At 36.6% G+C, this 60,948-nt stretch overlaps 1 protein-coding gene and 1 pseudogene across 1 annotated transcript; one reads left to right on the forward strand and one right to left on the reverse strand.

Annotated features, from left to right (window-relative positions):
• Positions 1-16,463: 16,463 nt before the first annotated feature.
• Positions 16,464-19,787, reverse strand: LOC149842204 (uncharacterized). Its single transcript, XM_089998993.1, has 4 exons — positions 18,886-19,787; positions 18,001-18,071; positions 17,718-17,907; positions 16,464-16,813 (listed from the first exon to the last, which is right to left on the reverse strand). Exons 1-4 carry the CDS (start codon positions 18,961-18,963, stop codon positions 16,598-16,600), a joined length of 555 nt encoding a protein of 184 aa, XP_089855119.1. The 5' UTR covers positions 18,964-19,787; the 3' UTR covers positions 16,464-16,597.
• A 31,409-nt stretch (positions 19,788-51,196) lies between these two features.
• LOC149842205 (phospholipase D alpha 2 pseudogene) lies at positions 51,197-58,224 on the forward strand (annotated as a pseudogene).
• The last annotated feature ends 2,724 nt before the right edge of the window (positions 58,225-60,948 follow it).

Consider the following 60,948-nt stretch of genomic DNA (forward strand, 5'->3'; position numbering starts at 1 on the left):
CTCAAATCAAATGAAAGCCTCAAATGGTATAAAAACCCTAAATCAAAAAGCCCAAATCAAATAAAAACTCAAACCCAAACCTTACTTCAAAACCTCAAATCAAAATGAAAGCCCCCAAATGAGACAAAAACCCAAATCGAAACTCTAGGTGAAAACCCTAAATTAAGAACCACAAATCAAATCAAAACCCTAAAAGCTCCAAAGGGGTTTGCCATAGTGGGATGGGGCCTAGACCGCTAGGCAGATGGTCTAGGTTCAAATCCCATGGGCATCACTCCATGCGCAAGCTGAAGTGTGGCGACTCCCTAGGGGTAAGCTCACAGAGTTTTATGTTGTCAGGACAGTGATCGTAAGTACGCCAGGCAGAGCCGACTACGTTTCTGATTATGGGGGTGGTTTCTCCTTATAAATACAAAAAAAAAAAATCATAACCCTAAAACAAGAACACCACATCAAATCAAAACACCACATGAAATAAAATCCTAAAACAAACCTTAATTAAAGAATCCTAAAGTACTAAACAAAAATCCCAAATTAATTAAAACCCTAAATTAAGAAACCCAAATGAAATCAAATCACCATATCAAAACCATCAAATAAATCAGATCTTCAAATCAAAGCTCCAAACAACCCCAAGCTGACCTCTTTTTCAATTGAAAAATATGCACTCCAAAGCGATCGATTGGCAACAAGGAAGGCGCAATCGATCGCCCTTGGGGAGCCATGGTGTATGAGAAAGGGAGAAGCAGTTCCCAACAATGAAGAGATAGTATTGACTATAACACATGAGGCAAAGGCTGACCTCCAGAAGCATGGGGATCTGCAGTGATAGAGGGAAAGAAGGGTTTGAGAGAGCCAACGATAGAGGAGAATCGGTGGCATACATGTAATTTTTTAAACAATTATGGTTTTTTCTATGAGCAGCTTACCATGGTAAGCTGCTAGCCATGGTTAAAATCACAGCTATTAACGGAAGGATGGATTTGCTCAGATAGAGAAAAAGCCAGGGACGAATACGAAATTTGATATAAGGTAGGGACTGATTTGAGATTAGCGTATAAGGTAGAGATATTGGAAAAAAAAACTTAATATACCTAACATTTGAAGATTTTTAAAAAGGCACCAAATTTTTGCTTATGTAGATAAAAGACACATTTTTAAAAACTAGTTGCAGTGCACACTAGACTGTTTAGACTTGGCACAAAAGATATTACCGTTTTTACCTTCCAACGGTCTGGATGCACTCTTTTTTTTTTTTTAAAGGCAAGCTGTGATTAGGATATGACCCAGTGGCAGAGATCCTAACTTCAGAGTTTTACGCCGTCGGCGGCACGATGACCGTAGGTATGACAGACTGAGCCAGTGCGACCAAGTCTTAGTGCTGGGTGCGGTTTCTTGGTGGGGTTGATGTAATGAAACATGGCCCCATGGCCTTTTATCAGGTCCACGTATATGTGTTAAATTATCTTCACAATGGGCAAAAGCTATGTCACAGGGACACTGCCATATTGGTGGTGTCCCCAGTGGTACCATCAGTCATGAGGACACGAACACATACAGTTAATATTTTCATGTTATACAATGTTTTTTAGTTTTATTTCAATAAAAATATATTCTTTAATATTAAAATACCCAAAAATTCGTTTTTAATGATAAAAAAAAAATTAAAAAATTATGTGTTCTTGTGTCTTACGTTGCAAAATAAAATTTGAGCTTTTGAGTCAAATCCACGTCACGTGTCCTCCCTGCCCAAGTGTCTGTGTGACATAGGGCCAAAGTAACCACGATTCACTTCCGTAGTATATTACTTTATGGATGGGCCCGTCATGTCTTTGGTTTCCCATAATAATATCGTCCTTTTTAACATATTGATTACCAAAAATGCTTCTTATCATAAAAAAAAAGGTTCTAAAAAAGCACGTCTTTTGGTAGAATTACTAACTTGTTTCTCAATATCGCTGAATACATTCTTAAATTGGCCCAATAATCTTTGAGAGAGAGAGAGAGTCAAGACTAGGAATGGCAGTGGGGCGGGGGACAAGGTCTCCGCCCCCGCCCCGCCTCAAGATTAGAACCTCCATCCCCGGCAGGAATGTATTTTAACCTCCACCCCTGCCTTCATCCCCGTTTCATGTCCTCCATCCCCGCTTCAAGTGGGGATGAGGCGGGGCAGGGCGGGGAAAAGTGGTAGGGACGGGGCGGGGCGGGGTGGGGAAAAGGGTACGTCCATCCCTGAACGGGGATGGATTTTAACCTTTGTCCCTGCCTCCATCCCCGTTTCATACCCTTCATTCCTGGTCCAAACGGGGTGAGGTGGGGCGGGCCCCGCTTTCCCCAAGTCCACTGCCATCCCTAGTCAAGACGAGTGAGGTTTTGGGGCCTTTGGCAAATGGCAATCTAGACTTTTTTTTTTTCAATGGCAATCTAGACTTTTTTTTTTTTTTGGATTTATAACCCGAAGAAACCTTCTCCGAAGACCTGGCACGCTGGCTTGACTTTGCTGCAACCGATCTTTGAAGCCTTTTTGGATCAAACTTTTTCAAACATGGCGTCTCACTCACCTCCCCTCATAAGCCAAAGACATTTTCAAAGCTTTGAAAGGTCCATTGAAATTGGAGGGCGTATTTATAAAAGAGGTTAAAGACCTTGAAAAGGGCTGCTCGCCTATGAAAATAAGGCTTTTTCTTTTCCGGCGTTTTCGACAGAGAAAGCTGGGGTTAGGCAGACCCTCTACCAGTTATACAACCATACCATTTGGGGTTTGAACTTGCAACGTCCCAACACAAGGTGACATGCACTAACTGCTCTTGTGAGACAAGCGGAGCCCCCCGTTGGTGAAAAGAAGGCTTTTTCTCGAATTAAGAAAATGATCATTTTTATGCAAATGTTTGGATAGAATATTTTTATGCCAATTACGCTTAGGCTTTTTTATGTTTTTCCATTTTCTTGGATATGGATGGGCATTGGGCCAGGCTGGGCTCAGGCTGCTTGTTTAACCAGCCTATATGGGACAGGATTGGGCTGATATTCTGGGCGCAGACCGGCCTACTAAAAGCCAAGTTGGGTTTGATCTGACCTAAGTCCATCAACTGTCTCGTCAAGACCAATGGGGGCTCCGCCGGTCTGTTAGGAGCAGCTCGTGCACGTCACCTTGTGTTGAGACGTTGCAGGATCAAAACCCAATGGTAAAGTTGTATAACTGGTAGGGGTCGCCTAACGCCAGCTTGACTTCTGGTCAAGCCTGCTGAAAAATAGACCTAGGTCAGCAAGGCCCATTGTCTATCTTTTAAACAAATCCAGAAAATTTCAAGCCTGGTTAGGTTTCAAGTATTTCATAGTTAGCATGCTCCAAATGCTAAAGATCAGTCCTTGAATTGTGATTTTTGAACAAAAAAATACAGATTTTATGAGCTAAAAAAAATGTTAATTGTGGGCCATTCATTTCTAAATCCTTTTAAAAACCTGCCTACATATTACAAATCAGAAAATCCATGAACCAATTCCCACTAGCCAAACGTGTAGATTGCTTCTATATGCTTAGATTCATAAAAAACAACCAAAAATGGAAAAAATCTTATTTGTACCTTATCGCAACTTGACCATGCATTAAACCGGTGGCATGTGCATAAATTCAGTGAGAATTATTCTTCTATTAGTGATCTCTCACAAAAAAAAAAAAAACAGTAATCACTAGAGTAAAGATTGGGTGCAGGAAGCCAAAACAAGTGTTCAAAAAATGCCCCAAGGGAGGTTGGTGTGGGCAGGGGCGTAGCTAGGATTCATATGAGGGGGGGGCAAACAGGGGTGTAGCAAAAAAAAACTTATTTGTGCGATAGTGGGGGGTTGGGGGCAGCGCCCCCGATTTATTTGTTGTTGAGATAAAATAAAAAATGGCTACAATTATTAATAAAAATCTATTTCATATGGACAAATCAAACTATTTGCTGCAGTCAGGGCTGGGCTAGGACTGGGCTGGGCTACAAAAATGGCTAAAAATCTATTTCATATGGAATCAGGGCTGGGCTTTAAAAAAAAAAAAAATTAACTGTTTCGGGAGGCCTGCCCCCCCCCTTAGCTACGCCTTTGGGTGTGGGATGGGGCCTTGGCTGCTAGACAGGCAGTAAAGGTTTGATTCTCATGGGCATCGCTCCTCCCCACAAGTCAATGCGTAGCATAGGCCCGAGAGGCAGGGGTCCTAGTATCAAAATTTTACGCTGCCGACACGATGACCTTAGGTATGATAGGTTGATCCAGCACAACTAGGTCTTCATGTCAGATGCGGTTTCTTTGGGTTATAAAAAAAAAAAATGTTCAACAAATGCCTTGTAAGTTTTGGGTGCATTTTGTATGTCATGGAGGGTGGACTCCACCTGAAGATCAGGTCATTTCTAAAGCATTTTGGGCCACGTGGCTCACATCGACATGGTGTTTTGGGCCACGTGGCTCATATCACGAAAACACTCAACGGTGTTGATGCTCGCATGAGTTTTAAACTCATTTTGGAAATGACCTGATCTGGTTCCCCATCCAAAACAGCTTGGAGATCTCTTCTATGTTGCTACAGTGAGGCCCACAAACACCACCAGTGGCCATTTTTAATATCCACCACACATCCTGTACTGAGGCCACTTCCGTACCACCACCACCCACGGAGATGACCTTGAGGGAGCCCAAGAGGGCTCTCCCCATGGTGGTACTTCCTACCACCATGATGTGTATGTGTGTGTGTTGGATCCAGAAATTGGATTCAGTATGAGAACTGGATTCAGATCTACTGTGGCCATAGGGTCTCATGCATGGATTCCATGGGCCACATTTGTGGGCTTAATTAGTGCGTTGTGGGTGGTTACAACTACATATTCATTGGTTAGTTACATAATGTGGTGGGCCCATCACTCTTTGATTGTTTGCTGAAAAGGTAACGGCTACTTCAAGGAACGCTATAAGTGCTCAGCACCTGCGCACAAGATAAGTAATAATCGAAGTGCGATATCCCCTTTGACACAGACCGTTTACTGAAAATCTTCCATCATCTTCGATGCTCCTCCCTCTCTACACACACACCACGACCCAGAATCCTTCAATGGTATCAAAGTCAAGTTACGAGTGTGGGCGTCAAAGATTCTGAGCATATGAAAACTCATCCAACAACAATAAAAAACATGACACTATTATTTTAGAAAATTCTAAAAAAGGTCATATCCTCTGGTAAATAACTGAGACAGTGCTGCAAGTTTTGTCTTTATAAACAAGTTTTGATTTATTGTGTTATTTCAGAACAGTCTTTTAACTCTTTAAACTTTGCAGAAAAGTTATTTTAAGTTGCTAAAAACCTCAGAGTGTTTTATTTTGGCAAGACCTTTTTTGAATCTAACTATGATTCAAATTGAGAGTAAGTTTAGATCCACATTAGCTTGATGTAATCTAAAATTATTCATTGTTATAATTGATCTATATGTGCGGGTGTGCTTTCAATAGTACATCATTGCATTTTTTTATTTTATGGATCTAGTTTTTTTATCCAATTTTATGATGAATTCGGATAGTAGCATGCTAGGTACTTTTTGGATCTAAAGGATGATAATCCTTTGCTTTTGTGGTGTGGATGTTGTCTTGATCCTAATGGATCCAATATGACTTTATATTGATCCAATTTAAATGATGGGTCAAGTTGTATTAGAATATGACCCATTGGATTTGTTGTTTGGGCCAATATTGGATCTCATTAGTATTGAATCAGATGTTTGGACCTAGTAAGGTAACATAGACTTAGTTTAATTAAATAAAACGATATTGGGTCTAGTTGAATGTGCATAGATCTAGATAGTTCAAATTGATTGAGTATAGATCCAGTTGATTTAGTTTTAGATTCTGATAAGCTATTGGATATTGTTGAACTTGAATGGATGTAAAATATATCTAGTTAATGGGGTATGGGTATAGATTTGATCTGAAGTTTATGTTGAATTCAAATAGTACAATGCACTAATATGTGATATGGATCCTGATTTGATCCAATGTTTGATTGAATAATATCAAGCCAAATATTCAGACTTAATAATATATTATGTATAGGTTCAGGTTTGACCCAGATAGATCCAAATAAAAACAATGTTGGATGTAAGATGTGGGTCCATTTAAATTTGGAATATATGGATATGGATTTAGACTATGGTCAAATCCCTTATGATCCATGATTTTTTTTTACATGAGATCCATTTGAATTTTAATATGGATCGTGTTGATGAGAATATCTCAAGTCGCATTTGGATTTGGTCTTATACAAATTCAATGAATTTGGATATAGAGTTTTTTTAGTGGATCGGGTAATGAATTTAAACTTAAATGTCCAAGCTTGTGGTTTGATTAAAGCATTAGAATTGGCTTATCATGTTTGGCATATCCAAATGGTAACAGAATAACTCACATTGGATATGGATATGATGTATATCCAAATTAGATTTGAATATAAGAATTTATGCTTTATTTCGTGATGAAAAATCAGTCTAGTCTGTAAATATCCCCATGACAGTGATATATCATTAAGGAAAAATGTAGCTAGTGTATGTAAAACCCCATGATATCATGGCTTAATGCAAATATTGATTAAGTGCAATATATTGAAATAGTGAGAGCTGGATTATAATTTTACAAATGCATGTGAGGATATTTATTTGCATATGATGATAAATAATTATTATAAATAATGCTCCATATGATATGCTTGTATGAATGCATGAAAGAATATTTTTTATGTTTTAAAAGTTTTCGATGTTAGTCAGTTACATTTATGACTATTTAGATCTAGATATACTAATCTAAAATGATAAGGTGGTGATCAACATGTGATAGTACACATTGATAGTGAGAGTATAAACTATGGTGAAAGTTTGAAAAGTGAGTATTTATATCATGAAGGAGAAATCCAACTAGTGTATGAAAACCTCATGATGTCATGACTTAATGCAAATAGTGCTTAAGTGTAATGCATTCGAATAGTAGAAGCTGGATTATAATTTTATACATGCATGTGAGGATATTTATTTGTATATGATAATAAATAATCATTATAAATAATGTTCCTTATGGTATGCTTGTATGAATGCATGAAGATATATTTTTCATGCTTTAAAAGTTTATGGTGTTAGTCAATCACATTTATGACTATTTGGTTCTAGATATACTAATATAAAATGATCAGGTGGTAATCAACATGTGATAGTGTACATAGATAATGTAAATATAAACTATGGTGAAAGTTTGAAAAGTGAGAGTATTTGGTATGTCTGACAAATCATGGATTCATGAATTTATAAATTATATAATACTCTACTAGTGTGCATGTGGACATGATGATGTCCTATGGTATAATTATGAAAGAGTCACAAGAACCCCATGACTATGTAGGGACTATGTTATGATGTATTCATTTTTTTTTTAGAACTATGAATTGCATGACTTAGTATGCAGTGGATGTTGAATACTTGAAATAAATTATTGCACATTAAGAGTTAAAATAAAAATGTATGATATGATGAAAAAACAACCTAGTTTATGAATAACCTTATGATAGAGATATATCATAAAAGAGAAATTCAACTAGTATATGAAAACCTCATGATGTCATGGCGAAACCCATATAGTTATGTGAAATGAGTGTGATATATAATGCACTGGTTATGATACAATGTGGGTGTTCGTCCCGTATGACCAAGTGAGAAATGTTGAATCCAGAAATTGGATTTAGTATGAGAACTGGATTCAGATCTACTATAGTTATAGGGTCTCATGCATGGATTAATCGGGCCACATTTGTGGGCTTAATTAGTGCGTTATAGATGGTTACAACTGCACATTCATTGGTTAGTTACAGAATGTAATGGGCTCATAACTGAGTGATTGTTTGCTGGGAAGGTAACAACTACTTTAAGGGAGGCTATAAGAGCTTAGCATCGAAGCACAAGATAAGTAATAATCGAAGTGTGATATCCCCTTGACGCAGGCCGTTTACCAAAAATCTTTCATCATCTTTGATGCTCCTCCTTCTTTGCGCACACCACGACTCAGTGTGGTGGGTATTGAAAAAACTTACCAATATTATCTTATCCCAATCCCACCTGAATGGATGGATTGCCGTGCACTTTCATGGAACTGCTCATGTTTCAGCAGCAAGTAAATGTACCTTTATTATATCAAATCAGAATTTGACATTATTTCTGGATATGGATCATTAAATAAGATTTAATCAAATTATCCTTTTTAATTCATATAAAATTAAATCTAATTCAGAACCAGATTCAACACTACATCTTCGGATATCATGTGGACTCGGAATTGCTTTCAGATCTATTGCATGCATTTTGGATTCAAATTTTGATGTGTCAGAATCTGTTTGCACATCTATATGGAAATGGTAATACCATTAGTGGTCATTTGAATCTCTTGGATATTTATTTCAGATGATGAGAGATATCCTAAGATATCTAGTATAATCTCTTCCCATCAGTTGAGGGCACAATTACCAGGAAAAGAAATCAATACGAGAAGCGATGCGCGAAGTGGAACATGGGAAGCGAGTGTTGAAAAACAATTTGGAACTAGAAGTGTGAGGCGTGAAGTGATTATGGAATCACATGAGAAATGAAAAGGAAAAGCATAAAAAAATCTGAAACGACAGTGAAAGTGAATAAGAAACTACATGAAAATGACCAGAAACAGATATAAAATCAACATGCAGGCTTGTGAAAAAAATTTATATTATTTCTTAATACAAAAGACGTAAGAAGTGAGAGGGAAGAGAAATGATGAGGAAACCAAGAGTAATCCATTTAGAAGCAAGAGGAGAAGCAGACTTCCTATTAAAGGGATCAAAGCTTCTGTTTGTTTAGACAAAGCAAGACGTTTCTCACTTCTAAAGTGGGGAAACCAGTTTCTTCACGTGGCAAGAAGCTTTTGGTAGCTATGATCGAGGGTTCCTCTGGTCTCTCTTCTTTCTTTATATGAACGATTTATAATCTCTGATATAAAATCCACTATTTGAAATAGCTCGGATGTTGGCAACAGACCTGCACCACATGAGCAAGGCCCATGCTCCAAGCGTTTCCAATGCCCCCATTATAATTCATGAAGTGGGTCATGTTTCAAGCAATGCCAAAAATAACATTACTAATCAAAATGACTTCTATATAAAAAAACATATAGAAACAGGTAAGTGCTAAATGAAACATGTTAAATGGGGTTTTCCAGTGTTTTTTTGGCAGTTTGGACACCATAAATGTCTTGGGCATGATCAGAGCCGTACCTGTATTTTATGGGGCCTGAGAGGGAAAAAATGAGCCCCCTATTAATAGTAGGAGTTTGGGGGCAGCGCTTCCAATTTTTTTTTAAAGAATCAAAATAACAATAAAATGGGCCCCTAAAATTTTTATGGGGAGCTCAGGCCTTAAAAATGGGCCCCTAAAATTTTTTTGGGCCTAGGGGCCCTGAGGCCCAAGCCTCATTGGCCTCGTTACAGGTCCGGCTCTGGGCATGATCTATTTATGAGAAATCTACAGCTGCATCATGTTTTTTTTATGAAAAAAATGATATTTGGAATCTCAAAAATTTACAAAGATTTTGGACCATTGATTTTTTGAACATTATAAAAACCCACCCGTGTCGGAATCAAACACTTAAGAGTTGATCCCTATAAAATCAAGTACATAGATCACATCCATACGATCACAATTTAAAAATAAAATGAAAAAAACCCAAAAAAACTCATTTAACACATTTCATTTAGCATGTACCCATTATATATATATATATATATATATATATATATATATATATATATATATATATATGGCAATCTTTGCAACCCTCACAGGTAAGGAGCCTCCAAATAAAAAAAAGTGTAATATTTTTATTTTTTAAGTTTTTTTGCACATCTGATGCGATCTACACATTAAGTTTAATAGAAATTTATTTTGGATCATGTTTTTCCGTTGTATATGTCAAATTTTAAAAGGGTTGAAAATGAACAGCCTATAATGTACCAAATCTTCAAACATCAAAAGAACATATTTTTGTGTCAAAAAATTATGATCCAAGGGTCGATTCTTACTTTTTTGGCTATGCTGGGCACATGTTAGATTAGCTCAAATCAACGTCTCCCTAGGAGTTCCAACTGGAGGATTTCTTACCCGCAAAAATAAATAAATATATATATAGAGAGAGACTAGAATACGAGAACTACCGTGTGAAGCATGATTTTCACAAATTGTTTTTTCTTTTCTCTTGAATCTAACCGGATGTGATCTACATGCTTGGTTTTATAAGGACGAGCTCTTGAATCATCCTATTATGATGCATAAATGAGTTTTTTTTAAGCTTTAAAATCAACGGCTGATAATTTTTCATAAATATTCAAGCATTCAAAAACCACATTTTTTTCATCAAAAATATATGATCCAACAGTTGATTCTTAGCAAATTTACCATGCCCAGCCCATCTATTTGACTGGATTTGCCAAAAAAGTATTGAAAATGCTTTTATATATATATATATATATATATTACCGAGAAGGGGCCACTTGATGAGCCCACTCCCCTATGAGGTAAACCATGTATGGGGTCACCAACACCCAAGCACACCTGGTGATAGTCGGACCTGGGAGGAACGGGTCAGCACCTTCTCTCCAGGCCTTCTGCCACTTGGGCACGTCTTCTTGTGGTGGGACGTTGCAGGTTCAAAACCCAATAACTGGTGGGTGTCTGCCTAAACTCGTGTCGAGAACATGTCGTATTTCTGTTTTACTAATGGTGGTTAGATGACGCAGTAAGGTTTGTTTACAAATGAAGCTGTTACATTACAACAAGAGGTTGGCCTGTTTGTTAAGTGTGAACCGATGATCCCATTTGGATCCCCAATGCAGGAGCGGAGGAGCGTGCAACCTGGGTCCAAGAGATTCATTTGGATCTGGTTTTAGTTTAGGTTTCTATTTATATTTAGATTTTGTGTGTGTAATAGACCCATCTTGGATCCAAAATAGACTTAGTGTTTGTCTCAGCTCCTTATAAATACTCATTATAAGGGTTTCACAAGAAATAACTAATGGATCTAAATGTCACTAATCTCTCCATTAACATCCAGGCCACGAAATGGATCAACTCTTAGCCAGCCTGTTGGTCCAACCCACAACGGTTAGAATGAAAACATTTGCACCTGCAGCTCTGGTAAGTAGCATGGCACCTGCCTTAGATGCAGCATCTAAAGGACGCTTATCCATGGCTTTGAATCGGATAAGGACACAATATCTTCAAAATATATGAGCCTAGATCTATCATCCCTCTGATGGAACACGTTAGGAATGAGTGGATCCAATGTTGTCAGTATCTGTATTGGCCCTGTATCGTTTGGCCAACGATTCAGGTGAATATTCCAAATTCCAAATTCCAAATATCCCAATAAATGGTTGGTTTAATGTGTCATTGTTTTGCTTAATATTTCTTTTACGTTTTTTAATAAAAGGGAAATTTTAAAAAACACACCCAAAGTTTGTACTAGAATAAAAAGCAACCTAAGTTTTTTAGATTTTTAAAAATTGACCTAACTTTTCATGGTTAATTAAAAAAAAAAACAGGGTTTAAACTCAGCCTGAATTAGTGATAAACCAAGTAAATCGATGGAAATGTGTTTTCAACTAACAAAGTATAAATTTAGGTATTTTTTTAACAAAGTCGTGTTTTTTATAATTGCCAAAACTTTAGATGAGTTCTTAAAATTTTTCCTAATAAAAAATACCCATTATGTGTAGGTTTTGTAACCTTTTTTTTGGATAATCCAAGGGAAACCCCCCATCACCAACAGCAACTTGGCTGGCCTCCGGTTGGTAAAACCCTTAAGGTCCCCCCTGCCAACCGAGGAGTACACCCAGCTTTGACCTTGCCGGACCAACAGGGTCAGCTGGCCTCTTTGATATTTGAGGTCACCCTCTAGGACCTCAAATGAGAAAAAAATATATAAGGCTTATATTTCGCATGATGAGGGCCTCCAATGAAAAAAAATTATGGAAAAATATGGGCATCCAATGAAATATGCCTAGGGCCTCAACTTTTCTTGAGCCGCCCCTGAACACCACCCGTGGGTTTCGAAATTGTGATGTTTCATCAACTTGGTGGCATTCACAAGTCACCCCTACCAGATGAGCAGAGCCCTTGTGGGCAACCACCCACTGCCATAATTGTGTATCCAGTACGGGATCGCATGGGTCCATACTAAAGATCCAACTATGAGGAGCTGGTACTGGCATAGAAAAAAACCCTACCTGGAATTTATAAGAATTTACATAAACCAAACTCGGTCCATACCTGAAAAAATAATATACTTGTATATTTTTTATGTTGAAAAATAGCAGATTTTAATCAGAGCTTGGCTCTGACACGTATTTGGTATGTAAACTCATAAACCATACCCAGCTACATATGTTAATCAGACCTCAGGGTCTGACCAGGGTAGCTAATCAAACCTTTTCCCTTGTTACCAAACCCTGACCATACTGGATCTGGTATGGGTCCGGTTTGGGTAATACCTGGTCTGTTGACACCCCTACTAAACAGTAAACCTTAAGAAGAACTATGGGATACATGTGCTTTAATAGAGACGTTTACATTGTCTCAAGAGTTGTAGTGTTTGTATGAATTGGAAAAGCTGACATCCAAGTATAGAAGAAACCAAATTAATGAGTTAACTTTCATTTCTAACAACTTAATTATGAGTAGGGCTGGGAAACCACGAGCAACTTGTTGTTTGATTCTACTCAGCTCGGCTCGTGTGTGTGCGTGTGTGTTTGTGTTATATATATATAGTAATGTCTAAGTTCTAGACCATTTATTTTTTAGACAGTCTCAGAACCCTCTAAAAAGTGAACTTGCATGTGCTTAATGTTTAATCCAAACTTGTAGAGGTGTTTATGATTGTTTATTCACAAAGAACCATGCTTTGGATTGAACCAATTTAACAAGAATTCTTGATTTTTAGATAAGCAAGCTTTTTTGTGTAATATAAACAGTTTATTTTTTCAGCCAAAAACACATCTAAAGAATATTTAAACCAATACATGTTTTCTACTAAATAAAGCATCAAAATCACATCTGTGCATTTAGATTAAGTAAAAAACACATGTAAATATATTTTCTAAAGGGGTCTAGGATAATGAGAGATAAATGGTCTATAACTTACACATTACTCTCTCTCTCTCTCTCTCTCTCTCTCTCTATCTATATATATATATATATATATATATATATATATATATATATATATATATATATATATATATATATATATATATATATATATATAGGCCTTTTAGTGGTCTGGAGACAGTAGGGAGCCTCAGCTTAAAAAATATATAAAAAAACTATTAACGACACATTGATTGTTGTTAACTTTTAGAAGTTTATCATCTGCAGAAAAAAGCAAGAATTGAAGAGGATATGGTAAGCCAATGCATAAAAAAAAAGCACCTCAAATAGACATTGGGATATAAAGTTATGACCAAAACAAGGTTTTTAGCCGATTTAGATATGGTTTTGAATTCAGATTCAGTCCAAATTATCATTTTGTCTCAATTGTCATTCATACAGTGTGATCCTCACTCGAATGACAAAATAAGATGTGCTCGAGGAGAACAACCAAAGCTCCGGTAACAATTTGAAGCAGTAGGATCTCTCTTGGATCCCACAAAAATCAATACCCTAAAGAAATAACATGATCCAGTAGGATCTCTCTTGGACCCCACACAAAATCAATACCCTAAAAAATCATGATATTTTGAAAATATCGCTAATTTGATAATATCACATATTATCATGAACATATTGCGACATTCTCATGATATTATCACAATATTAGCAATTAGTTTTATTGTTTTAATTTATTTTTTTACATTTTAGGTATATGTTATCTTCTTCCTTTTACATTTTTTACTTTTTTTTTCTGCCACCACTAGCATTTGGTTATAGCCAAAATAAGTTAACGGGCCTGTTGGCTAAATACAATCCATGTGTTGTTACTTTATATATATATATATATATATATATATATATATATATATATATATATATATATATATATATATATATATATATATATATATATATATATATATATATATATATATATATATATATATATATGAGAATTGAACATATTAGGCCCCGTTTCTCGTTCTGCCCCATAGGTTTTAAGTGTTTTATGATAGAACTGGATCTTTAGATGTGTTTAGTATGCTCAATTTAGTGAGAATCGACCCTTGGATCATGTTTTTTCAATGAAAAAACATGTTTTTCTAAGCCAAAAAATTGATACCTTCATAGACATTGATTTTGGATATACAGGTCAGATTCCGGCCGTCCAAAAGTCGGTTCTCACTAAACAAAACCTATAGATCATATCTACTGTGTTAGATGTGATAAAAATATTTAAAACTATGATTTTTGAAAGGACCTAACAAAAAAAAGGCCCAAGGAACGCATTACTATATATATATATATATATATATATATCTTAAAAGCAGTTTTTTTTTTTTACAAGTCTGCTCATGGTCGATTTGTAGAGCTCTTCTCATAACAAGCTCAAGGGCCGAGCCCAAACAGAGACTTGCCCTTAAAGAGCCGAGTTCAAATAGCCCAAGCTCAACTAATTCTACTCCCTTACCAGCCTTGATTATAAGGAGTAGACTCCTGTTCACCTCTGCTGCATAGTTATGCTAATCTTAAGTTTTTTTTTTCAAAAGGCAAGCTGGGTTTGGCAAACCCCTACCAGTTTATTAAGTAATGATCTTTACAACTGTACAGTTATATGAAAGCTAGCCAATATGATGGCTTATCAAACCAGTGGCGGTTCTCCTCACTACAAGCTATGTAGGCCAGAGATTTGGCTAAAGTGCTCTGTCTTCCGTGTGCTCTCTCTCTCTCTCTCTCTCTATATATATATATATATATATATATATATATATATATATATATATATATATTATAAAATTAGGATTTTGTGTTATTGCAGGCTTAAATTATATTATAGTTGACTTCATCATACACTCTAGCATAAAGTCAGACGTATGAACTTTATCTGAGCAATCTTGCCCAAAAAATGTTCTCAAGAAGTTGCACATGGGATTAAAAAAAAGAGGTTTAGCAGAAAATATATGATTTATTCAATCATCAACTTTTTTATGATGACGAACCCTCACCGTGATAAGGAAAACCCTGGGTGGGGCCCCAGCCCACGACCACCTTGAAAGCTACTGACACGTGCACCAGCAAGGTTTGATCTGGTACCTTCATCTTAGTACCTTATCAACAGTCATCAAATTTTGATAATGACTTAATTTTTAAAAAAAATTGAATCTCTGATTACTGTTTGTGTGAACTGTGGGCGTGATACCTCATCACTTCTCATAATTCCTGTTGTAACTCTATTATTTATGCTGAATGAATTACTCTCTTTCAAAAAAAAAAGACTTAATTTTTGAAGCAGTTAAATAACCTGATAATAAAACACAATCAGGTAATTCAAAATCCCTTTTTTTCTGGATAGGCAATTCAAATTATATTTTTCTACTAAATAAACCAATTGGGTCTCAATCTCTAAAAGCTACCTGATAGCTCAGCCACACCCTAAGACCCAACCAGATGTTCTCACAAGTTTTAAACTGCAAGCCGAGAGCTAGCAATCATTGCAGCACAAGCATCCCATTCTTCCACCTTGAAGATAAGCATTGCCTTGCCTCCAAACACTTTTTTTTGTAGTACGTCAGAAAGAAGACGAAACGCTTCAAAAAGAATTCCGTTTCCATCCGGAAAGTTGGTATTTTTTTAGCAAGCAGTAAGAAGCTAAACAACTGATGAATTAACAGACGTTATTAGGCTTTTTTTGTTTTGTTTTTTAATTTAGCGTGAAGAAACCAATATCCTATTAGGCTGAGAAATGTTGGGTTAACCATGTACCTGAGTTGATGTCCACAGTGTAAGTGTAAAACTCCCCCAGTACTTCCCCCTACACGCTGGGGATATTTTTCCAATTGGCAAAGGCCTTGCAGCATAAGATGCACACCACAGATATCAAACTCTTCGACTTCTTTTAACTTGAAAGCATTAGGGCAACCCTAGGCAATTTCTTCTGTTTGGTTAAAGACCAATCTTATCCGTGAGCACCTGTAGATCATACTACACATGCTACTGCAAAATTAATACAACTAACCTACTAAAATATAGATGAAATAATCAATAGTTCTCGAACCTCTCTCTCTCTCTCTATCTGTGGTAAAACCAATTTCACGAGCACATGCAGATCAATCTCCCCACTCCCCACTGCAAATTTGGTAGAACTAAACCACACTGGTTTCATGACCTAACTAAAATGCCCAACGTTTCTCAAGCATAAATCTCTCTCTCGGAGCATAGAATCATCAGTAGAGGTTAGATCCCAAAATTTGGATTCACTACTATATTATCTTTATACAATGGCAATCATAACAAAAAAAAAATAATCACAATGAACCGAGGATATGATGGCCAAGAAGACAGAGCGGGCTTCCTTTAGTTCAAAAAGCTCAAACCCTCAGAGCTGCCTGATCTTGCCATGAGATTTTTCTCTTGCCCACTCTTTCTGCACCTCCATCGCCACTACCTATTCCATTACTGATCCCTCTGAAGATGGATAGCTTCAAATCATTTGTCGACCGATCACTCTCAATCACGCCCATCTTCGCCTTCTTATCCAACCTCAAAGGCTCCCATACAACCTGAACTTCCCCACTATCTTCCATCTACAACAAATAAGTGAATGCTAACTACACCAATGAATAAAAAACTTTGCAAGAGAAATCAAAACTTGACATCAAAACACACATACAAGATGAAGAAGGAATAACAGTAGATTCCCGGCATATCATACATTAGGAGTAGATTGTAGTTTGGTAGACAGTAGATTCTTGTGAATCCTGTCTTGGATTTGCATCAAATAGCCAGCAAAATTAGTGTAGAAATATTTAAATTTATGTTTGTTAAGTCAGTTACTAGGAAGATAACATATTCAGCAATCAACAGAACTCACACAACAAAATTTATGAATTTGTAGAACTTCACAAATTTACATATGATATCAAAAGAGAACTACTGAAAAGCAGTAGCAGAGAAGAAATATGGATTTTATTCTTCGAAGAGTTGCAGTTCGATATTGTAATCAAACATTAGAAAATAAGCAAAACACACACAAAGAGCACCAGAATTTTATTTCTTACATTTCTCATCTAACAATAAAACTTTTCCAGACCTAAGAAGCAAATTAATCTTGGGTTTCCCTTGGAAGTCATGAGACACTAAAAACTGACTGTGATTCCAATTATGAATTGCAAGTGAATAAACAACAAAATATCATAAGAATATCAAATGCAACATGAAGTTCATGGACGAGAACAAAAGCATCACCCAAAACCAATGAGAGAATAGTTGATTAATTTTGATGATTAAATTCATTGCAACTTGTCATGAATTACAGGCTCAGGAATATGCAAAAGCTATTTCATAAGAAAATAAATTAAGCAGTCATTTGAGATAAGGGAAATGTATTAGCAAAATCAGTGAGACCAGAAATGTATTGGCGAAATCAGCAAGAGATGAATAAATAAATTCTGGCTATAGAATTCACAGAGATTGGAGAAATGAAATTACAGGTTCAGAAGCCTGATTCAAGTCTAAAAGAGAAAGATTTCGTGCAGAAGAGACGTTTTCTTCACTGCAGTTCTTTCTCCATCGGTCGGTTCCACTTGGTGCTTCTAAGTTCCTAGGCTGGTTGATCTTTTCTTTTGCGTTTGCCTGTGATGAGTTGCTGGATAAGACCTTGTGCCTTCGACGTAAAAACCTGTCAAATTGAATAAACTCTCTCAAAATCTACAAATTCAGACTCCAATGGATACAAAATCAAATAGGCATGATAGAGAAAGTATGTAAATACCTAACTTCTGAGAGGAGTCTTAATCTCTTTTCTTTGGCTTCCTGCAACCTTGCCTTCAAACCCTGTGTCTCCTGCACAAAAGTAGGTTTCAATGTTGAAATAAGGCAAAAACAGAAATCCAATAAATTGCCACCAAAAATTACATAGAAGAAACAACGGAAAAAAATTTAAAGGTTGGGGAAGAAAAGCCCAAGATATTGAGAAAAGCGCAAGACCTGAAACGGATCCCAAAATATTAAGAATGCCTTGTTATAATGAAACCCAGAACAAACACCCGGTTATAATGAAAGGGAAAATTTATTCTTCCAGAAAAATAAAAAGTGGAAGAAGGAAGAAAGTATGGAGGGATCTTTCTCTTGATGTTTTAATCTTGAAGAGAGCAAGATAAGCTAACATGTATTATGAAAACATCAACCATGGAATTTTTGCAGTGCCACAAAAGAGATCCTCCTCACAAAACAGAACCAGCCCATCAGAAGTGACGCAGAGAGGGAGAAAACTGTGAGAAGAAGGAGCAGTTGTGGATGGGGAGGAGAAGGTTCATCAGCCATGAGATCACAAGAAAGAAAGATGAAACTACTCAGGTTTTCGACGAGACAACAGAAAACTATCATGAGGAAAAATAACATAAATTTAAAGATGAATAAAACCATGAAAAAGGATCCCCTTCTCAATCAGAAAAACAAAAACCCAAAATATATATTTTTTTATAGAACCTTAAATAACTTCGGAAAGGGGAAAAAAACAAATACCCCGGTTTTTTCTCGGAGGAAGAACACCCATCATCAGAAAAGTTGCAGAAGGGCAGAAAAAAATCCCATGATTTATGATCAAAACCCTCGAAAGAAAAGGAGAGAGAGAGATGGGGAAAGATAGGATATTTACCCTGAACAAGTCGTCGAAATCCTGCTTCAAGCTTTGGTGCTTCAACATCAATTTCTTTGAATCAGGCAGAGAAGCCATGGCCTCCTCTCTATCTCTATCTCTCTTTCTCAAAGAAGGAGATAGGAATGAGAGAGGAAAGGAAGGAATTGCACTTGGAGAGGGAAAGCCAGGTCCAAAAATAGCAGAGTCCAACCTTGATAAGAAAACAGGATGGTGCCACCTAACCCAAAACTGGGAAAACCCACACCCATGGCTCTCTTTTTCTCTCTCACTAGACGTTAGCAATCCTAGAGAGAGAAGGAGTCATGTGGGCACAGATTTACCCAGAACCGCCCATGGGTCAGTGAGAGAAACAAGTAAAGTTAGAGAGAGAAAGAGAGAGGGAAGGTGGTGGTGATGGTGGAGATGTTGGTGGCATATTGTTTTCTTGTTTGGACTGCCCACTGAAGCTCTGACCAAGACAACCCCCAAATTGGGCGCAGATATAAAAACTGGGACTTGCTCTTGTGCGAGGATGAGATTTTTAGGGGGGGGGGGTTGCAGAGGGGCATTCTTGTCATTATTTTCCTTGGGTTTGGTTTGAACCTCCGAAGACATCTTTCTTTTTTTTCTCCATAAATTTGGTCCAGCTGGGCCATTAGGAACAGAGAGAGAGAGAGAGGTGGGGGAGACTTCTTCTTTCATTCTCTCTTGAAATTGCTTTATGCCTATTTAGGCCTTGGAGAGAGAGAGAGAGAGAGAGAGAGAGAGAGGGAGGTGGGGGAGACTTCTTTCCTTCTCTTGAAATTGTTTTATGCCTATTTAGGCCTTGGTGAGAAAGAGAGAGAGGTGTTTAGGCCTCTGTGAGAGAGATGTTGGGGAGCAGAGAGAAAACAGAAAAATAGCAGCAGATGGTTCTACCTGTCGTGGTGGATCAGGATGCTTTGTACCCCTCTTTAAACTTTGAGGCGAGGGTGAATAGAAGTTTAAAGAAAGTGATCATTTACCAAACTACCCTTGATTAATTTTTTTAGTGAATTCCAACTTTGCTTTTTCTTCACCTTTTCTATTTATTTATTTATTTTTGCAGTGACTGGTGCCATGGGAATCTATGGTGTGCAGTGAACGCTGAAAAGTCAGAGGTAGTATGGCCTAAAAGCTGTGCACGGTTGGTTTTTTCCCAAAATAATGTTTTTATTACTGAAAAATAATAAAACCTCCTGTTTTCCAAACCTTTTTAGTTGTAGACTAAATTTTAGGTCGGCTACGCAAAAAACCAAAAAATAAGATGGTATTCTCTGCAAACTTGCGAAGACCGTCTGCGCAATGAAATTTTCATGAAATGCCTGCTATTTTTTACCTTTTTTTTTTTTGTCTATCTGCGTGTTTATGAGATTGAAATTACTAATTCTTCTTTTTAAAGAAGATAACCAGATCATTTCTTCTCTCAGTCAAGGAGCATAACAAAAAACGTGAGTGCATGACATGCACCCTTTTTTTTTTCTTAATACACAGATCCATACTAGAAAATATTCATCCAATTACAGTTACTTATATATCGTTTTCAGCATATATTTACTTTTACAGGAAATTTAAATCGGTCTATTCATCCTTTTCCTGCTCGCAAGTCAACTTCGAGTAGTTTGTGCAGTAAATTTCATTTAAATCCTTCTCTTCTTTCCTCATTTACTACTGAGATATTTCTTTCTAATTTCTGAATAAATGTGAAACAGGTACATGCTGAGACGTTGATAGAGTAAACTTGAAAGGTACATTTTTTTTAGCTTTTTTTTGGTTGTAGAAAACTAGGCGTGCTAACTTGGCCTACCTTATCTTCACGAAACCATAAAGATTATGTTCACCAAATTTATATACATTAAGTAATAAAACTCACTTAGTTAATCAAACCATGTATGGTACAACTATTTGTGCGCGACACTAACACACTTTAAAAAGACATCAATGCAATCAAAACTACGTATATTTTCATTGAATAAAGTCCTAAAACAATTAAAACCATAGTGGTAATTGTGATGGATTAACACATAGATTTACAAATCGTTAAGTTAAAGGGGCACTTTAGTAATATAAAGAAAAGAATGAAAGGGGACAGCAAGGAAACCCTAACCCTAGTACCTGGTGGGGGAAAGAAAGAGAAAGGTGTTGGGTTGGTGTGATAAGGATCCATCCCTTTAGAAAGTTTTGTCGGTGGCCTTCTCTCCCATGTCTTAATGGTGGCAATGGCATTGGCTCTACATTCAATGCCTTCCTGCTTTTTCCTGGTTGCTTCTGCTTGGGTTCCATCTGGTGTTGATGGTGACCTAACATATTCCACTATGTGGCTCCAAAATTTTTTAATAATTCTTATTTTTTATTTTTTTTAAACATATCCTAAAAATATATATATATATATTTGGAATGTCCATGACTTCTGTCATCCACGTACAAGTTGCTTAATGGGCGAGGGTAGGGGTGTTAACGGGTCGGGTTTACCCGGACCAAACCTTATCAGGTCCCGGTATAGTGATAAATAAGGAGACCGGATTAAGACCCGGGTCTAGACTCGAAAGTCCGATTAATACATGAATCCGGGTATAATTTGTGAAATTTTATACCAGACTCGGGATCAACCTGAGTTCCGATTAAGACTCAAATTTTCAATGTAAAAATGTTATTTTACCTAGTCCAGGTCTGGGTCATGTAGTTCTTATCGGGTTCGGGTATAGTTTCTCTTATAGTAGACCTGATTAGACTCGGGTCTGAACCCGATACCATATCCAAAAATCTTGTTCAAGTCTGATTCTACCTGGATCTGAACCAAACCCGACCCGTTGACACCCCTAGGTGAGGGGCTTGGTTTGGATTTGGGGTGTCATCAGGTCAGATCTCGTTCAGAACCAGGATCTGTCTTTGAGGTGTTAGTACCAGGTTCTGAGACAAGTCGTATTATATCTGCTATAAGAAAAACCATACCAAGATCCTGTAGAGATTACATAAACCAGACCTGATACATACCTGTACAATTATATATTTTACGGGCTTAATCGGAACTCAAGTCGGTTTGGTATGAAATTTCACAAACCATACTTGGCTCCATATACTAATCAAATCCTTTGGGTCCAACACGATTTTAATAGAACCTCTTTTTTTATTACTCCTATAGGGTTTGGTATGGGTTGGGTCTAGGTCAAACCCAACCCATTGACACCTCTAGTTCGGATGGAAGATTATTTTTGGATCTGGGTCTAGATTTGATTTTATGTATGATCCAAATTAGCGGTGTCAACGGGTCGGGTTTGGTTCAGACCCAGGTGGGATCAGACTTGGATCAGATTTTTGGGTATGGTATTGATCCAAACCCGGGTCTAATCAGGTCTACCATAAGAGAAACCATACCTAGACCCGATAAGAACTACATGAACCAGACTCGGACCATACCCGGTAAAATAATATTTTTCATCATTTTTACATTGAAAAATTGAGTGTCTTAATCTGAACTCTGGTCGGGCCCGGGTCTGGTATAAAATTTCACAAACTATACCTGGGTCAATTTATTAATGGGATCTTTGGGTCCAGATCCAGGTCTTAATCGGGTCTTCTTATTTGTCATCATACCCCAACTTTATAGGGTTTGGTCCAGGTAAACCCAATCCGTTGACACCCCTAATCCAAATGCCCAACTTTGTCACGTGAAAATGGGGATATTGGATATCTATAGGTGCATAAACAGGTTGGACTCGGTTTGAATGTAGATATTACTGAAGCTGACCTTATCGGATCTTGTTTAATTGGAGTTGAATTTGGATACAGACTCAGGTGAAAAAAAGTAATACGGAACCAGGATCTGACTAGCTAATCATTCGGATTCAAATATTTGTTGGATTTGGTTTGGTTAAGATTCAGATTTGCATTTAGACATATATAAGGCTTCATATTGAAAACTGAATTTGATTATTATTCATATGCTATTTGCTCAGCTGAATCCAATTTAGATTCAGACAGATATCCGACTCAAATCTGATCCGTAGGCATCCCTGAATGGCTGGCCAACTGGTTAGAACTCACACTAGCTCTTCTTGACCCGATAAGCCATATGGATAGATCTAGTTTAGGATTTTTTGTGCCTGAAATCTGAACCCGATTAAGATCCGTCTCCATTTGCGTGCAGAATCGAAATCTGCTATGTTGAAAAGTTAATCAGATCAGGATCGAACCGTGAGCGAATTCCATCTTCAAAATTGGATCTGCTTAAGCTGTCTTATTATATTGGATTAATTCATAGTGCATCCATACCCGAGTTACATCTCTATCTTGATCAAATTTTCACATGTAATTAGTTGAACTTGGAGTAGGTATGGATCAGGGTCAGAATTACACAAAAAGGGGGTGCAGGTAAGAACTCCCGTTTGATAATATGTACCAAAATCCAGATCCAGATGCTTATTGCCCAGTCTGACTTGGAAAGTAGTCTCCTGCCATGTATACAAGATAATTACTGAAAACATTCACTTTTTTCATTAGCTCCACAATAACCAAGAGTCAATGTTATAAAAAACATAGCAAATATAAGATATTAGATTTTCAGGCTTGAGTTTGCACCCTAAAACCAAGGGATGTATATGGTACGGGTTTTGGGGTTGGATGGATTCCATTAAGCGCCTTACCCACCCTAATTTGATCAATAATTGTTGTATCCTGGAATGGGTTTCCAAAGATAAATCAAATAAAAATAGGGAAAACATTTTAATTAGGAAATAATAGTGAACATTTAAAGTTGGGTAGATTTTGGGTACTAATGAAGCTACTAAACTATTGAGCTGGAAAGGATAGGTGCATATTATATAAGCTCAATCTTACTACAAAGATGTGTTTAGCGTGAATTTTTTGCTAAAGATCAGACTTTCGATTGTGTTTTTTGATATGAGAATATGATCTTTTGAGTTATAAAATTTTGGTTTATTGTTGGTCGATGATTTTCATGCACTTGGACAACCTGCTTACATGTTAGAGTAACGTGATTCAAAACTTATTTCTTACTAAACAAACCATAGGCTGGGTCTGATCTACAAAGAAGCAAAAAAAAAGGTGATATGCAGTCCTAGTCCAAGAGATTCATTTGGTTTTAGTTTTAGTTTAGGGTTTTTATTTTGGTTTTATTTAGATTTTGGTATTCCAATGTACTGGATCCATCTCAGATCTAAAATAAGCTTAGAGTTTATCATGTTTTCCTATAAATACTCATTATAGGGTTTTTCAAGAGAGGTTGGTGATTGAGATTATGAATACATTTTTTGAATTTTATGTATCATTTTTTGAATATTTTTCATTAATCATGCTTTGGTAGTATAATTTGTAGGGGTAGAAACTTAATAATTTTCTTTGCGAATCTAGTTTTCAATTTGCATCAAAGTAGTATCAGAGCAAGACCTCGTTATTGCATGATGTTGAAAAGCAGTCAAGAAGAGAACATGCCAAAAATTATAGTTGATGCAAAGGACACGGTGATGAATTTGTCGACAAAACTGATGTCCTTAAAAGCGATTAGGGTGGAGATTAACAAAACCTTACTATGTTGAGACGATTAGGTCGATCAAACAAGGAGAAACCCACCATACTTCACAACATATTCAAGGTGTTCATCTAACGATCAGATAAAAAAAAAGAGCAAAGGAATCACAATCGAGAGATTGTGAAAAGATGCTCATTAGCAAGCATGAAACAACGATATTGACCCATGGTAATGAGCAATAACTACCTCCATTGATGAGCCATCAAAGTAACTCCGACGTTGTCACCAAACCATTGTTGGTTACGCACGATAAAGGAAGGTTCAAAACGAGCCTACACACCCAGCTGACCCAGGCCATCTGAGAAAGAGGTGAGCCTTGAGTCACTATTTCACCCCCTTCTTCTCTCCTGCCTCGAGCGATGGTAGCCCTGCCCCTTGCCCAGGCTGGTGGGGAGCCTCTCCCGTGGTCTCCCAATATGGGTGGAATCTCACCTAACGATTCAAGGGGGAGAACCCGTTTAACCCACAAACTAAGTTTGAGGAGAGTTCTCGGGCCCAGAACCTGGTTTCAGTAGTTCTAGGTCTGAGTCCAACCCAAAACCCACTGGTTCCAGGCCTTGAGCCACCGGCTTCTAGCTCAATATCCAAGTCCATCGGGTTGACCCCTATCGCATGGTTTTTGGTTCAAATTCATCAAATTGAACCCAAACCGAACCTAATCGGACCTGAATGAAGCTCCAGTTCTGGTTTGAACTGGGTCAAAACTAGACCCAACATAATTTTGAACCTAGATTGGGTCATAGCCGAACCTTTTATCCCAAAAACCCAATCTAGTATCTGACCTATACCAATTCGAGTTTGACGACTCGATATCCTGCTGATTTGTTCATGATCTAATCAGATCCTTACTATGTCGGATATCTTGGCCATCCAGATCTGAATTTGATCTATAAACCTAACCCAAACCCAAAATCAATTTGTCCAACACCAAATCTACCCATAACTGACCTATATTGAAAACATATCCTATCCATTTGACCCAAGACCCATCCAAGCTTACTTTGATCTATTTAAGGTATATTTGGGTCCCACTGATTCTAAAAGAATTCAAGTCACACTTAAATTGGACTTTTCTAGTTTGGTTCATGTTCCAAGTGAAGAACTATTTATTTCTTTGTTACATTCATCATCAAGGGATCGAATCATCATTCTGCACTTGCATGGGCTTTCTTTGGATCCAGTCTTATCAGCACTAACAATCTGCATATCTCAAAAGCAGCAACAATTTGTTCTTTCTTCAAGTAGAGAGGAATTGGAAGAAACGTAAGAGAGGTCCAAACTTGAGGGCAAGTCTTCTTCAACCTAGAAAGAAAGATGTAGGAACAAAGTAGTGTGCAGTCCAAGTTCAAGAGATCCATTTGGATTTAGTTCTACTTTAAGGTTTTTATTTTGATTTTATTTAAATTTTGATATTTTAATATATTAGATCCATCTTAAATCCGAAATATGCTTAGGGTTTATTGTATTTTCCTATAAATACTCATTATAGAGGTTTCTCAATAGAGGTGGATGATCGAGATTATGAATATTTTTTTAAAAATTTATGCATTTATTATTTAATTATTTTTTATTAATCTTGCTTTGGTAGTATAATTCATAGGAGTAGCGTAACTTGATTGTTTTCTTTGTGAATCGAGTTTTCAGTTTGCATTATGATTCCTACTTTATAGTTTCATACCCTCATTAATACTAAATATTTACCTTTTAAAGTTAGCTTTAATAAGATTAGAGAGTTAATCACACATGGATCTAGTATGTTGAGTCGAGTTTAAGTCTATATTCAATCATGCTATATCCAATAAGGTAAGGTGTAATTGAGAGCCTCAGTACTCAAATAAAAGGGATCACTACCTTGCAAGGGTGTTGAGACTACAACGTGCAAAAGTGTTGCTTTCTCTACAAGCACAATGAAAATAAAAGGTGGAACATCCTCGTTCCTCTAGACTACATTGAAGAAACTAAGTTTGTTACTCATTCATACAAAAATATGAAAACTCATGATAAGATGGCCCTTGTTATGGCATTTCCGCCATGTCCAACCATCTGATTTCACTTCCTCCCATGTTTAAAGTTTTGGAACAAATAGCAAGTGAACTAAGTAGTAGGGCTTGAGATCCTTATATTTGAGAACCAAGGATCTCTTAACCCTCCACCCCCTTAAATCAAAATTTGAGTGGAGCAAAAGGACCAAGGATTTCTTTTAAAAAAGAAAATGATTATGCATTAAATAAAATAAATAAAATGATTGTCTATTTTTCAACCACCTATTGGCCAAAAAATATTATGTTTTTAAAGCCTATGTCCAAGATCACACTAAGTCAGATCTGATATTGATGTGATTAGGAAACACAAATTGTATCACCTAAGAATTTTTTATAAGTTTTTAAGAAATAAAGTGAAATTCATGTTTTAAATTTTGTTGAATTTTAACTTGGATTTGGATGATAGTAATTCTGTTATTTGGATTTTAATTTGGATAATTATAATGGTAGTATCTGGATCCTGACATGGATCTTAAATATGATAAATGGGACCCATGGGGTGGGACACCCATTTGGTATGGGCCCTCTTGGATCTTGGAGTCCAAGATAGAAAGGTCTCAAGATAAGTCCAAGTCAATCCAAAGGGGGGTGGGGACATCCTCACCTACTTTCTTTTTCTATTTTTCCTACTTAACTTATCCAAGAATTGGCTTAATTGTTTCTTTAATTGATTAGGAGTTCTAATTTAAATTGTTTCCTAATTAATTAAGAGTAAGATTCTTAAACGGTTTATAATCTAATTAGGAGATCAAATTAATTAAGATTGCATGAGGCTTCCTTAGTTAAAAGCATCATGAAAAAAATATTTAAGGATATGTAAGAAAAAAAATTGTGACTAATACTTTAAGGTGTGTTAGTTTAGATATGAAAAAATATGGTTAAAATCTTAGAGGTCGATTTCTCATGGTTTGAAAACAAAAATTCATAGAAGATAACCCAGATTTTCTAAAACACATTCTGTCAAATAACAAAAACAATATGTGTTACAAAGTTTTTAGCTCTCTATTGGAATCAAATTAAATTTTGGATTTTTGTGGGCTTGAATAAGATATATCAAATCACCTATAGTAAAAATCTCGACATCTAATTTTTTCTCAATGATTTATGATTGATTTTTTTTAGACACTGAATTGGATAAGATTGTTTTGTGAACATAAAATAGTTTGTGTTATAGAAATTTTGATTCTCGATATGTAATGAGTTAAGGTCTGGGTTTTTGCCTGTATGCGTGTAACATATGTAAGAACCTTCTATTAAAATCTCACAGCCTGAATCATTTTGTATGATTTATAATAGAATTTACAATGATAGGTAAATTTTATGTTATTAGTTCTGAATTGGAAAATTGTTTGTTGAATGAATGAGATGGTTCTAAAAGTGAACCAGATGAATATGATATAATTTCAGAAGTGAACCAGATGGACATATGACATACTGATGAACAATATGTGGGCTTATTGAGGCAATGTGCTTATGTCATTCTTTGTAAAAGTCTTTTGAATGTTAAACTTTAAATTCGGTCATGATGTTATGACATGCAACATTATGTTATAATATGCAACTCGATATTATAATATCAGCATGATGTTATAATATGATTATGATGTGCAATAAGTCATGAAATGCATGCATGCATATGTGAATACGCATGAATGAGCAAATGATTTAAAAAAAATCAATGTGGCACCATAAGTGCATGAATATGTTATGTGACATATGATAATAATGTGTTATAAGACATAAAAAATATGCATGCACATGTGAATGCTCATGAATGAACAAATGTTTTAAAAGAACCAATGTGGTGTCATAAATGCATAAAGTTATAAAAATCATACATGCACACATAAACATATGCTAGAGTTATAGGCGAAGGTATAAATGCTCACTTGTTTTAAAGGTACTAGGGGGCATACCAAATAGGTTATCAATATAAATGTGATAATGAACTATGTAATTATCATGAATTGGCGGTATGATATTTTTCCAGAGAAAGACAATGTTTGAAAATTACCTTAGAGCGGATGTGAGGGTAATTGACCATAAAAGGACTAAATGTTGTATGACACATAATAAAATGCAATTAACCTTTGCCTTTAATAAAGAGGACTCAATAACCCATTTAGTCTATATTTTACCTTAGAAAGAATAAGTGATACATATTCCTATGGTCCATGTTAATTTTTTTTTAGCGAGAAAGGTCAATTGGTCCCTAGTTCTCGGAGCTTAAGGGGGTCAGACTACCATTATTGTCCTAAGGGTGTATGTCCATATTTTCTACAAAAGTTTAGAATGCATCTTGATTTATACTGCTATTGGTAGGATTTTTCTCGATGATGAACTGCCCATAATGGCACCGACTTAGTAGAGGCACTCAAATCATTAAAATACATAACATAATAAACCCCTGAGTGATTTCTCTATTTCGATGCTTGGTCCTGTGAATACCCACATGGAGACACACAAGAAAAACTAGGCCTACACTTGAGTAGATTTATTTTTGTGTTACACTTGTGTGAAAACATACCCTTAATAATTTTACATGCTTAATCATAGATTTGTTTCTATTATGAAATATGACTGCATGATTACTAGAGTTGTCTATTGTAATGCATTATAATTGTTATGTTGTTTTGTATATATATGAATGGATGTATGATTTTATATATAAATGTTTAGTTATGTGTATACATGAAATGTTATCGTTTTCCTACTTCAGGTAATGAGTCGATGAGCTAGAGCAATGGTGGGATGATACGGGTGCTGCCAATAACCAACTATTTTAGATTCAAGATTTGATTTGAAAAAATTAATCTATGATTAATTAAGACTTGTTAATTGATTTTGACAATGTTGGGGTCTTAGAGTCCAATGTTTACAAATAATTTGTTTAATTGATAAACAGTTTAATTTTTTCATGAATTGTATGGTCTCTTTTCTATCTTGGATTTTGGATTTCTTAGTTGGACCTGATTCATGGTTTAGATCTGGAATCAAGTCCAATACGAGAATTGGATTCAATCCTATGTTGAGTTCGAATACTTATAACCTACTTAAAATTCTAATCAAAACAAAAAAATGAATGTTTATGTTGTATTTCAAAAAAATTTATGGTCATATTTTTGAGTTAAAATTTTGGAGTGTTACACAAACAATCAAAATATCACAAATAAAGAAGCACAAGACGAAAGGATTTTATGTAGTTCAACCAAATCTCTTACATTTACGTGGAGAGAACCTAGAGCTTTTATTAATATAATCAATCACTAATACAAGAAAGAATAAATAACGCCACAAATAAGAACAATTGTACATGTCATTCAACCCACCAAGATGATGGATGAATGGATCCCAAAACTTCTTCTCCTTCACCAAGAAGTCGACACCTTCTCTCTCTCGGTCCTCTCAAAATCCAAGAGAAGCCTCAAACACTAAAAAATTATCCAAGTGACAAAAAACCACCATCTCTTTCACCAAAACTCAATACCCAAAAGAATGAATTTTTACCTCACGTCCCTTTCCAAAGGAGAGCACACTCTCTCTTTATAATTCCCAAAGATAGATATATATCATATGTTAAGGTGAGAGAACCCCTGAACTCTTTTTTTTTGTTTTAAATTTCTTTTTTCTTATTCACCAAGGAACCTCATACAATTCCTATTTTTCATCTCATATGGGTTTCTAAAATGAGTCCAAAAGGAACTTCTTTATGTAGCAAAGTGAGTCACAGTTCAATAGGGACTCATTCAAGCAACAATCAATAGGAAAATGGTTCAGCTAGCACTGGCTGGCATGTCCATTGTGGGTCGGTACTAGCCTGGCCATTTGCCGGCTAAAAATGGTTAGATGTTAAATAAACCCCAAAAATAAGAAAGACATTTTGCCATTTTTCAACCATCTACTAGCGAAAAAATGGCCATAGTAGAAATGACTGGCACCGTGCATGACAACCGGTGCTTGCACGCCCATGTTCTTGGTCAGGGGCGTAGCTAGGGGGGGCAGGACTGGGTTGTAGCCCAGTCCTGCCTCCCCAAACAGTTAAAAAAAAAATTTAAAAGCCCAGTCCTAGCCTTGCCCTGATTCCATATGATAATTGTAGCCATTTTTTATTTTATCTCAATTTTTTTTTGGGGGGCGCTGCCCCCGAACCCCCGACTATCACACAAATACTTTTTTTTTCTACACCCCTGTTTGCCCCCCCCCCCCCTCACATGAATCCTAGCTACGCCCCTGTTCTTGGTGGTAGATGGTCGGAAAATAGCCAAAATGGCTGGTTTTGCAAAAAGAAAAAAGAAAATTTTCAGCTATTTCTGGCCGTAATCAACCAAAAAATTACCTGCTTGGTATATTCCTGAACAAGTGGTATCACACCAGCCATTTTCAGCCTGGCCGGAAATGGCCAGCATGTGGGCTGCTTAAATAAGGGAAAAAATGACATTAAAGGAAGTGCGGAGAAGGGTTGTGCCCCTCCACCCTCCAGGATTAACTGGGTTTTGTTTGGCAAAATTTTCACAAACTAGGTTTTTAAAGAAAATCTGGTTTAACAAAACCTAGTTTTTGGTGTCCAAATTTGGGGTATCAGCGGGTCGAGTTTACCCGGACCCAGCCCAGACGAAACCCTCTAGGGTTTGGGTATGGCGATAAATAAGAAGACACGTTTAAGACCCAGGTCCGGACTCGAAGGTTTGATTAATACATGGATCCGGGTATAGTTTGTGAAATTTGATACTAGACTCAGGCTTGACCCCAGTTCTTCTCATTAAGACTCACAAATTTTCAATGTAAAAATGATAAAAAATTATTATTTTATCGGGTATGGTTTGGGTCCCGTTTATGTAGTTCTTATTGGGTCCAGGTATGGTTTCTCTTATATATGGTAGGCCCAATTAGACTAGGGTCTGGACCTGATACCATGCCCAAAAATCGGGTCCAAGTCTGATTTTACCTGGGTCTGAATTAAACACAACTCGTTGACACGCCTAGTCCAAATGGAGCACATGCTTGGTTTTGGCTTTTAAACTAGGTTTTCATCCAAAAGCTGGCTTAAAACTTGGTTTTGAGTGTCATCCAAACAAAGCCTTAAATTTTATACCAAGAACCTGGTTTGGGAGCTATTTGGATGTGATCATCAAAACTTGGTTTTCATCCTAGTTTTGCATAACACTCCACCGCTCTTTTTTCAACCTGGTTTATGATCAGGGGCACAATGTCTTCAACCCTTACCCTCAACATCCACAACACCACCCCATATCCCCTCTTTAATCTGGTTTTTGCCTGGCCATTTCTACCCAACCATCGACTGAAAAATGGTTGGAGTTTGAAAATGTTATTGTTTTTTAATAACTGACCACTGTCCCAACCCATTTTCTGACTGGTGGGTAGCTGAAAAATGGTCGGCTTTTTTGCCAGCCATTGGTTGGTAAATGATCTGGATCTATCATTGCCGGGTCACACCAGCTCAACCAGTGATTGACTGAAAAATGGCCAACCTCTTTTTTTTTTTAAGTCTTTGGTGACCACATACCTAGGTTTTTCGTCATCCAAACTGGTTAAGAACTTGGCTTTTGGAAAACCAAGTTCGCTAAAAATCGTATTTTTAGGCAAAACATTGGTTTCAAAAACCCAAGTTTTAGTCTTTGTCACCTAAACTACCCAAAACAAAGAAACACTGGAAGGGAAGGGGTTTTGTGCACATTTGCTCATGAGGTTAGCAAGGAAGGGGGTTCTCATCATCCTCTCATTCTTTGTGCTTATTAAAGGAAATGAGCCATCGACAGGAGCATTGAGCAGCATGAGAGAGAGAGAGAGAGAAAAAGAGGAGAGAGAGAGAGGATCCGAGGCAAAATTTTGTTGGTTTATAATTCAGATATTCTGGCCTTTTTATGAAATGTAATTAGATAGTGCGCCTCTTTTTTACTCAATATAGGACTTGCCCAGTCATTCAGTTGCTTAATCACTAGGTATCTCTCACTACAACAAAATAGACTTTTAGTAACAGACTTTTTTGTCACTAAAGGCCCCAAGATCTCTTACTAGAAGAACAAGAGCTGTCACTAAATATTTTAGTGACAGGTCAAACCGTCACTAAATGAAATCTCTAGTGACGGTTTTTCCGACACAAGTGAGTACCTACAGCGATGGCTTCTGCCGTCACTATAAGTCTTTGCTTTGAAAAACAACACTTTACCAATAGTGACAGTTTCGGTCATCACCATAAGTCTTTGCTTTGAAAAACAACACTTTACCAATAGTGACGGTTTCAGCCATCACTAATAGTCTTTTTATTGCAAAAAAAAAAAAATCAATTTTGTTTAATATATTTATATATGTATATTTGCATAAATAGATAGTTAAATATATTTACATAAATAGCAAGCATGTCCACATACACAAACACACGAGGACTTCAATCTTAAAAGAAAATGAATTGATCAGTCAATGTTACACACATAGACACACGCATGTCCACACGCACGTGCGCGTTAACACACCACAAAAAAAACAATTTTATTCCAATGTTTACAAACTCTGAAGATACACCTTGTCTAACATGGGCATATTTTCTCTGTGAGCTTTGTGTGTATGGGGAAAAAATGCATATGCTCTATCAGGTAAAATCATCTCCATCTGCAAGAAATGAAAGAAAGGATTATGCCCATGAAGGTGACTGTAAAAAAGCAGTAAATATCAGTAATAATAAATAACAAAACAAAAAAAAAAGTATTATCAAGGCAACGAATCACCGTGCCCTCAGTAAACATTTCCCTTTTTCAAAATAGAAAACTGAGTACAGCTCCAAGACAATGAGCCTAATTCTCCCACAACCTACACTTGTGAGAACAAAACAGTTTGACAGTACCCAGCTAACAATTGATAAGCTTTCACCACCCAAGCAGTTTGACAGTACCCAGCTAACAATTGCTTTCACACTTCAATCTGTCAACCAAAAGGGATTTGAAGAAGTCAGATAAACATACTGCAGAATTAATGGAATCAATATAAAGTCCCCTTGCATAAACAAAAAGGCAGTTTTTTATATCATTGGAGAATAAATGACTGTTAATGCACAATCTATGGTATGATCATGATATCACGTCCATGAATAAAGATATCTATGCCATTAAATACATTTGTCTAATAATTACAGACTACCAAATAACAATATTTTTGCAACTCCCATGACTTGCATACTTCAGGAAACTAATAAAGGCAGAAGAGTCCCACCACTCCCTTCAACATTACCACCACAGCTACACATGCAGCAGTGTGTTGTTGGAAGCAGATAAGCAATAGATGACAGGTGAATACCAACATAGTAGTACTAAGATTGTCTAACATCAAAGAATTCCACAAATCTATGATCATCAAATGCTAGTGTCTTTTACCAACATACGACTCAAACTGCATCTTCAGCAGGAATATTTAATAAACCATGATGCTCACTGAAATAAGAGTGAGAATACTGCTGAAAGATAATGGCAGAAATGATCCAGGTTGAAGCTGTCAGCCTCATCGCTAAATAAACATGACTAAAAGTGAGGCCTTATCTAGCCTTCAAGGCCTAAATTTTGAGCCACATCAGATCCAACAGGCAAGTCAACCCCAATCAGGCCAAGGCCTTAAACCAAACAACCTAAGTTCAACCAGCTCTTACCAAATGGGCCTATCATTAGGCTTGACCATCAAGCTAATACAACCATTTTGTTAAAACAGGCTGCATATTAGACCAACCTCGTTCAGGAAGCTTAATTATCACACTACAAAATAGACTAAACAACAAAAGGTTTGCACTTTCAGAGTATCTCAGAGTATCTACGGAGAAGTGATCCAGATTCAGTAAGCTTAATTATCACACTAAACAATAAGAGATCTTATAAAAGGTTTGCACTTACTGGTCAAATAGCCTAGAATAAATTGTGTTGGTCTTTGACAAGTCATCACGACTCAGTGCTGTTGAATCTGGATCAAGAGGCTTTGTTATGTTTCCATCTGGTGTCACTATGTCACACTTAGATAAGAGTCCTCAAGAGCCTTGACATCACACCTGATAAGAGCACCTTATTTTATTTTTTGGGAAATTAAAATGAAATAGTTCAAACAAATGAAGATGGCAATAAACTTCTCATCATTATACATAAGAAGTTCTTTTGCAGTATGAAGGTGGTATGTTGCTTTATCATCTTTCGATTCAGAAGAATCTGATTCCTTCCTCTTTTTGAAGTCAATATTTCCAAGATAGAGAATTGCTGCCACTACGCTGAATATAGTATTCTGCAACTTAAAACATTATATCTTTGCTTGGTGGTTGATGATCGACAAAATTAGGAAATTCATGTTAATTGGAAGAATAGAAAGGTGTAGTCCCTTAAGAAAACACATGCTTTTCTTGGAGAATTGCTGCCACATCCATGGCATTTATGGTCTGTAGATACTCCCCAGCATCATTAGCATTTGCTACTTCACACCAGTTTCTATGAGAATGAAAATACTAAAACACAAGAAAAATATTCATTATTGCAATTTGGTAATCAAACAATCCAATAAAACAGAAAAAACACTGCACATCCCTCGGACATTAAGATAACAGCCAATGCTCTAACCAACTAAGCTATGGGACCTCAGAGATTAAGATAACAGCCCTGACATTGAAACCTATGATACAATAGAAAATAGATTAATTAGACTTTGGGCAGCAGTTGAAAGCATTGACAAAATAGCCGAATAAGGGGCAAGAAATTAGACCTCATGCAAGTTAGTAAGTACAAGTCTAAAACAAGCAAGGCTGAAGCTTTAAAATAATGCAACTCTTTTTAGGATCTAAAATCTTAGCTTCAATGCACTGCTGCCCCGCTTAGGGTTTTTTATTTCACGAACGGGAGCTTCTGTAATTTTGTTTTTCACTACGAGACAAGAAGTGAGGAGTGCGAGATTCAACTCGTCTCGTCTCGACTCTCTATCCCTTTTTTCATCTCGTCCCCCCTCTCATATCGCCATCTGATTTTTTTCATTTCATTGGTTGGGTTTCTAGTGATGGTCTTGACCGTCACTATAGTTAAAAATCAATAGTGGCGAACTATGGACTGTCATTATTTCCCAGTTTTCTTGTAGTGTCTCTTTATCAGATTAATGGCAATTAGTTCGATGGTTTCTCATACACAAACAAGTGGACACACACACACACATATGTATATATATATATATATATATATATATATATATATATATATATTGCTACAGGGTAAGGAACCCTCCATTGAAAAGCCCTAATTTTTTTATTTTATTTTTTGCACATCTGACATTCCACATATGATCTACATGTTTGGTTTAGTATTTGTTTTTGAAAAAAAATAATTTATTCAAGAGCATATGATAGGCGAGAGTACATAATATAAAAGAGATTCAGGTGACGAGGTGTCACCTGACAAAAGACTACCTTGAATCATGCCCTCATACAAAGAAAGGAATCCTGAAACGACAATAAGACAACATATTCCATTGCATCTGATCTGTTCCTTAGTATAGTCTCGTGACTTTCCTTCAGTCCGAGAGAGTTTTAGTCGCCACCGACGCATTAGCCAAAACCCTTGCTTGTCACGGCCACCCGAGCCGTGAAAATTCTATATTGCAAACTTTCGTATTTTTTTTCTTATATGTATGTCAGATTTCTTGGAGGTTGAAAAATCAACGACCTATAATATACTGAACTTTCAACCCTTAAAAAAATCATATTTACGTTTAAAAAATACAATCCACGGGTTATTTCGTGTTATTTTGACCATGTTGAACACATCATATTTGATCAAGACAACTATATCCTATGAGTTTCAATTATATATATATATATATATATATATATATATATATATATATATATATATATATATATATATATATATATATATATATATATATATATATATATATATATATATAATTTGCTATTGTTTATAGTATGTATATTCTAGTTGGACAATCATAGGTGCAAGTTGTATTCATTAGATGGATTCAACATGTTCAGTTTGCTAGGAAATGCAGATCATAACTTTTTGATACAAAAGAATACTTTTTTATTCTTCAAAATTTGCTACAGTATGCACCTCTGATTTTTTAAGCCCCTCAAAAACATGCTTATATGTTTGCAAATACATGAACTAAAACATACTTTATGTTAAATATAAAATATAAATCACATTTGTAAGGTTAGATTTACAAAAAAAATGCAAGTATATATATATATATATATATATAGTAACCCATAACAGTGGAAGAACATATAAGTATGTTATCGAACAAACATCCGCTGCTGATCGGATCAGCAGCAGACATTTTTTTAGTGAAACACAACAGTTAGTGCTGGTCGCGACTGCTGCTAAGTGACGGTCCTAACCGCTGCTAATTGTCACATATTAACGCTGGACACATGATATGGGTTTATATATATATATATATATATATATATAGAGAGAGAGAGAGAGAGAGAGATGTGTGTGTGTGTGTGTGTGTGTGAGAGAGAGAGAGAGAGATGTGTGTGTGTGTGTGTGAGAGAGAAGGGGAATAGTCCTACCTCATTTTTTGTTAGGTCCTATTAGCACCTTTCGAAAATCACACTTTCAATATTTTTTGCTCGATTTGTATCGTTAGATGGTGTTTAGCATTGTTTACTCAATAGGGAACATGCATTTGATTAAGATTTTTTATGCTCAGATGTGTATTTCAAAGAGGTAAAAAAAAAATCAATGGTTGATAATATACTAAAATTTAATGATAAAATATTTGCTTTTTTACATCTAAACAATTTTAAAAATACGTGTTTCTTAGATACGAATCATGCTTTGGATCATGCTTTTTGAACATACAAGTAGGATTTTATAAGTCATGAAATTTTGATATATTGTGAGTCATTGATCTTTAAAGGTCTTAAAAAACATTCATATATGCTATAATCACATGATCCAAAACTTGTTTTCTACTAAATAATGCTTATAGATCATATCTATAGGGTTTGATCAAGTAAAAAGTATAAGAAATTTGACAATCTAAAGCTTTAATTAGGTGAGAGTAGGTACTCCAAGAGCATTGTATCATTACTATAAATATATATATATACAGTAACTGGTATATGAAATATGGGCATTTCAAACACCATGTGGATGTGCTTGGGATGGTGAATTTGCTAGAAATCAACCATTAGATCATGTATTTTTGATGAAAAAATGTGATTTTTGAATGCTTGAATATTTATGAAGATTATGAGCCATTGATTTTAAAACCTTAAAAAAATCAATGATTCAAGAGCAGGTTCTTATAAATCCAAGCATGTAGATCACATCCAAATAGTCAGATTCATGAGAAAAAAATAGAAAAATCATGAAAATAGCATTCACACATTAGTTCTCACATTTCCAATTATCATATTCTAGTGATTATATATATATATATATAATCCACTGTTAATGGACAGTCGCTAAAGCCCCAAAATCTCAAAAAAAAATCAAACACATTGGCATTATATATATATATATATAGAGAGAGAGAGAGAAACCCATATCATCAAACGAGTTTCTCGTCAAACTTGGGTTGGACGCATGGCCGTGCATCATGCATCCAAAAAAAATTGAAAATTAGACATTTAGTGACAGTTTTGAAATGGTGGTCAAAACCGCTGCTAAAAGTCCCAGTTGCGTTAAAAAAAATGGCACTACTGCACCGTTGATCGAGTGTCCAAATTTTTGGACACTTTAGCTGTTTGACGATACAGGTTTCTATATATATATATATATAATGGAGTAGTTTATCAAGAACATGTATGTACATTGTTTATACAATGTATACAATGTTAAATAAAAAAGGTGAGGGTTGGAGCAAAATATCAATAAGGATACCATGTTTGTCACACCCTGAAACCCTCAACTCGAATTTTTTATGTAAAAAAAATGAAAATTCTCATTTCAAACTCTCAAGCAGCGAAAAATAGAGTTTTTTGACTTGACATTTGGGTTTGACGACTATGATTGGTGACAGGTACTTTTAAGAGATCAGAGCATATTCAAAATTTTCATAACAAAATTTGCATATTTATATATCAGAGTTTCAAAATGGATTTACAACTTTAAGATTAAAAAATAAGACAAAAGTATCATAAGTTGGCTCCAAGATTTTGGAAGTTGTTAGTTCTGAATGTTGCCCTTGCCTTGTGCCATCTTATATTCATTGCTTATCTGAAATTTTAGAATAATAATGTCAGACTTGTGATAGCTTGATAGGTATCTTATCAATTCTAGGTAAAAAGTATAATATTTAATATTTACAATACAGTGTTTATAAATCTTAAGAGTCATGTTTTTGTCATAACAGGTGTGTAGTAGTGTGATTTTGATAAACTTATGTTTTGATATTTAACTCTCACTATTGTTACTTACAGGAAAAACTTTGAGTCAGTTGAGACCATAACAGGGTTTATTATGCTATGTGTTTTAATATCCCGTATGACTAACTAGATTTGTGACTCTATAGTAGGCAGTTCAATAATCTAGAGAGAAGTTCACCCTGGGCCATAAACAATAATGCATAATAACCTTATGCAGAAGTATGAAAACTATTCACAGGATATATATGTGGTAGATCTTGATTTATATATCTGATGGCCAAGGACATCAAGTCATTATCACTTGAAGGGCATATTAACAACAATATCCATCAGAGTTTATACTTCCTATCATCTCCAATGTAGGCCTAGATCTAAATGAGAAACGAAGAGTTTTTCTTTCTAAGTGTTTTATTATTGCATCTGCTTCTTATAGGCATTTTAGGATGTTTAATGGCCCACATATCTCATATGGGTAGCCAATGTTTTATGACACAGTTATGTATTCCCTCTGTTTCAGTACTGCTCTGGCCTTTTGGCACTAAAGAGCACTTCGATCTTTTTGTTTGTATGAGCACTTCTTTAAGTGTGTGTATGCATATATTATTTTATCTTTTAGTGTTGCTCTGACTCTTTTGGGGTTTTTTAGCACTTTGCCTATGCAAGTAAATTTTGACTATCATATTTTTTATATAGAGTTGAAAGTATGCTTATTAATGGAAGTCGTTATTATGGCCTGAAGGGTTTCACGAGCCCTAACTCATTATTGTTGAAGTGTCCAGGTAGTTTATGATGTTGCATATAATCAAATATTCTTCGGAAATTATGGATAGTTATAAAATTTTTAGGAATTAAGGATAGTTTATTTTTACAAGGGATATTCGTCAAATATTTGTTCTGGTCTTGCCCAATATTTGTGGAACTCTTTAGCAGGACCTAGAGGCATCCGAAAGTGTTTGTTAAGGAGGAGTCCTTCGCGCTCGATTTGATCTTGGGCCCGGTTTGTATTAGGCATAGCACAAGGTGGAGGTTGATCTGACAGACGTGGTTGCTTACCTCTTGGTGATTTGTTTGGATGGCACGCGATGATGCTCATTTTCATCAAATTTTGGTTAACATTCATAACCTGGTGCATAAAATCTTGGTAGATGTTTATGTGATCCTACGTATGCATCTTAGTGATCTTTCGCTCCCTCCTGCTGACGCTCCCCCTCTTTTGCCACCCTCTGGGCCAGCGGCTTCTGCGTGAGCCCGTTTTGTCTGTCTGATGTTCTTTTTCTCTTCTGCTTTCTTTTATTTGTTTTGGATTTTGCTCTTGTTTAATTCATGGGTTCAACATTTTATTGATCTTCATGAGTGGTGGTAATGTTGAATTTCTTTCGGCTCTCTCTCTTTCTCTCTTTCTGCTTGGTCAAATCAGATCCAATATGGTAGGGTTGTAAGAGAAATGGAATTACTAAGGCCTGTTGTCTGTTTGGTTCATTTATCCTTTTGATTGGGATGTTGAACCCTTTGTCAATTTGGGTCTAGTCTAGAGTTGGTCAAAAAGCAATTTAGCTTATCGTGATTTGATTTGGAGGGTCTCTCCTGAAAAAAGTTGTTGGATGAATCAAGCGTACAAAGTTTGTTGGGTATTTCGATTCTTGATGGTGGTGAAAGAATAGCCAACATGATAATAAACTCGAGTTTTTGCTCTCTTGTTCATCGAGAGGTCTAGTATTCTATTTATAATCATATATATACAATTGTTGATAATACACGGTTACAAAACAACTAAGACAACCATCTACTAAGACAATCATCAATTATCATTTTTGGTAGAATTACCAAAAACGATAATATTGAATTATCGTTTTTTATAGTTCTTATAAAAAATGATAATTAACAAATATTTGGTAGATTCACAAGTGTCCTGATTGGGTTCGAATATATATGTGAAGTCTCATTTGAGTTATCCAGAGAGATTCCATGATTTCTTGAAGTCTCATTTGGGTTATCCAAAGAGAGTCCATTACCTGTAGAAGTCATAATCGTATTCTTATCATGCCCCTGCGAGCTCAACGTGGGGTCAACAACGTTGAGCTTGTCACGAATAAAAATAAACCTCAAAAATGGAAGAGGCTTAGTGAGTCCATCAGCCAGCTAGTCAGAGGAGGCAACAAATTGAACTTGAAGATGACCTTTTTGCACACTGTCTCAGACAAAATGAAAATCAATTTCAACATGTTGGTGTGAGCATAAAAAAATGGATTTGATGCGAGATATAAAACACCAATATTGTCACACCAAAGAGTAGGTGGTGAAGATGGAACAAAGCCAAGTTCAATTATAAGGGACTTGAGCTAAAGAAGATCAGACGAACGCAGGCAAGAGACTTGTACTCAGCTTCAGTGCTAGATCGAGCTACAGTTTGTTGCTTGCGAGAAGACCAAGAAACCAAATTAGAGCCCAGAAAGACAGCAAAGCCACTTGTAGACTTGCAGTCATCAAGGTTACCAGCCTAGTCAACATCAGAGAAGGCACTGAGTTGGAGAGAGGAAGACTGTGAGAAGAACAATCGATGTTGAATGGTGTCCTTGAGATAGCTATGGATGTGTTTTGACGGCATACCAGTGGGTAACCGTGTGTTGATGCATGAACTGACAAACCTTGTTGACTACAAAAGCAATGTCAGGCCTTCTAATGGTGAGGTATTGAAGATCGCCCATGATACTCTGATATAGAGTAGGGTCATGGAAAGAAGGAGTATCATCCTTAGATAGTCGAGTGGTTGAGCTCAGAGGAGTGGAGATCAGTTTCGCATCAGCCATAAATGCACGACGAAGTAGATTGAGTGCATAAGTGTGCTGACAAAGGAAAAGACCTAAGAAGGCATAATAAACTTCAATACCCAAGAAATAATTTAGGCGCCCGAGATTTTTAATGGAAAAAGCAAGACTGAGATGATGAATCAACTGCTTGATGGCAAGTTTGGAGTTGCCTGTGATGATGATATCATCAACATAAACCAATAGATAAATAATCAAGCCACAATCCCAAAAAATAAATAATGATGCATCAGAAAGAGAGATCCAAAATCCACGTGATTGAAGATAAGAACTGAGACGCTGGTACCAGGCACGCAAAGCCTGCTTGAGACGATATAAGGCTTGATCCAGCTTGCATACATGATTGGGATGAGAACGGTCTTCAAAACCTGAAGGTTGTGCCATATAAACATCTTCAGAAATGAGACTATTCAAAAAGACATTATTAAAATCCAATTGATGTATTGACCAATCGAAAGAAATTGCAAGAGCAAGAACCATGCGAATGGTAATAGGTTTCACAAATTGACTAAAAGTCTCAAAATAAATGATGCCTTCTTTTTGGTGAAAGACCTTAGCAACAAGGCGAGTTTTGTAGCAAGCTACAGAGCCATCAACATGTCATTTAATCTGAAACACCCATTTGGAGCCGATGATATTATAGTGAGAAAGATGAGTAGTGAGATGCTAAGTGTGATTAAGTTGGAGTGCATTAAACTCATTTTGCATGGTCGTGCGCCACTTGGGGTCGACATTAGCCTGTTTAAACGATGTAGGTTCGGGTGTGAGTAAAACAGAGCTAAAATAGGCAAGGGATAGAGGATAGCCGGTAGTGGTGAACACACGGGGTTTAAGAGAGTTGGTCATAGAACGAGTGGTCATGGGGTGGGTATGGTCAGATGGGCAATTTATAACAGGATTGGGAAGAGTAGAGGAAGGGGCGGTGGTGAAAAAGAGTCTGATGGGCCAACAACGGGGATGGGACTCACAGTAAGGGAAGGTGCAAGTGAAGCAGGAGAGATGGGAATATCAGGTGGAGCTAGTAGATTGGAAGGAAGTGGTTGAGCTGGATCCATAGGAGGTATGATGACAGTTGGAGTGAGATCCCATTCGAAAAGATTAGGTGAGGAAGTACAAGTAGACGAAAAGATGGTTCCAAGAATAGATTCATCAAAGTAAATATGATGAGAAATATAGGTGCGGTTGTGAGATGGGTGAAAGCAAAGACAGCCTTTGTGGCGCGAGACATAGCCAAGAAAGGTACAAGGAGTAGTCTTGGATTAAAATTTAGAGGTATAATAGGGTGTTAAAAGTGGGTAACAATGCGCACCAAAGATACAGAGATGCTGATAGTCGGCCAGTTTGTAAAAAAGAAACTCGTAGGGAGACTTATGGTTAAGTGCTAGGGTTGGAAGGCGATTAATGATGTAAACTACAATACGAAAGGCATCTACCAGAAAGAATATGGCAAAGAGGAAGTGTGTAGCTGACTGAGCCTGGTTTCAACGACATGCTGATGTTTGCGCTTAACGAGCTCGTTCTGTTTCGAGGTATGTAGGCATGAAAACTGATAAAATATTCTATGGTCTCGTAAAAAAAATTCAAATTCATGAATGGTAAATTTGCCTCCATTATCATATTGAAAAATATGAATGGAGAGTTGCAATTGCTTTTCAGTGACATGCTTGAAAACTTTAAAACACTCAAACACTTGATAAACGAGAAAAAACATCCACTATGAAAAGGTAAAAGCGAAATCCTTCACGTGAGGAAACTGAAGCAGTTCCCCGTAGATGAATCTTGCCTGTTTGATGATCCTTGACAAAGAATTCAAAATGGGTGAATTCAAAAATATAATCATTATCTTCAGTAGATTTGCCCACAGAGAAAAGGTTCTTCGTAATAGCAAGAACATGAAGAACATTCTTTAAATCAAAGGCAAAGCCTTGAGAATTCAAAATAAGATTACTAGTGTGGGAGATGGGAAGCATCTTACCATTACACAACATGATATTATGATTTTTGAAAGAATTGTTGGTCATCCATTGTAAGATGATTTGTAGCACTAGTGTCAGGATACCAATAGTCATCAGTGGATTTCGAAGGAGACATGACAGAGAAAGCGTTAGGGATATCCTAGCAAGTTTTAGTAGTATGTTTGTGTTTTCTACAATATTGACAAGTAACTTCTCTACGACCACCTTGAGGTTGGGATACAGGGTTATTATTAAATGTATTTGGGGAGGAATTTCTTTCTTGTCTCCTACCATGGCCACGACCTCGATCCCTGAAGGTAGTGAAGCCTGTTTGCTAGGGTTCTGATGTTTCAAGAAGCTTGGCATAAGTTAGAAGCACATATTTTTCCTAATTAAGAAGCAAATCATATAGATCTGTGAAAGTATACAATACCAAATTAGTGATGACATAGGTTACAAAGCTTTCATACTCGAGAAGAAGACCGTTCAAAGTAATTTGAACTAATTCTTCATCTTTTACGTGGTGATTGATGGTTGCAAGTGAGTTGGCTAAAAACTTTATGCGGTCAAGATAAGACAACATATCCATACTTTCTTTCTTAATAAAAGTTAAGTCTTTCTTTATAATCATGAGTCTCAAAGGGAATTGAGACCCAAATAATATTTTTATAACAAGACAGGCTTCACAAGCTATTTTTGTTCTCATAATTTGACCGAGAATAGTTTCAGATAGAGTAACTTTGATCCAGTTGAGGGTTAGTTGATCGAAGCGAATCCAAATAGGATAATTTGGATTATCTTACATCCATCTGTTGCGGCAATGAAAGAATCTGGTTGAGGAGAGGAGCCATCGATAAACTTGAGGAGATCCTGACTGATCATAACCGATTCGAGCTGAGATCTCCACAGCAAGTAGTTGTCTCGATTTAGTTTTTATCGAGACAAGGCAGGCAATAGCATTCCACTGGGTCATAGAGGAAGAAAGGGATGATGAGTAAGCCATTGAAAACTCATTGGAGCAACATAGCTCTGATATCATGAAAGAATAGCCAACAAGATAATAAACTTCAGTTTTTGCTCTCTTGTTTACCGAGAAGACGAGTATTCTATTTATAATCATATATGTACAATTGTTGATAATACACGGTTACAAAATAACTAAGATAACCATCAGCTAAGACAGTCATCAATTATCGTTTTTGGTAAAATTACCAAAAATGATGATATCATATTATCATTTTTGACAGTTCTTATAAAAAACGATAATTAACAAATATTTTGTATATTCATAAGTGTCCTAATTGGGTTTGAATGTGTGAAGTCTCATTTGAGTTATCCAGAGAGAGTCAACGATTTCTTGAGGTCTCGTTTGGGTTATCTGGTGTGAGTTTTATGAAAATAATTTTTAAAACAATATTTTTATTCAAAATCAAGTGAAAGCCAGACACCAAAAATATAAAAATTGGCTCGCACGAGTGGTGGAGTCCGGGTCGATCTCAGGGAACGGGAAATTCTTGTATTCAAACACACAACTACACTATTCTTTATTGCCAAAATGAAAATTCAATTAATTGGGTAAATAAGGAAAGAGTGCAGTCGTCTGCAGAGGACTTTAAAAAATAATTAACAGCCTTATTATAAACCCAAATAATTGAAATAAAAATAAAAACCTAATTCTAAAGAAAGAGAAAATGTCTTCAGTGCTTGGGTCATTGTCTTCATGTGTTCCCTCCATCTGCTTTTCTTATTTGCATATCACTTTGTGGTCCCTCTGAGGGCTCCCTGAGGATACTTTTGAGGGCTTGAGGGAACCTCAGAGGGTACTTTTAGGGCACGAAAGGGCTCTACCGCACTTTCCAACGCTTTCCTGCAAAAATAAAAAATGCAAAACGCAGCAAAACGAAACAAACTAGACAAGGTCTGATACCTAAAAGTCAGCAAAAAAAATTGAATTAACCAAAACAAACTAACTACACTAAAAAAACAAATTAGCATAACTACTTAACCAACAAAAAAAACAAATTGTGTAACAGCTAAACTAATCAATATTGAATTATACTACTAACTTGAACAAAAAAAAAACAGATTTGCTATCAAATAAAAATATGACTGCCAACTTATGAAAAATCATTAAAGATGCACTAACTATAAAACAATTCAAAAATAACTAACTAATTGTACTACGAATTAAGAATTGACTTTGACTAAGTAATTAAGTAATTCTAATAATTAACTATAAGACACGTGAATCCATATATCTACTTAATGGTATGAAGAAATATGACTCTAATTTAATCAACTAATTAACTCAAAGATGTTTATCTATGGAACCTACTTTCAGCCAAACTACTAAAATACTTATCTAGACCTTAACTTATTGAGATTATATGACTAGAAAAATTATTATTTAGTTGTCCATTGATCACCATCAATGCTAGACCCAAAAGCTTTATTATGTGAATCATTGTCTAGCTCATGCGGTTTAGGTATGAATGGCGCACTCTGCTGAACCTGTAGGTAATATGCACACATGTGCCGACTGTTCTTGTAGCCTACAGATTGCTAAGCGATCAGAACGAAAATTCTGTAGTGCGTTGATCAATCAAACAGATATCAAATCAAAAGAATACACTCTTAGGTATTTCAAATGACCACAACATCTATGCTGATCTATACGATCTGGACACCACTACAGCCTACAATAAATAAACTACCCAAACAAAACACATTAATTAAACTAATGAACTACATAGCTACTCAAATAAAAGAATTAAAACTATATGTTGCTGAATAAAATATTGCTAATATTAAAACTATAACTACCTAATAGCCATCTAAGTCAATTAATTGGGAGAACATCTATGTAAGTATCAAACAAAAAGGGAAATCAGCGTCTTAGCAACAGGATGCTGAATCACGCAAGGGGTGAACCGACTTTATCGTCAATCATGAAAACTCGTGACCGACGTTAAATAAAATATTCAAAACCATATGAGATGTTGCACCGATACGCTTGCTGATGCGGGTCGTCTGCAACAGCTAGAATAACAGAGTGGGTATTATTTTGCAGGGTTTCCAGGTGGCTTCCCATTGCTGCAGATGATAAACTGAGGTGTGACTTACACGATCTATGCAATCACACATTGTATGGGATTCAAACAAAATAAGATTTCGCTGAAATAATGAAGTACGAATTAATTCCTACGATGCATATTATCTATTCTATTATGCAAAAACAACTAATAAAAATCAGATGATGCTATATGCAATGACTGCAGGAAAAAAATTTGAATACGATGCATGCAGTGATCCTACCATCTATAGAGATGGGGGAGAAGAAGAAGTTCACCTCGCGGATCACTTCTGATGGACGGATTGAGAAGAGAAGGTGGTCAATCCTACTACATCCATGTTGCCCTGACGAAGAGGAAGAGGTTGCCGATGACGAAAGTGTTCGAAGCTTGAAGAAAAAGAAGAAGAGGAGGAGAGTAATAGAGAAAGAAATCGACAAAAAAGAGAAAGAGAACAAGGAAGAGAGAGAAGATGGAGGCAAGAATGAGAGAAAAGATGTATTTTTAATGATCTAATTAGGTTAAAACATGTTTTTTCAAAAAGAGTTCAAAGATTTTCGCTAATTTCCAAAACAAGGTCTTTTATGAAAAACATGTTTTTCTAAAAATAAAAACTTACTAAAATAATTAAAATTTAGCTAATACAAGCCTAAACTAATTGAACTACAATTAAGAAAATCTAAATCTAATAAAAATACTAAAACTGCAAGGAAAGCTTTGAAAAACCTGATTTTCTGATAAAAATCAATTTAATGTGGTTTCTCAAAACTAACGATAAAAATGAGTTTTTAGAACGATTTTAACATACATCGTACATAAATAATGATTAATAAAATGCAAATATTATGCATGATCATTATCCAGAGAGAGTCCATTACTTGTGGGAGTCATAATCGTATTCTTATCAGGTGGATCAGGCAGTAGAAAATGAACGCCCAAAAAGAACCTCTCTCTCTCTCTCTCTCTCTCTCGTGCTGCTTTGTTCACCTCTTGAGAGTTTGCCCTGTTTTTTATTTTCCAATCATTTTCAGATCTTTCCTTCCTTGATCTTTTGTCATTTGTTTGATTGTTTAGTCTTCAATTTAAAAAGAAAGAATCGTCAACAACATATATGGCACAATGTTTTATTTACTGCGAGAATATCATGGCCGTGACCGCATGATACACTAGTGTTTTCCAACACAATTCTAGTGTCTGATTGGCCTAAAACCAGTAAATTAGCTCTTGCCAAAATGTACCAATCAGCTCCCGAAGGATCAAAACTACATATATATATATAATTTATTTATTTATTTATTTATATGTAGTTTTGATCCTTCCGGCGATGCCCATAAGTCGTTCCCATACATATACTATTTTATCCGTTCTTATTTTATTTATTATCCTGATTCAGATGTCAGCTTCTTCTTTCATTGGGCAGTACCTCCCAACAATTTTGAATTTTTTGGATCTTGATTCATGACGGCCTTTTAATTGATTTCCTACCATCTGTACAGTGCGGACAGACATGTTTTTCAATGCTTCTAGTTTTGCAAATCTGACCCAATGATTTATTTGCTAGGAATTTGGTGTTAGATGCATTTTAGATGTATTTTTTTCATGAAAAATGATGCTTTTATGAACCTTGAAATTTATGAAAATTTTAAGTTGTTGATTCTTAAAGCCTTATAAAAATATGTTTAAATGACGTAATTGGATGATCCAATAGTTGATTCCTGCTAACCATGTAAAATAAGGTTAGAATAGAAAACAAGAACCAAAATATGTTTTTTTCAAAAATCAAAACTGTCCGGGTAGGATGAACCAATCTCTCTCTCTCTCTCTCTCTATCTATATATATATATATATATATTAGTAGTAGTAATATACCCGCCCCGTACCTGATGGATTTTTTTTCAAAAATCTGACCTTACGGATGTGTTCTGCATGAATGATTCACCAGAAATAGACTCTTGGATCATGCATTTTTATGAAAAAATGGCTTTTGGATCCTCGAAAGTTTTAAAAAATTATAGACCGTTGATTTTAAAAGCTTATAAAAAACCAATCCAGGCATCCGAATCAAATGATCCAAGACAATTTCTATAAAAACAAGTACGTACGTAGAACACATCTGTAAGGTTAGAATTTCGAAAAAACACCAAAATTTTCAAAAAAACTCCATCTGGTGTGGGTCGGGCATGGATGGAGTCGGGTAGACTTCTCTCTCTCTCTCTCTCTCTCTCTCTCTATATATATATATATATATATATATATATATATATATATATATATATATATATATGGTAGTGGGAAGCTACCTGACTGCATCTCTACCCGATTGCTTGGGATCATCAATTTTTTTATGGTGTTTTGAAATTTTGTCCTTACAGATGTGTTCTTCACGACTGATTTACTAGAAATTAACACTTGGATCATTTGATTATGATGCATGAATATGTTTTTATAAAGGTTCAAAAATCAACGGTCTACTATTTTCATAATTTTTTTATGCTTTTTTCATCCAAAATGCATGATCTAACTGACAATTTTTAGTAAATCAATGGTAATAAACACATCCGCTCAGAATTTCAAAAAAAACACCCAAAAAATTCAATTTCAAAAAAACACCAAAAGAATTCTTAGTGGGTAGGATTGGTACGTGTACAATGACCTAGATCTCATGTTCTGATTCAATCTAACATGGTTGATGTCCTCAGCATGGTCAATTTGCTAGAATCAACCTTATAGATGTGATCATGAGTTTTACGCTGCTGGTACGACTGTAGGTATGGCAGGCTGAGCCAGCGCGACCAGGTCTTCGTGCTGGGTGCAGTTTCTTCGGGTTATAAATCCAAAAAAAAAAACTTGGATCACCTTTTTTGATGAAAAACTATTTTTTAAATAAAAAAAGCTGATGCATTTACAACTGTTGAATTTTCAATTGCCACAAAACATGCCCCCAATTTTGGAATCTGGCAATCCAAACGCCCATCCATACTAAACAGAGCATGTAGATCACATCTATAAGGTTAAATCCGTGAAAAAAGAAAAAAGGTTTGCCAAGTCATTTGTACATGCATGCGATTGTAGCAAATCCATTTCCTTATATAAATAAATAAATACTTATTTGTGTTTAAAACACATCATTTTCAATAAAACTTTGAAAACCCAAAAGAAATAGAGAGAGAGAGAGAAACATTTAAAACATAAAAAAAACAGATTTAGAAAAATGCTTTTCAAAAGCCCTCCAATATGGATCTAATTTTACTAGATCTTGAGTTTCAATCACATTGAGTCTTGGATCCAAGTTCCGTAGCTCCTATACCTCAAATTAACGTTCACGGAAAATCCTCATATATGTTGTCTCGACCTTATTTTTATAATTAAGTTGAAAACCGAATCAAATCTGGATACGTTTTTTACTTGTTTTTGTTTAATTCATGTTTTAAGTTTTTTAATCTGTCTTTTCAACGCATGCCATTTCACATATTGGCAACTATGATATAAAACCATCTGGTTTTGATGAATCTAATATCGCATTAGCTAATTGGATCATGTATGAGCATTATTAGCAAAACCTGATTAAGAATATAGATGCCTGCATTTGGGCTCCAAGAGAGAGATTCGTTTTGAAATTCCCCATACCAGACCCCAACACAGTCTGCTCTCAACCTTTCATCGATCAATATTTACATGTTAGGCAGTCTAACCCGATTGGTGCCCTTATAAAAATATAGAAAAAGGAAAATAATAACAACAATAATAATAATAAAATAGTGTCTTGTGATAAGTTGTGGATGGATCTTATTCTGGGTCCTATTCTTGATCTAGGAAAATGTCCTTGAAGTAGACCTGGATCGGGCCAGAATTCCCTGCAAATAATCCTAATGCAGAATCTTTTTTTTTTTTAAGTCTAGCTGGGGTTAGGCAGACCCCTACCAGTCATACAACTGTACCATTGGGTTTTGAACCTGCAACGTCCCAACACAAGGTGACGTGCACTAGCTGCACCTACCAGACATGCAGAATCATAAACCTGACTATGGTTACTGTCATTAGGCTCTTGAGAATCAAAGTGCATCTAGTTAAGCCAGGGCAGAAATTGCATCAGTTCGCTTCTGGGCCCATTATAGCCATGAGTCCAGGAGATGGCCGGACCTACCAGCAGCCCGATTCAACTCTAACAAGCCCGAGCTGGGCTGGGGACTTATGTGGTTCGGGCTCAAGACCAGGCCCCTCGTACGTATATGGGTAACCAACTGGGCTCGTATATGGGTAACACCTGAGCCGAGCCTAGTTTAACTGTTCAGGTCAGGCTGGGTCTAAATAATTAATCATTTTTTCTTGATTTAGGCCACGGAGAAAGTTGAAGAATCATTGCACCTTGATAGCCTTCCCCACAGCAAGATATATGCAGCAGTAGACATCGGGCCGGACCGATTTGCACGGATCCGAACCATGAAATTTCATTCCAAGAACCTGGTTTGGAACGAATCCTTCTGAATCCACACAGCCCACACCATGAACGCCATTGTCATCTCCATCAAGGACCAGCTGCCAGTTAGTGCCGATATCATTGGTCGGGCCAAAATCCTAGTAACCGAACAATTCCGGTCTGGAGAACCGATCCAAGGATGGTTCGAACTATTCAACGATGAGGGTCACCAAGTCAAGAATGCGAGTGTCCACGTGAGCCTCAAATTCACCGATGCGACGCTGGATTCACATTGGAGCCAGGGCATCATGGATCCACAATTCTCAGGTGTACCCTACACTTTCTTCCCACTAAGGCCAAATTGCCATGTTACACTGTACCAAAACTCTCATCTCTCGGATGAATATAGCCCTCCAATCTATCCTTCTGGCAATCATAGGTATGAACCGGCAAGGTACTGGGAGGACCTATACAAGGCCATTGACCAAGCCCAGCACTTTGTTTACATAACAGGTTGGTCAATCAATGTATCCATAACACTTGTTTGCGACCCGAGCAGGGCCATACCGGGGGCCGAGGGTATGACTTTAGGCCAACTCCTTAAGCAAAAGGCTGATCAGGGGTTGACTGTATTGGTCATGGTCTGGCAAGACCGGACCTCACTCACCCTCTTGGGCAATGCTGGGCTAATGAAGACTCGTGACACTATGACCTTCAAGTACTTTGAAGGAACCAATGTCAAGTGCTTCCTATGCCCAAGGAATCCGGACCCTTCATTGAGTGCAGTTCAGAACCCCGAGATCGGAACTGAGTTCACACATCACCAGAAGACTGACTTTTGATCCGGAAGGAAGACATGGTTCAGCCCGGCGAATAGTCAGTTTTGTCGGCGGCATCGATCTTTGCGATGGAAGGTAAGTTTTAGAGACAATGCTGTATGGGCTGTAGTCAACAATTGCTTAGACTGGGTGACTGCACCAACCTTAAGTCCTATGTCACATAGTGTAGGACTTGAGTTGGCTTGAGTCGAGTCCTGTTGTTTGCAGCATGCGAGGCCAATTCAACTCATTGAACTTCATGAAGACTCGAAACTAAGTCACGCAGTGTAGGACATTGAACCTATAACCTATAACCTAGTTGGCAAGGTTGGTATAATTTATCTCCTTGGTTTCCTTGAGTGATTGATTCTTACCTTGTGAGATAGATTTATGTTGACTTCTTTCATTTGCAAGATGCTGTCATGATTCACTCTTGCCTTGGATTTGAATAATTTCTTCATTTAGAGAGCTTGCCATAGTGAGATCGTCTTCACCCTTTCTGTCATGGTGAAAGCTGGCCTTATTGCTATTTTGGGATAATTTTCCTTGAGTGAGCTCTCTTCAATAAGTGATCTTGCCTTGTTTGAGAGTAGTCATGTGAGCACCTTCCTTTCTTTTAGGATGTTGAGTTGAAAACGTGTGATCACTTTCCTTTCTTTTAGGATTAAGATTGTGATTCTTCCTTTAATCTAAAACCGTGTGAGCTGAATTATTGTTCTTTCCTTGAACTAAATTCAAAACCGTCTAAGCACTTTTCTTTCCTTAACTAAATTTTCTTGACCTGAAACTTTCTTTCCTAGGTCTGAATCCAAAACCATCTGAGCACTTTTGTAACGCCGCCCAAGCGGGTTACGGGGCTAGAAGGGGGTGTTACCCCTCTCCCTCTCCCATGAATGAAAAGTGGGGAGAGGGAGGAGGGAAACGTCTCCCCCGATAAAGGTAAAAGAGGGGTGAGGGGGTAACGACTACCCCTCACCCATGACTATAAAAGCCATGAGTCCCCTCTTCCTTCTCCTATTGTTTTTCGCAAAGAGTGAAGAGAGAGAGAGAGAGGTAAGGAGAAGAGGAGGAGACACGGCGACAGCAAGAAACACCATTGTTGGCCAGGTAATCTTTCCCATTTCTTTGAAAAAAAATAGAGGATGTCGGCAACTGCGAGGTTTTTGATAATTTGCAGAGGTGCAGGGATAGAGAGGACCCTATTTCTACCACCCATAGCAATGGTGAGGCACAAAGGAGATTTTATTTGTCCTCACAATCGGCAGGTTGCCGATGATGAAAAAATAAAGGGGGAAACGACAAGAGCAGGGGGTAAACTTTACTGCCTGCCATTCGCAGTGAGAAGGCGGAGAAGGGTTCGACCCCTCTGCCATCACCGTTGGCTAGTGTCGATGGCCTGCAAAAATAAAGCACATAACGCGATGGTGTCGCTGCGTTCAGATGGACGACAGGGAGTACCCTGCAGCAACCGCCGACAACTATGAGGTTGTCGGAGGCACCTGCACAATGAAACAGAGGGGAGACAGAGTTAACTCGAGCATCGAGCAGACTCAGTCTGCGCTTAAAAGCAAACGGAGTCAATCATGCTGCTCGGTCTGGGTATGGCCCAGACCGATCCAGGTCAACGAACGATCGGGCCGACTTAGTCTGGTCAGCAGAAAAAAAAACACACTTGTGATAAACCGACTCAGTGTGGATAGACAAAATCGGGTCTGAGTATTTTCGACTGATCGACTTGGTTTGAACAAACCGAGTCGTGCCTGATTTGCATTCGGCAAACCGAGTTGGGTCTTATTTGCCTTTGGCAGACCGACTGCTGGGTTGACAGACCAACTCGATCGACAGACTGACTCAACTGACAGACTGACTTGGCCGACAGACCGACTCGGTCGACAAACCAGCTCGATCAGGATAGAACGAGCCAGACCCAAATTCGGGGCAGACTGACTCGGTTTGGAGAGACCGAGTCGGGTCTATTTTTGGTAAACTGACGCAGTCTAGACCGAGTCAGGTCTTCTGTTGGCAGACTGACTCGATCCAGATTGAGTCAGCCCAACAATTGGGTTAGACCGAGTCAGCCAGGTTTTCAAAAAAATGTATAATAAATAACAAAAAATTATATATATATATATATATGTGTGTGTGTGTGTGTGTGTGTGTGTGTGAAAACGGATATGGACATGTACACAGAGAGGGGCAAAAATCGAGAAAGCAAAGACCTCAATTTTCTCAATACGAGTCATATCCGAGTTTAAATCTAAATTGGATCTAAACTCAAATCGGATCACGTGTACATAAAGTGGATCCAAACCAAATTGGATCCAATCAGGTTAGTCTAAATCTAAGTCTTTTCCACCATTGACTCCACACTTGTGCCAAACCATCACAAAAAGGTCTGGATCAGACATACCGGATCCAAGATCCAATCAGGGTTACAGTTGAAAATTGAAATCATCTGCTTTGGAATAAGAGTGGATCTGGATCCAAAATTTAATCAAAAAATCCAGTTAAACTAAATCTGAATTGTATGAATGCGAATTAGGGATGGTGTAAAGACAAAATGAATCAAGAAAAATTATATGAACCCAAGGATTGTCGAAGAGTAAAAAGGGGTCTGAGTATTATTGACAGATCAACTCAGTCTAAACAGCCTGAGTCAGATATGATTTAATTCGGCAGACCGACTCAGTTTGAATAGACCGAGTCAGACCTGATTTACATTCGGCAGACCGACTCTGTTTGAAGAGATCGAGTCGGGTCTGATTTACCTTTGGCAGATTGACTCAGTCTGAACAGACCAAGTTCGGTCTATTTTCTTGGCAGACCGGCTCAGTCACGACAGACCGAGCCAGATCCATATTTGGGGTGGATCGAGTCGGGTATGTTTTCAGCTGACTGGCGCAGTCTAGACTGAGTCGGGTCTACTGTTGGCAGACTGACTTGGTCCAAATTGAGTCAGGCCAACAATTGGGTTAGACTGACTCAATTTAGACCAAGTCGGACAGGTTTTAGAAAAAAAAAGAAAATAAATAATAAATAATAAACATTTATATATATATATATGTGTGTGTGTGTGTGTGTGTGTGTGTGTGTGTGTGTAAAAGCAGATATGGACATGTACACAGAAAGTGACAAAAATTGAGAAGGCGAAGACCTTGATTTTCTCAATACAAGTTGAATCTGGGTTTGGATCCAAACTCAAATCGGATTGCATGTCCATAAAGTGAATCCAAACCTAATTGGATCCAGTCGGGTTAGTCCAAATCCAAGTCTTTTCCACCATTAACGCCATAATTATGCCAAACTATCACAAAAAGATTTAGATCGCGCATATCGGATCCAAGATCCAATCAAGGTTATAGTTGAAAACTGAAATGATCCGCTTTGGATTAAGAGTGGATCTGGATCCAAAATTCAATTGAAAGATCTTGTTAAACTAAATCTGAACTGTATGAATGCAAATTAGAGATAGTGTAAAGACAAAAGAAATTGGGAAAAATATATGAACACAGGGATTGTTGAAAAGTAAAAAGATTATTTTGCCCTTAATATGCTCAATTGGTAAACGAGGCATAACTTTTCACCCTGACATTGGATTCAAGTGATTTTTGGATCATTGGATTCTTCGCTTTGAGTAAGATCTATTAGCAAGGGATATGATGACAAACTCTGAAAGAATGGAGTCAAAGTTTGGCATTAAAGTCTAAAGCTATTTTCATATTTTTCATAAAGAAGTGACTTTAAATGATAATATAGGATATTCGTTTATTTTATATCAGAACTTGCGAGAAGACTAAGGTTATTCCTTAGAGTTAGAATTTAAGCATTCCATGTAAGTGAATATTTGCAATTTTTCTTTAGTTAAATAAAATATATGCTAGTTGGTTTAGGCATCTTTAAATGTGATTTCATGTGTTTTAAGTATGTTAGTTTATTTTATTTTGAATAGAACAACTGTGTAGCATGCTTAGAAATCCATAACCTTGATGTTCAGTATGATGCTTAAATATAATGATACATGTTACATGTTTCTTGATTTATGACATGATTTAAACTATGAATGCATTCTCTGTGGAGATAATTATGACATTACTGCATCTAAAAGATTGAGGTATGATTTTGATAAATGAGTGTAGAGTTTCAAAGTTTCAAAATAGGATATGTCTTAAGAATGTCACGCTTATGCCTTGTGAGGAGAATTATAAGTGTCATGATTTAATGAGTTGACTTTGTGATGGGTCGTTATCCTTAAATGAATGGCATGTGAATACAGGTTAAAAGTAGTTAGTGGACATACATTGAGGATTATATAAGATACTAACTTTAAGAAATGAAAATTGAAAGAATAATGTGCATAGGATAATAACACAAAACTTGATAAGAAAATCTATTAGGTGAGACATGGTCTAGGGTATTGTTTGGGGTGTGTACTTCGTTCGTACCTTAGGAATTTGCTTAGAAATTCCTCGATGAACATTATGGATTAAAACATTGCCCACTAGACACATGCATAATGTAGCATAAACCACAAAACCTTGGAAGCAGATATAGCTTCTCGACACCTTGGGGGCAGGTATAGCTCCTTGAGTACTTTCGGGGCAGATATAGCTGCTCAAGCTCTTCGACTAGTTATGGATGAGCACTTTATGGCTTCCGGCTTGCAATCGACGAGTAGCTGCAACACTTATATTCATAGTCGGGGTCGGTTTAAACTATGTTGTTGTGAGCGGTTCATATGTCTGACCAACGCTATAGAATGTGAGTTGTTTGTACGGGTTGCTATGCCCAAGGAGGCTATTTTTTAAATAATTGATTAGATTAGAATGTAAATGTCTACTTTGAAAATGATAATATAGAGAACAGTAAATGAGGTAAAATCTATAAACAACATATGTGCTTAGATAGCAAACTAAACTAAGATTAGGAGCTTAGCGCTCATTACAGTTGTAACGGTTGCATCTAATTTATAAACAAAAACTTACTGAGTTATAGACTCACCCTCCTCTTTTGATTACAACTGTAGGTTACGGGACTACTGTCAATAGAAGGAATTAACTGTGGACTTTAGACTTAGTTGTCATCAGACATCACAACATCTGAAATATTATCCATTTTATATTTTGTATTTATTCTGATTATGTACTTGTAACATTATTTGGATGGTAACAATTATTATTGATGAATGTATGCACCTTTAGTTATTATGAAAAATTAATAGCATGGTTTTGAAGTTATTTTAATATATTTTTTCTGAGAACTAACGTCCATGAACCCAGGCTTGAGATGCCCCAGTTTGGGTCATTACAGCTTTCTTTTTCCAAAATAGTGTGAGCACTTTCCTTTCCTTGAATTTCCAAAATGGTTTTTAGAGTTGAAGTGATGATCTTATTAGGACGATTGTGATTTTCGAGCAGAGCAGGAGCTCTATATAAAGAAATGAAGTCCCAAGTCTTCTTTCTTTCTACTTCTCTCTCAAATGCCATTGAACTAAAAGAGCATATTGTCAACATAACTAAAACAATTGTCTTAAAGTTAGCGTTACTGTAATACAACAATCAACTGTCTTAAGAAACATATTGTAAGATGATCTGGACATAGCGATGCATTTTAAATTTGTATTCATTGGAGCTTTACCTGAACTATATAGGTATTATAATGAGCATCATCCTCTATTCTGGAAGCTTGACACATACTACTTACATGACTTTCAACAAAAAAAAATTGACGATGCTGACCTTCAACGTGGAAGCCCACGCGAGCGTTGGCATGACCTTCACTCTCGGATCGAAGGACAAGCTGCTTGGGACGTCCTCACCAACTTTGATCAGTGCTGGCGAAAACAATGCCCAGCTGAACTATCAGATTCCTTCCTTGACATAAGCCAATTTCCTGATGCCTTCCCTCCACCAGAGTCTCATCAATTTAGCAATGCCAATTCTTCATCTTGGTCGGTCCAAGTTTTTCAGTCAATTGATGATGCCTCGATTGTTGGATTCCCTACGGAACCTGAGGTTGCCACTGCAATGGGATTGCTCAAAGGTAAAAATATGACGATTGATCGAAGCATACATAGCGGTTACATCGAGGCAATATAGAGAGCAAACATGTTCATTTACATAGAAAACAATACTTTTTTGGCAGCTGCTTTGCTTGGCATGAAGATAGAGACCGAGTGTTTGAATTTAGTTCCAATTGAGATTGCTAGTAAGGCAATTGTTCATAAAGGCCTACCTTTATGGGCAGCAGAGGAACAAAGATTTTCACTATGTCAAAAGAGGGATTACAAAAGTAGATGATGGGCCTTCTTATCAAAAAAAAACTAAAGCCGCACATAACGCCCAAACTCCAAAAAAAAATGCATCACAAGAAAACCCTAAAAGAGTATTTATAGGACCTTTTAACAAATGGATCGAATTCGGGTCAGTCCCTCCGCTATCACCACAGACTTTCAAATTTTTTCTCAATATGGTTTACTTCAAATGACATGTGTCGAGGTTCAACATTACATATATAAAGACTCAACCGAATTCGATGTTTAAATAGTCAATTTGATAGCTCTCAAAACATAGATCATTATGGTGGTCTTCGATTTAATCATGTGAATAAATCAACAAAAAAAAAATAGTTGATGCCAGAAAATATTGATTTTTAGCCTGCAATTTGGCATAAGTTTCGACCAATGATAGAACACACAAATCACCACCAATCCAGGCATATAGATAGTCGATCTTGATGCCCTCGAGATAAGAAATGTTAAGGTCGAATCATATTTAATTGATGTTTCCGATCGACCAAAAATTTTGTTGGAACAATAATGATCTTGTTCGAGGTGTCCCACCCTATGGGTCCAATATACCAATTTAAATTCAAAATAAATTCATATTCAAATTAAGATTTATTTATTAGAATAACTAAGATCCATTTATTAGATTATCTGAGATCTATTTATTAGATCTAGGTATTAAAATTATAACTATCCAAATTCATTCCAAATTAAACCCAAATTGAAATTCAACTTAAAATGAAACACTAAATCAAATTAAATTAAAATATAATTATAATTAAAATTTAAACAATAATTTAACATTAATTGAGATTAAATATGAACTAAATTCAAGCCATTATTTTAAATAAAATTCATCTTTATTCCTCATAATATTTTTGAAAATTTATGAGTTTTGTAATTTACTACGCCTTAAATATATTTTGTCCACAAAATTTAATATCAAAACTACTAGATAACTAGGTTGTTTCCCCCTTTTTACCAGCTTCAAATTTCTATGTATGTTCCTCAATACCATATTCATAGACAAAAAGCTTCCAACTGGTAAAATTTTTCATAATTTCTTAATTATTTTTATGTTCATGTCCAGTACATAGGCTACCAGGGGTGTAGCTAGGATTCATGTGAGGGGGGGGAGGGCAAACAGGGGTGTAGCAAAAACAATTTTATTTGTTTTATTTGTGCGATAGTTGGGGGTTCGGGGGCAGCGCCCCCGATTTTTTTTTGGAGATAAAATAAAAAATGGCTACAATTATTAATAAAAATCTATTTCATATGGACAAATCAAACTATTTGCTGCAGTCAGGGCTGGGCTAGGATTGAGCTTTTAAAAAAAAAATTAACTGTTTCGGGAGGCAGGACTGGGCTACAGCCCAGTCCTGCCCCCCCTAGCTACGCCTTTGTAGGCTACCCATAGTTAATTATACTCAATAGGGTCATACACATATAGTGTGTAATTCAAGAGCTTAATGTTCATTCATAATTATTTAGCAAAATTCACATATCTAAACAAATGAGTTACACCACAATCTATCAAAAGGGCTTACCAACAACTAACAAGGCACCTTTTCTTACTCACCTTTGTTGAGTTGGTATATTGTGGTGGTATAAACACGACTCAACACTCTATTTTGGGCCGATTATTGTTATCGCGGAAGTTATAGTTGATGTTATGCTTCTCCAGCTGCACTTCTCTGCCTGTTGGCTGCCTTCTTAGGACACTGCATGAGATGATGACCCAACTAATGACAGTAGAAACATGCACCTGTGTCATGAGGACACGGTTGTCCAATATGAGAATAGTGGCACCTCGAACACTGATTACCCCGTTGTTGCTAGGGCTCGGTCTCTTCGTGCTGCCTCCGTTTTTTGGCAGGAGGTGCAAACTTGCCTTTACCAAAATTTTTCTTGTTGGCTTTCCCCTGCCCACCAAACCTATCGAGTTGAGTCTTCTGCCCAATCCTCATCTAGGAGGGTCACAACTTTGATGGCCTCTATCATTTAGTGATTTAGGCCCTCTGGTGTATACCTTGGTCCTTAGCGTTTCAGACCACGGGCGTACTTATGTACCCACTCTTCCTCAGCCATATAAACATTAGAATAGTAGCATTCCAATGCCTAAAATTGCATTCTCGTGTTACAGGTTCAAGAACTCCTACTTCTTCTTTGGCCCTCATGCTTAGGAAAATAAGCGACATAAACTGGGCTCAGGTCATGGGTATGTTCTACAACCAGACCTTAAAGATAGTCTTTCATCATTTCTCAACATGCTCTTTAAGCTTGTATGTCCCAAAGCTGACCTTGCGTTCATCTAGAACCTCTAAATACATGAAAGATCCTCTCAATACACAGTTTTTTATTGTTTCATGGTCAGTCTTTCTAGTGAACGCCGGTGAATCCAAGTTCATAAACTTCATGTAGGTGATACCACCACATACAGCATATGTCAGTCTTAGGCCATTGTTTGCATGAAAGCAGCCTGCTGAGCCACGTCTCCAATGAGGTTGTTCATCACATCGTTACACTTATTTGGCCATGCCATCTATACAGACAAAATAATTGACATAAGTTGACCTACACATCACAGTCAGGTCGATTATGTGTTACCCTATAAATCCCCATTTCTAGGTTCACAAATACACACAGATAGCATACCAAGCATGTCAAATTAAATAACATAGGTTCAGATAGACGAGTTTATCCGCCTTTAAGTGGATCCAAATGTTGAGTGCCTTGA

Source organism: Nuphar pumila, chromosome 3 (genome assembly GCF_984573655.1).
Source record: "Nuphar pumila chromosome 3, dmNupPumi1.hap1.1, whole genome shotgun sequence".
NCBI classification, from domain to species: Eukaryota; Viridiplantae; Streptophyta; class Magnoliopsida; order Nymphaeales; family Nymphaeaceae; genus Nuphar; species Nuphar pumila.

Bases quoted from the DNA above. Each gene is read 5' to 3' on its own strand.
- LOC149842204 (XM_089998993.1), bottom strand. From the start codon at position 18,963: ATGGCTTCTCTGCCTGATTCAAAGAAATTGATGTTGAAGCACCAAAGC. The intron at 18,072-18,885 runs GTAAATATCCTA...ACTTTTGTGCAG, and splicing joins ATTTCGACGACTTGTTCAGG to GAGACACAGGGTTTGAAGGC. The intron at 17,908-18,000 runs GTATTTACATAC...TCAATTTGACAG, and splicing joins AGACTCCTCTCAGAAGTTAG to GTTTTTACGTCGAAGGCACA.